At 47.8% G+C, this 70,181-nt stretch overlaps 2 protein-coding genes, 1 long non-coding RNA gene and 3 other non-coding genes across 6 annotated transcripts; 2 read left to right on the top strand and 4 right to left on the bottom strand.

Annotated features, from left to right (window-relative positions):
* Positions 1 to 1,677: 1,677 nt before the first annotated feature.
* LOC111761360 (U6 spliceosomal RNA) lies at positions 1,678 to 1,785 on the bottom strand. Its single transcript, XR_002794751.1, has one exon. It is a non-coding gene; the product is annotated as a U6 spliceosomal RNA (small nuclear RNA).
* A 2,552-nt stretch (positions 1,786 to 4,337) lies between these two features.
* KNSTRN (kinetochore localized astrin (SPAG5) binding protein) lies at positions 4,338 to 18,699 on the bottom strand. The gene is made up of 9 exons (XM_012520786.3): positions 18,401 to 18,699; positions 18,142 to 18,305; positions 15,394 to 15,523; positions 14,757 to 14,804; positions 13,849 to 13,954; positions 13,592 to 13,685; positions 12,540 to 12,601; positions 11,755 to 11,829; positions 4,338 to 5,034 (listed from the first exon to the last, which is right to left on the bottom strand). The coding sequence occupies exons 1-9, from the start codon at positions 18,607 to 18,609 to the stop codon at positions 4,903 to 4,905; spliced, it is 1,020 nt and encodes a 339-aa protein (XP_012376240.1). The 5' UTR covers positions 18,610 to 18,699; the 3' UTR covers positions 4,338 to 4,902.
* Positions 6,283 to 6,439, top strand: LOC139438743 (U1 spliceosomal RNA). The gene has a single exon (XR_011648535.1). It is a non-coding gene; the product is annotated as a U1 spliceosomal RNA (small nuclear RNA).
* Positions 18,700 to 43,206: 24,507 nt separating the features above from the next.
* On the bottom strand, positions 43,207 to 43,313 carry LOC111761361 (U6 spliceosomal RNA). Its single transcript, XR_002794752.1, has one exon. It is a non-coding gene; the product is annotated as a U6 spliceosomal RNA (small nuclear RNA).
* Positions 43,314 to 48,381: 5,068 nt separating this feature from the next.
* Positions 48,382 to 51,385, top strand: LOC131277980 (uncharacterized). The gene is made up of 2 exons (XR_009185072.1): positions 48,382 to 48,509; positions 51,341 to 51,385. It is a non-coding gene; the product is annotated as an uncharacterized lncRNA (long non-coding RNA).
* On the bottom strand, positions 50,061 to 64,728 carry DISP2 (dispatched RND transporter family member 2). The gene is made up of 8 exons (XM_004481385.3): positions 64,575 to 64,728; positions 59,412 to 59,741; positions 59,149 to 59,178; positions 58,860 to 58,983; positions 58,455 to 58,570; positions 58,156 to 58,283; positions 57,745 to 57,842; positions 50,061 to 56,432 (listed from the first exon to the last, which is right to left on the bottom strand). The coding sequence occupies exons 1-8, from the start codon at positions 64,688 to 64,690 to the stop codon at positions 53,160 to 53,162; spliced, it is 4,215 nt and encodes a 1,404-aa protein (XP_004481442.1). The 5' UTR covers positions 64,691 to 64,728; the 3' UTR covers positions 50,061 to 53,159.
* Positions 64,729 to 70,181: the final 5,453 nt, after the last annotated feature.

The following is a 70,181-nucleotide window of genomic DNA, read 5'->3' as shown; positions in this document are numbered from 1 at the left end:
AGACCTGAAAATTTCCATCTTTGATCTGTTTTTGTTTTTCTAACATATTCTTTCTACAGGGACCTAAACTTTTTCTTTTCTAATGTCCAGTCTCTTTTCACATTTCTCTCTTTAAATTTTTAAACCATAACCATCAAATCTATCATTAAACATAATACAGCTATCTGCAAAAACAAAGTTCTGGACACAAAGAGACTGTCATGAATAGGCTCTAACTTATACAATTCTGTGGTCAAATGAAATAATTCTGATACATGAAAAATTAAGCAATTTTGAGAATTATTTCAGACAAAGTATGACTTCATCTACACTTTTTTTTTGAGGTACTGGGGCTAAGGATTGAACTTGTGTGTGGGAAGCTGGTGCTCAACCACTTAGTCACACCAGCTCTCCTGAGGTTTTTTTTTTGTTGTTGTTGTTGTTTTCATTTGTTTTGCTTGTTTTTTTGTTTTTTCTTTTAGGAGGCACCAGGGACTGAACTTGGGACCACCCATGTGGGAAGGAGACACTCAACAGCTTGAGCCACATCTTCTCCCCATCTACACATACTGAAATGTACTTCAGGCAGAATATGCAAAGACTTATTCTTCAACATATATCAAACCTTATGCAGGGAAGTGGATGTGACTCGACCAGTTGTGCACCTGCCTACCACATGGGAGGTCCCACTTTCGGGTCCCAGTGCCTCCTAAAGAAAACAAGCAGACGCCTGCAGCTCGCTTCAATGAGAGCTAGATGCCTGCACCCTGCAAAAATGAGCAGAAGCCTAAAGACGCAGATGCCACAGCCCGTGGGGAGCAGATGTGGCTCAGGCCAGTGGGCCTGGGAGGCCCTGGGTTTGGTTCCTGGTGCCTCCAGAGAAAGCAAATTAAACACTGAGCAGACAGACAAGAAAACCATCTGGGGGAGAGGGAGGGGGTAAATTGAAATAAATACAAAAACCTTACAAATAAACCACTTCATGCAAGGAACTTAAGATTTAAGAATACATGTCTTACTTTCCTTCAAATTCAGCTAATTCCTTCAATTCAAATTAGCAATCAAGCTAAATGTTAATAACTAGTGATATCAGCTCTAAAATACATTTAAAAATGCATCAACCTTTTCCAGTTTTTTTAAAGATTTTCCCCCTTCCCCTCCTCCCACCCTGCTGTTTTTGCTGTGTTGTCTCCTCTCTTCATTTTCTCTCTCTTCTAGGATTCACCGGGATTTGATCCTGGGGACCTCTGATGGGGAGAGAGGTTCACTGCCAATTGCACCACCGCAGTTCATGGTTTCTGCTGCACTTTACCTTGACTCTCCCTTGTTTCTTTTGATGCATCATCTCCTTGCTGCATGACTCACTCGTGCGGGCACTGGCTTGCCATGCAGGCATGCTTTCTCTTCTTTTTCACCAGGAGGCCTCAGGGATCGAACCCAGTCCTCCCATATGATAGGCGGACACTCTATTAGTCCAGCCACATCCACTCCCCTGATGAGGCCTTCTATGTTCAATTTCTATGCCTGAACTTTTAACTTGCACTTTATCTCATACTGTAATCTTGTAAGTTGTAATTCACTTCGTCTTGCTGGAAATGCCAAAATTCATCAACTGCTTCCCACATAATAGTAACAGCCAAGACAAATCCCAGAGGAGCCCAGTAGGTGTAGAGAGTCTATTTTCTTTTCTTTTTTTTTTTAAATGTAGAACACTTCATGAAATTTGCATGTCATCCTTGTGCAGGGGCCATGCTAATCTTCCCTGTATTGTTCCAATTTTAGTATACAGGCTGCTGAAGCAAGCACGAGATAGACTATTTTCAATGCTGGTACAATGAGCAGGATGCTACTAAAAAAGAGAGATTCAAGAAAAACTTGAATCATTCATATAAAACCCCATTATAAAAGAAAATACAGGGAAGTGAATGTGCCTCAACTGACAGAGCATCCATCTACCATATGGAGGATCCAGGGTTCAATCCCTGGGGCCTCCTGACCCGTGTGATGAGCTGGCCCATGTGCAGTGCTGTTGCCACATGCAAGGAGTGCCATGCCATGCAGGGGCATCGCTGCGTAGGGGTCCCCCATGTGCAAGGAGTGTGCCCCTCAAGGAGAGCCACCCCGTGTGAAAAAAGCGCGCAGCCTGCCCAGGAGTGGCGCCGCACACACGGAGAGCTGACACAGCAAGATGACGCAACAAAAAAGAGACACGGTTTGCTAGTGCCGCAGGATAATGCAAGCAGACACAGAAGAACACACAATGGACACAGCAGACAATGGGGGGTGGGGGGAGGAATAAATAAAATAAATCTTTAAAAAAATAAAACAAAAAATAAAAGAAAATGTTTTTTTTCCTTTCCAAATGGAATTTCTGGGATGTTTTTCTTCATACTTTTCAGGACATCCAAACCATACTGTGCCAGCTTTGTCTTTGACAAATAATTGTCAGTCACAGCAACTGGTCCAGAAGAATTTCCATCCACCCACCACAAACCAATCTATTCCTTTTTATACAAGTTATCCTAGCTCATGGTAACATATGGTAATCACTTCAATCATTTTCACCACCTTTTTCAGACACCATCAGTGGCATCTCATCCAAACAGGTAGACTCGTGCAAGTTGATACCTGCTATGCCTGTTGGCCCCTGGCCTGGAGCCCACGGCGCTGCAGGTCATACACCTGTGGTTGGCAGTGTCTGCAGTGGCGGCACTATGCACCTCTGTAGTATTTTTATTTTTTCTTTTAAATTTGTTAAGGTATATATTTTTTGGCCAAGAATGTGCACAGAAAATATATTCAGCCCTTCTCACTGGTGAGAATCATTTTAACTGGGTTTACACTTCAAATACTTGACACATAACCAACTACAGGAATGTTTGCCTAAGGGCAAGGACTTTTAGCTCTTTGAGTTAGGGTGCAGGTGTTTATTGCTTGGGTGGCTCTGGGCAGCCTTAGAAAATAACGATGTTGAAGGAGGAGAGGGGAGGGGAAAAAATGGGGAGGAGCAGAAAAGCTAGGAAATGGCCGAAGCCAGTTTGCCTAAGAATTGAAACAGAGTTGTGCCTTTGGTAAACCAATAAGGAGGTCTGCCATGGACTTCATGTGAGTAAAAGATCCAGTGTGTGTGCGTCTGTTTGTGTGTGTGTAGGGGGGCAGGATTAATTGTGCAGAAAGCAAACAACAGGGACATAACCATGCTTAAGAATGCAGGGAGGGAAGCGGACTTGGCCCAGTGGTTAGGGCATTGGTCTACCACATGGGAGGTCTGCGGTTCAAACCCCCGGCCTCCTTGACCTGTGTGGAGCTGGCCCATGCGCAGTGCTGATGCGCGCAAGGAGTGCCCTGCCACGCAGGGGTGTCCCCCACATAGGGGAGCCCCACATTCAAGGAGTGCACCCCATAAGGAGTGCCGCCCTGCGCGAAAGAAAGTGCAGCCTGCCCAGGATTGGCGCCGCACACAGGGAGAGCTGACACAACAAGACGACGCAACAAAAAGAAACACAGATTCCTGTGCCACTGACAACAACAGAAGTGGACAAAGAACATGCAGCAAATAGACACAGAGAACAGACAACTGGGGAGGGGAGGGGAGAGAAAGAGAAATAAATAAAATCTAAAAAAAAAAAAAGTCTATACCTTAAAAAAAAAAGTGCAGGGAGGGAAGTGAGCGTGGCTCAAGGACAGAGCATCTGTCTACCATATGGAGGAGCCAGGGTTTGATCCCCAGGGCCTCCTGACCCGTGCGGTAAGCTAGTCCACGTGAGTGCTGCCGCACACAAGGAGTGCCGTGCCACGTAGGGGTGTCTCCCGCGTAGAGGAGCCCCATGAACAAGGAGTGTGACCTGCGTGAAAAAAGCGCAGTGCTGCACACATGGAGAACTGATGCAGCAAGATGACGCAACAAAAAAAGAGATAGTTTCCCCAGTGCCGTCTGACAATGCAAGCAGATGCAGAAGAACACACAGTGAATGGACACAGAGAGCAGACAATTGGGGGGGGGAAGAGGAGAGAAATAAATAAAATAAATCTTTAAAAAAAAAAAAAGGGGACAGGGAGAACATGGGCAGCCAATAACCACTAACCTGGTGAATGGAGTCTGGCACCTACCTCTAATAGGGAACACCCTCAGAAGACAAGCTATGACTCCTGGAAGCCAGGGGTCTAGTCACAGAGTCATTAGAAGAAACAAATTCTGGGTTAAACCAGAGCCTTGAACTTCTTAACTAGTTCAACTGGGTTCAGTAGGCATATTTAGGTTAAAAGGCCACTTTCATTCCTCGGTATTAGAATATTTACAGAAGTATTTATTTTAAAGTAGCATTTTTTAAAAACCAGAAGTGATTTAGATTAAAAGCTCCAAAGTATATTGTTTCAGGTAAGGTGTTATTACCAGCCATACCTTCAACCCATTTATTAAGCCAAACCATTTCAAGCAAATTCAAGTTCATAATTTTACAATGAGGTATAGAAGCCCAACCATGATGAGACAGAATATGTCCCAGGTTAGATGGGGACAGCATGGCTCCTCAATGCTATCTTCTGTGGAGCACCTGTGCTCTACTGTACAATTAAGGTTTTTCTTTCTGCAAGTTTGCGTGTGGGCTTTCAGATCCTCTGGCTCTTGATTATTCTAATGGTGTGCTGCTTTGTTGCCCAGGAGGCCGATCCAAGCCTCCAGGTCTGTCTTTGGTAGGCTTCCATCATTGGTGAGGCTCGGGAGAGCTGACCATCTGAAGGTTGGGAACACTTGCTGAAAGGAGAAGCTGCCATTTCACCACACAGCTGTCCTTAACCCTACTGCAGAAGCTGTTTACATCAGGGGATGGCGAGTCCTAGATCATAACCAGGAAAAAGGTATCCTAAGGGGCTTCCTCTGAGAGTTTATCCCCAAGAGGGAGCCATCTGGCCACTTCCTTTTTATCACATTTCTAATAAATGCTCCATTTCTTCAAGGGCTGTTGTAAAATCATTTACTTGACTGTTATATATGGTTTGCTGTTCTAGGAACTGGATCCTTTCTTCACCTTTCATCTTTAACTTTACTTTTAAGGCCTGCATGGAGAGACATTCAAAAAGAAAAAAAAATGACAACTCGACTCACTAACCACAGGAGAACATTACACCTCTATTCCATTGAGTAAGACTACTAGAATATCGACAGACAATTTATTTTCTTAAATTTGTTCTTTGTTCATCTATGCTCTTTTTGGGAGCTGTCCCTCTATACTATAGACTCCTTTATCCAGCCTGGAGCAATGAAATCCAGCAGGGTTCAATACAATATTAAAATGAATCATCCAAACAATTCAGAGCAGCTCAGACTCAAGGAGGACTACAGGACCATTTTCCTTGAGAAATACACTATCAAGTTTCCCCAGCACAGACTTCCTATAGGTCCCAGCTCTCAACTTTGAGCAACGCAGTGTGTTGTACAATGGCTCAGGCCCCAGAGATGTGAACAACTCTAAGAAGGAGTCCTCTGAACAGAAAAATGGAAATTAGTGGAAAAACTGGTGAAATCCAAATAAAGTCTGTATTTAGTTAATAGTAAACTAGCACCAGGGTTGCTTTCTTCCTTTTGGCAAATTTACCTTGCGAATTTTTTTTTTTTTTTTACGAGTTCAGAGTTTTTATTAGTAACTTTTAAAATACATAACATAAAGTTCTTTAATTATGGAAGGGGACTGATTTCCCTCATCATACCCCTCTGTGAATGTACATATTCATAAATATATGCCTATGTAGCCATTAGGCTATAATCATACTTTTCAGAGGACTGTTAAGTATTCACCTGAGGGGAAGTAAACAAAGTTAGAAAAGGACCTTTATGTTAAGGGGTTGTAAGCCACAACTGTAAAGACTGTAAAGACTTTTGGATCCTATGATCAATTTTAGCCCAGAGATTTTCCATGGATTCTCAAGATTTTAGTGCAGTGTTCACTGTCAGATGTACATGTCACTGGGTACTCCCAGTTGCCTTGAAGACTAAAGCTGCCACACGGCAATGGAATCTTAGGGAATTCCTAGGACACTTTTCATTTTGAGGTGAGTCATCTTCAGAACAGAGAACCTCAGTGAAATCTGGGGCCATAACTCAGGATGTGATACATCACCTATATGGCAGATCCATCCCAAACAAGGACACAAGACCTAATTTCAACTGCATTCTTTTTTGCTACCAGGTGTTCGTCAGCACCAGACGAGGTTCCTGGGTCATGAGCCGTATATCTGATGATGGCTATCCTTGGGACATGGTGTTCCACACCCGGTTTAGCTCCATGCTCCAAAATGTCCTCCCATGAACGGTTTTGGAAGGGGAGATAATATGATCATGAAGGTGGCTTTCCCAGAGCAAGGCTTAGCCATTGCACCCTGGATGTGCTGACCCCTGAGATTTCCCCAAATGTGGGAAACTCGACTGCCAAGTGGTGGGGGACTACATTCGCAATGTCCCAAAATTTGAGTCCAGAGGTAAGATGGGTTTCAGAGCAGACCCAATCCAGTGGTTCAGCGCAATTTCTCCACAATTCCCGTGGATCTGCCCTTCTCTGGACCTTCATCCTCAGCACGGTAAATGTTTGTCTGCTACAATTCCAGACTACAACCTTCTTGGTCACATGGCTACCTAGATAAATTATACCTTGTGAATTTAAGATGTTAACATAGGGGACCTGAATTCTCTGCATTATCTCTGCAACATTTTTGTAAATCTAAAATTATTCCAAATTTAAAAGTTCATTAAAAATAAACAGGGGAGTACCAGCAAGATGGCAGTGAAGTAAGGAGCTCTTGGAGTCAGCTCCTGCAACAGGGCAGTTAATAAACACCCACAGCTATCTGGACCTAGCTTTAGCACTTGTTTTGAGGGCTCCAGGAGACCAGAAGAGCATCCTGCAACATCCTTGAAGGAATGGAAGGAGGAGACTGCCCATCTGCAGAGAAGAGCCATAAGTAGAGCGCTCCACTCCTGGAGACTGGTACCCATCCTTCACTGGAGGCACAAGCCTCCTCAGGAGCTATTTTGCTGCTGGAATTGGAAGCTCCACTTCCCAAAAATGGGAGAGGAAGAGACGGTTGAGCACCAACTTCAGTTACTGATGAGTAAATTCAGTGAGCTAAAGTATAATCCTAAGAACAGCTAAAGTTTGAATCTGTCCAAGTCAGAAAGAGTCTGGTAGCCGCCATCTTAACTCCGCACCTGGCACGAGGGGAAGTGGATCTGACTGAAAATCACAGTGCTGGTGGAGACCAGCTTCTTTCCATCCAGATCAGATTGCAGCTCTAGCCTAGGTCCCAGCCCCACCTCTGGCAGGGAGGAAGCTGGGGGGACCTGGGTCAGCCTCTCCAGGAAATTACTGGCCAAAATGTGTAGGCTGGTGATTATCCTTCTTTGGCGGCGCAAATTGCCCCAGGAGCTATTCTATGGCTAGAATTTGGAGCTCCATTTCCCAAAAAACAGGGGAGGAAGAGACAGTTGAATGCTGATACCATCTACTGATTAGTAAATTAGGCTGGCTAAAGTATAACCCTAAGAAAAGCTAAAGTTTGAACCTGTCCAAGTTGGAAAGAGGCTGGTGGCCACCACTTAGACTCTGCCCCCAGCATGAGGGGAAGCTGGGCTGAATGAAAATCACAGTGACCACAGGAACTGGTTTCTGTCACCCAGATCAGCCTGCAGCCCTAGGATAGGCTTCATCCCTACCTCTGGCAGGGAGGAAGCTGGCTAGCTCAGCACCAGTCTATCCAGGTAACTGCAGGTACATTTGACTGGCACAAACTGAATAAACAGAAGTCTACCAGGGCAACTGTGGTCACCTTGGACCCGCACTGCATAGACTGCAGCCCACACCTGAAGCTCCATCCCCGCCCCAGCAGCGAAGAGAGGGGAGTGAAGCTTCATCAGTCTCTCTGGGCAACTACAGTCTAGGCCTGCACAACTTGGGATTATTCCACCTAGCTGTGACTCTGGTCTCTACCCCTGGCAAAGGAGAAAGCTGGGAGACGCTTCATCAGTCCCTGGGGCAATGAGGGCAGCTTGAGCCTCCACAGCTTATAGCACCAACTACATCCTTGGCTCCTTTACACACCCAGCAAGGGAGAAAGTACAGGAAGCCCTAAACTTAAAAGAGAAAAACTGCACCCAGAATAAATACTCTACTAAGCCAGATGCCAAGATACCAACAAAAAATTACACCCACACCAAGAAACAGGAAGATATGGCCCAGTTAAGGAAAAAGACAAGCCTTCAGATGACATAAAGGAGTTGAGACAACTAATCATAGATGTTCAAACAAATCTCCTTAATAAATTCAATGAGATTAAGGATATTCAAAGAGATTAAGGATATTAAGAAGATACTGCATGAGCACAAAGAAGAATTTGAAAGCATACATAGAAAAATAGAAGATCTTTGGGAATGAAAGGCATAATAAATGATATTAAAAAAACATTGGAATCATGTAATAGCAGATTTGAGGAGGCAGAAGAAAGGATTGGTGAGATTGAAGACATAGCCTCTGAAAGTGAACACACAAAAGAACAGATGAAGAATGGAAAGAACTGAACAAGGTCTCAGGGAAATAAATGACAGCAAAAGACATGCAAACATACGTGTCCTAAAAGGAGAAGAGAAGGGAAAAGGGACAGAAGAAATATTTGAAGAAATAATGGTAGAACGTTTCCCTACCCTATTGAAGGACATAAATATCCATGTCCGAGAAGCACAACACACTCCCATCTGAAAAAATCTCATCAGAATGTGAAATGTCAAAGACAGAGAATTCTGAGAACAGCAAGAGAAAAGCAACGCATAACATATAAGGGATATCCAATAGGAATAAGTGCTGATTTCTTATTAGAAACCATGGAAGCAAGAAGACAGTGGTATGATATATTTAAGATACTACAAGAGAAAAAAAACTCCCAGCCAAGAATCTTATACCCAACAAGATTGTCTTTCAAAAGTGAGGGCAAGATTAGAATATTCACAAATAAACAGAAACAGACAATTTCTAACCAGAGACCAGATTTTCAGGAAATACTAAGTGGTGTGCTAGAGTGTGAAAACAAAAGACAGGAGACAGAGGCCTGGAAGAGAGTCTAGAAATGAAGATTGTATCAAAAAAACTAAAAGTTTCAAAAGAGTGGTGAAAATAATATATGACAGATAAAACTCAGATAGTCAGGAATAAACTTAACCAAGGATGTAAAGCACTTGTATTCAGAAAACTGCAACTCAATGTTAAAAGAAATCAAAAAGGCCTCAATAACTGGAAGAATATTCAGTGCTCATGGACTGGAAGACTAAATATCACTAAGGTGCCATTTCTACTCAAACTGATATATAGATTCTATGCAATTCTGATAAAAAATTCCACCAGCATTTTAAAAATAAGTTGAAAACGTGATTATCAAATTTACTTGGAAGGATAAGGTGTCCTGGAAGAGCCAGAAATATCTTAAAAAAGAAAAGCGAACTCTCATCTCCAGACTTTAAATTATATTACCTAGCATGGTACTGGCCTAAAGACAGACACATAGACCAGTGGAACAGACCCTCATGTGTATGGTCAAATGATTTTTGACCAGCCTGTCAAACCCACACAGTTTGGGCAGAAGAGTCCATTCAACAAATGGTGCTGAAAGAACTGGATATCCATAGCCAAAAGGAAAGATGACCCCCACCTCACAACTTATCCAAAAATTAACTCAAAATGGATAAAAAAACCTAAAAATAAAAGAACCATAAAGCTTCTAGAAGAAACTGTATGAAAATATCTTCAAGACCTGGTGGTAGGTGGTGGATTCTTAAAGGAGATGAGGAGGACTAAGAGGGACTGATGTTAATGTATGTCAAAGTTTTAATTAATTAGTTTTACTGTAAAAGTGTGGAAATGTATAGAATGAATGGTAACACATAGTGAGTAACCTCTAGGGATGTGCTGCAAATGGTGTCTAGGGATGTAAATGCCAATTGAAAATGCTAGAGAATAATCTAGGAACTGAATAGTACAGTAAACCAAGAGGTGAATGAGAATTGTGTTTGATGGAACAGATGCAAGAGTGTCCTTTGTGAGCTAGAGCAAATGTACGTGATTATTGTAGGGTGATGGGAATGTGGAGAAGCATGGCCACTGGAGTGGCCTATGGAGTGTGGCTAGCAATAATAATGTGCTGTTCTTGCATCTATGCCAAAGACGTACTTTGGTGATAATGCGGTAGTATGGAAAATGTGAGCCAAATGTACACTATGGATGTGGTAACAATCAGATGATATTATCTTATTTGTAACAAATGTTCCACCACAGTGTGGTGTGTTGATAGAGGGGTGTTGTTTGGGAATTCTGCACATGTCCATGATTGTTATATAAGTTTATAACTTCTGTCATAAAAATAAAACTTTAAAAATAATAATAGGATGGGTTGGGGGAAAAATATACCAAATATAAGATAAGGACTATAAATAGTAAGATTCTGATAATATTCTTTCATAATTTGCAACAAATGTCACACGACAATGCAAGGTGTTGGTGGAGGGTTGAAGTGGGAACCCTGTATGACATTATGCATGTTTGCTTTGCAAGTTCACAATTTTTACTATACACTTATTGTCTATGTATTTTCATATATACATGATATAAAGATAATAATAGGGTGGGTTGGGGGAAAATACTTTGGTTAGTAGTAATATTTTGATAATGCTTTTTAATCATTAGTTAAAAATGTTTAACAACAATTCAAAGCATTGGTGGTAGGGTGAGGTATGAGAGTCCTGTATGATGTTATATATGTTTGTTTTGTAAGTTCATAACTATTACTATGCACTTATTGTTTATGTATGTTTGAGTGATATACTTCAATAAATTTTAAAAAATTAAAAAATATATTATTGTATTAGTCAGACAAAGGGATACTGATGTAAAATACCAGAAATTGGTTAGTTTTTATAAAGGGTATTAATTTTGGGTAGGAGCTTATAGATACCAAGCCATAAAGCATAGATTACTTCCCTCACCAAAGTCTATTTCTATGTGTTGGAGCAAGATGGCTGCAGAAGTCTGCCAGGGTTCAAGCTTCTTGGGTTCCTCTCTTTCCAGGGCTTGCTTCTAACTACAGGCTCAGGGTTCTTCTCTTTCCAGGGCATGCTTTTCTTTCCTCTGTGTGCTTACTTCCCGGGGTTTCAGCTTAAGACTTCAGCATCAAACTCCAACATCAAAAAGCCTCCAACTCTGTCCTTTGCCATGTCTTTTATCTCTGAGTCCCCATCCACCAAGGTGTGAGGACCCAATATCCTACTGACGTGGACCAATCAAAGCCCTAATCATAATTTAATCACGCCCAGGTACAGGCCAGTTTGCAAACATAATTCAATATCTATTTTTGGAATTCATAACTATATCAAACTGCTACAATTATTAAAATTAAAAAAATAAAGAGGTGAGCAGATGTGGCTCAAGCTAATGAGTGCCTGCTTCCCACATGGGAGTTCCCGGGTTCAGTCCCCCGTACCTCCTGAAAAACAAACAAACCAAAAAAAACAATAAGCAAACAAACGAAGAAACCAACTAAGGGGAGCCAATGTGGCTCAGTGGTTGAGCACCAGCTTCCAACTTATGAGGTCCCAGGTTCAGTACCTGGCCCAGTACCTCAAAAATAGTTAGATAGATAGATGGACAGATAGATGGATGGATAGATAGATAATATTCTTCATAGTTTTATATATTGTAGTAGGCAACAGTCATTATATCTCTGAGGGTGATATCTGCCTCTTACCTGTAACTCCTCCATCTGCTTTTTGGCTGTTTCATTAAAAAGCTTCAGCTCATCTTGCAAAGTTTCCAGCAGCAACTAAGAAGAAAGTACAAGGTGTAACAAATCTTTATTGGAATATGAAAACGTTTACCTAATCTCTTCATATAAAATGGGAGTTGAATTAGATGATCACTAAAGTCCCTTCCATTCATTCGACAGTGCCAGGCACTACATCCGGGGCCCTTGAGGAACTCAGGCCACAGGAAGAGCGAGGCTAGTGCACTAGGTGTGTTTTGTGCTATACAGGCAATATGATCAAAATACAGTTGCCACAGATGCCTGGGAGAGCTGGGGAAGGTTTCCATACCTAGCGTTCTCTGATTCTAATAATATAACTGATGTTCCCAGGTGGAGAGATCATACAAGCTTGAAAAAGTTTAAGTCCAAACAATTACCTTCCTACTGCAGGGAAGGAGTCAAAAAGCCAAGAACCCAAATTTAATTCCGGCTGGATCTTTGCATCATGTAGTTCTCAGCAAGGAAATAAAGGGAGAAATGTGGTAATGTGTAGCATGGAGACACTAGAAAGCTCTCTATACAAGTCCATCTCATTATTTGTTTTAGGCTCAAAGTCACCTTCCAAAAAAAACATGGTATTTTGAGAATTCACATCTCACTGCTTTCTTTTGCCATCATGGATAAACAAAAAGCCACTTCTTGGGGTTTACTGAGCGCATAGCGGAGACCAACTCAGATTTTACAGAGCTCACGATCATCTGACTACCCATTCATACCCATGTCCTCACCATAGAGTCCGTGTGCTCCACAGTGGGTTCTTGCTGTGATGCCAGGGTTTCACTGCCTAAAACTGATGGATACAATACAATCAGCCTCATTTAGCGAAATGTACCTTAAAAGTAAAGAAAACCCCACCATGGATAAGTACAGCAGCATCCATGAAGGAATTTCTCCAAGCACCTGGTCCCTGACTCTCTCTCTGAGTTTTTACCTTAGCAGGGTCACTCAAACCTCCCCGCTAGAGCTACATTCCATCTCTTTCCTATCTAGGTTTGAATACAGACACAAGTTCATTCTGCTTTCTCCTGGCCTTACTGAAATAGGCTGGAATTTTTCCAAAGGGAAGGTACACATTGGGTCTTTACATTTCTTGGTAAAAGTAGTGCACGTATGTGGTAACTTAAAACCATACAAAAGCATATCTGGTGATTTCACCATACAATGAGATCTGTAAATTGATTAGCACCATCCAAAGTCAACATTTCTTAATTCAAAAGAGGACTGTGCCTTTTCCCTGGGCCTTTCCAGGCTCAACTCAGTCTGAACTCCCACTCTCCCACCTCCCTTAAACTCTTGGCAAGTCCTTCTTCTGCTTTCTTCTTTGCTAGGGATCCTACTCTCCAGGGACAGGGTCAGAACAGGAGCTACATTTTAACCAATGATTCTGATAAATAACTAGGTTTAGGAAGTCTTGAAATGGCATTAATTTTTCTCTTTCCACCTGAGAACAATATCGTTTCTCCCTTAAAAGAACAAAATGGTTTCTGGTATATTTACAAAGTCACACTTAGCACCAAATGAATGGCATAAAGTGTTCACATAAGGAAGAGACAAAGTTCTTTCTCCACAACCACTGGAGCTCTGTTATCAGGCAAAATCAATATCACATGAGGGAGAAAGTAGTTGGACGAAAAGAACTTCTAAAATCTGAAGGGCTTAGTTAAGCCACACTTGCACTGGCCAGTTAATTGCCACAGTGGACTGCGGATGGACCAGAGTCAACTCAGGAAGAGGCAAGGTGCACTGATGACTGGGAAGGCAGCTGTGTGTGGTCTCTCACCTGGGCTGATGCCCTTGCCTTCCAAAATTGCCAAACAGTTGTCCTGAAACTTCTCCAGCAGTTCCACCTTCTGGGTCAGATCCTTCAGCTCTCCCTGTTGGGGTGCCATGAAGACAAATCAGGTTTCCCTCACTCCCAGACAGCCACAGCACAAGCTGGGCATCTTCTATTTCTGTCCTTGGGGACCTGGCCATTTCAAGTTTGTTCCCAGCTCGTCCTTGTGGCAATTGATGGCAGAGGTCTTGTGGGTCTCTTACCTGAGTTTCAGTCAACTTTAGGTGCAGCTGCTTGTTGGTGGCCTCTAAGAGCTGGTTCTTATCCTTGAGTTCTTCCTCTGATTTCTGCTTACTCAATGGTCTGTAGCTGTAATAAGTGTACTTATATGAAGAGATGGATGTGTTACAAGTATGGGCCCTGGAGTCACACAAACAGGGGTTCGAATCCTGGCTTCATCACATAGTAGTAAATGTCCTTCAGTGGGTTGCACAACCTCTCTGAGGCTGTTTCCTCATTTTTTAAATTAGGATAATACCCATACTTCATAGTATTATTAGTATGAATATTACATGTACAATTCTTAACACAGCTAAGAATGGTATTTTATAAATAATAACCATTATCATCATCAATATTGAAACTTTTCAAAGTTTTCTGAGTCCTCCTTGTTAGCATTTGCCTTCAGAACTTTTAAGACATGCCAAAGTAAAGGATTTGGAATTAGAACCTATTTCTACAGACTTTTCAGATTATAGTATTTCTGTCTTCAGGACTGTCCAAACTTCCAAGCTAGCCTCAAACAGAGAGAAGGACTCTTCTCCAGGATTTCACACACCCTCCACCCCACGCAGAACATTCACCTCAAGATCAGCCCTTCCTATTAGAAGCTTCACACTCCTGTTGATGGGCCATAGCTGGGTCTAAGTTCCCACCAGCAGTGGTCTAGTAATCTCCTGTCTGATTCTCGAGACGGCAGTCAGCATTGCCGAGTCTTGCCCTGACAATGGTTCTCAAACGTGCTGAGCCTCATCTCTAAAAACTCCATTTGGTACCCAAATGGTACCCAAACCATAACACAAACAGATGCCATGAATGATTCTCATGTGCAACCAGACTGAGAACTGCTACCCTAAAACAGTGGCCCAGTTTCACTTACCCTGATGCTTACCTTTTTCTAATGTTCTTCCTGATGGCAGTGTCTGCAGCTTTTGTCTGCCTAGAGAACCAAAAACAAAGAAAGTGATCCCAGCACTTGTGCTGTAAACAAGGCAGAATAAAGAGTCTGAGTTTCTAAGAAAGAATCAGAGCTAACATTCCAAGCAATAGCACAAGTTTGTGAAGCTCTGAGGGCCCATGCACTTTTGTTTTAGCAGATTTCTGAAAAAGGCTTATTAAGAAAGAACAAGACCAACAACCTGACAGACCTGTTCCTGCTCAAGATGGTGTGGCCATTTCATATTGATCTTACTTACATAGGGAACTGAAAACATCCACACGACACTGGGGCTGGACTGAGCTAACAAAAAAACAAGTCCCCACCCCCAGGACGACCACTTAGCGCTGGTGTTTGACCCCCACCATTTGCACACTCAGGGCAAGCTGTAGGAGAGGCAAAAACACCTTTTGTCATAGCTTTCTTGCTGTGTACCTTCAGAAGTGACGTTCTGATGCTGTACTGCTCTGGGCCACCAACCATAGGCCAATAGATCAGGTACCTCGTGAGTCCAAAATCTATTTTCTAATTCATGGTATCGAGTAGTTTTTAACAAGATGTTCTAATTATGAACCAATGATCTGACTCTCACCCATTCTCGCGTCTCGTTTTCATGATTTTCGTAACATCATTCTCTGAACTTCCAGAATGAAATTTGGAAATGTCTAATTCTTTGGACTTAACAGGTAACAGACTCTTAGAAATGGCTCGCATTTGCGTGTCTGCAAAGGAAAATAAGAAGGTGGAATTTTAAGCAGCTTGACTCAAAAGCTGTAACAACAAAACAAATGTATCTCCATTCCAAGTTGTTATAAACCTTTATCCCCATTCTGGCCAATCTCAATTTCTAAAGCTTAATTCAGAAGAATAAGACTTCTAATAAGACTAATAGGAGATAGAAACCAGAATTCGTGTCCAAAATGTGACCATGCAGTGTGTTTGAGGATAGCCAAAAGCTGGATGACACACCATACTGAATGGCTGGACTGTATAGATGTGACTTGAGGTTGATACAAGCAAAGAACAAAATGAGAGGCAGTTTTATATAATACTTATGTAATCTAAATTATCTTTAAAAAAGAAAAAGTATGTTAAAAAAAAAAAAGGCAGCATGGAAGTAAGCAGGCAAAACTCAGCACAAGCTTTCATGAGGCACCACTGGAACTGTACCTGCTTCCAAAACTCTCAAGACTCCCAAAGAACTCTGCACACTCTCCTAACTCCTCAGCCCCCAGGTTGCTTTGGAGTTTTCCTATGAATTGCTGCCATAGTTGTTTTTGCCAGACTGTCTTTATGACTACTGTTAAGAGAATGTTCAGTAAATGCTGAATAAATGAAGCAGTTCACAGCTCTACAGGTTGTTACACAGTCCTTGGTCTCTAACTCCAAGTGTTTCCTCTGGCCTTGCATGCTGACTGGCTCTACCACCAGCCTCTTTATCTGCTTATCCCCCATTAAGGTGAGAGCTGCCCAGCTGGCATTCTATTCTGATCTTGCTAGACTGTGGCAAGATAACCCGGGTACTGGCCCTACCATGCATGCCACTCTCCTACCCCAAAAGAGAACATTTTTCCCCTAGTCCTTCTGCCAGTCCTCCATAAACAGTCTGTCTCCCATTTATTTTCCACAACAAATTCAAGTTAAGTTATTCTGGAGTTAAGCACTCCCCTCCTCCCCACTGTCTACCCACCCCCCCAAACACACAAAGAGCACAGAAGTGTTTCTAGCTTAAACTTTCACTTTGTTCACTATACGAGGACTGCCTTAAGCTTGACTTATTAGGAGCCATAACAAATCAAGCAAGTTGAAAAATAAGATGCAAAGCACTGGAACAAAGTCTTTGGGATGAATATGATTTTTCAGGTTAACAGATTATTTCATTGATAGGTACACTTTCTGGGTACCTTCACTCTCTATTTTAGATATTATTACCCACAAAGCAAATATTAAAAGGGTTATTTTTGAGGTCTCTGTGGTAAAAGGTAATCTCCACTCTCAAATATTAATAAGTTATAGACAATAACAAATCTATCCCGTGTAAAAAAGAAGAGTAAACCGATTAAAATTAACACCAGTCACTGAATCAGTTCCAGTAGCCCATATTTGATAGAACCTACAGGTGGCATTGTAGGAAAAAATGAGCAGCACTAAAGACTGTCCTTAAAATGGGAAACACTAGGAGGGGAATTGGATAGCTGGTGTCAGGGAAGGGAAAGAGGCTTGATTTTCACTGTATAACACTAATTTTTTTTTAACATGTGCATATATGAAAAACTTAAAAAAAAGAACAACTGACCTATGCTCAAAAATGAAACAAAAAAACTGGGAGACGGCTTAAAATGTTAAACTACTGCGGTTATGTATGATCCGTAAAGCCCACACAGGGATAGCACAGAGACAAAAACTTCCACCTTGGTTTTAGATAGTTACCACCACTGAACCAGGTAACTGCTGCAGACCCTCAGGCCCTGTTGATGCCCGGATTGCCATGGAGGGGCTCTGAGGCAGGATGAGAAATCACCCTTTGTGCCCTTGGAGCAAAACCTATTTGCCTCACAGATCAATCACACCACTGCTCATTAACCAGTTGCACTGAGCCATCTGGAAAAGGATCATAAATAGCTGCTGCACACTCCACCACAAAAGTTGTCTGGTGTCTGAAGCTTATTCTGTGCTATAAGTTTTAGCTCAGGCACCTCTCGACAACTGCAGGTACTGTGCAATGACTTTTAACCACAAGCAAGGTAACAGAAAGCAAAATGGCCATGCAGTTAAAAATGCTCTTTCTAATGTCTCTTTCTTCTCCCAAGGCTCTCACACTACTCTGTTTAGGTGTGACTTCTCTCCTAGTTCACTCAATAAACATTATGGAGAGTGTACTATAAGAGAGCAGCTGTGCAAATATAAATGCAAACAAACATGGTGCAAACAACCTAGTGTCCTTCCCCCTAAGTATTCCACTTCTTAAATAACTTCTCTGCCTCTCCCGCGACAACAAACCCAGATCCTCAAGATGGCCCCGAGTCTGGAAATAAAACTGATAACTGATTATCTTCGAGTTTAGAAGAGTAACTGTAGAACAACCAGCAGCTTGAATCTGATTGGTGGGATGCGGCACGGTTAGGCGTGAGGAGACTGCAGGGCAGGTCTAAAGACCCAGCACTTGGTCTTTCCTCTAATTCCCACCATAAATCTGCACAGCCTGGTTCAAGAGCAGTCAGCAGAATGCCCACGGAAGGCCCTCTTCTGCCCTGCATCCCCGCTCGCGGCCCCACTCCACGGCCGGACCCCCCCCCCCCACCCCGCAACAGTCCCCGCCCACGAGGCCCGGTCCACGCACCTGCTGGCAGGCCGCCGCTCAGCGCAGAGGGGGGCTGCAGAGTGTACACTGTCTTCACCACGCTGGTCATTGTAACGAAGCGGCACGGCTGGACCCTGGAGGGTCCAAGGTTAATGTGGCGCAGCGCTAGGCCAACAGGCGGAGAACCCGCGGAGGACGCGACCCTACGGAAGGTCGGGAAAGAGAAAATCTCCCATTTCCAGCCCACCCCGTCCGCCCTCCTCATCCAGCCCAGTCCCGAGACCCGGGAGAGTCGAACCGAACCGCCGTCTGCTCCCGCCCGCAGTTCTCGATGCTCTCCTTTAAAAGATGCTCTGCAGCAACTGCCGCGCCGCGGGCCGCGTCTGCCGCCTCCTTTTCAAATGGAAACTTCCGGTGGCTGGGCGGGCGGGGCCCCATTTCGCGTGCCGCAGGCAGCCATGTTGTACGGAAGACTCTGCCTTGGACGATGGCTTCAGGAGCTGCCATGCTGTACGGCTGGGAGCGGGAGCCCGAGGCTCCTAGCGGTGGGTGTTGGAGCCTGCAGGTGTGGGCCGGCTGCCCTTGGCAAACCTGAATGGAGCTATTAAGCCACTGGCCTTATGTTCCGGGTTTGGGAAGGAAACGTGGCCACGTTCAGAATCCATGTCACAATCCTCATTATTTGGTCTGTGATTGTTAATGGGGGTTGCATGATGCCCGATTGCCGGGACACAGGTTTTGCGAATGGGCAGAAAACAACAGATTAAGGGATGGATTGTGGAGGGTGGGGCCTGGAGAAGAGGACCTGTGGGCTGAAATACCTGAGGCATGTACTAGCAGTCCTAACTTTAATATTGTTTATACATATTTTAAGCAGAGATTCAAAGCTACTCCTAATGAACAGGATAGTTATCAAGCACTTGATGTACTTATACATGTCATTCGACAAATATTCTTTCAACGCTATATGCCGGATATTACACAACGTGCTGGAGGGAGGAAAACAAAGATCAAGGCTGATCTTGGCTCTGCCTCTGTGAGTTTACAATCTAGTGCAGGAAACAGCAAACAACCACACAACTGTGGTACAACTTTGAAAGCTAATTTACAGTATGCTGTAAGAGAATAGCAGGAGACTCTAGATTAAATTGGGGGCAACAGGGGAAACCTCCTTTGATTCCAGAAGGATGGGTAGGAGTTAACCAGCTGACAAAGGGAATAGGAGGGGAAAAGAAATGCAAGGCCAAAGGCAGGAATGGACTTCTTTTGTGGCAGGAACAGAAAGAAGACAACTGAGTGTTAAAGATAAAGCTGGAGAGATAAGAAGAGTCAATTTGAAGGCCTTGCAGTCCTTGGTAAAGAGATTAGATTTTATCCTAAGAGTAATGGGAAGCCATCGAAGCCTTATAGCAGGAGCCCATCATCCAATTTATATTTTAAAAAGCTCACTCTTCAGAGTGGACTGAAGGCAGCCAGAGTGAACCCTGGGAGGCATTTGGGAGGCTATTGTAAGCATTCATGCAAGAGATGATGGTGGCTGGGTCTTGATGGGGGTGGTGAGTATTAGAGAGGAGAGAAGCAGACACATTTAAGATAGCTTTTGGAGGTAGAAATTCAGGACTTCCAGGTAGATTGGATCTGGGAGAGTGTAGAGGGTTAAGGAGAAGGAGATGTCTCCCAGGCTTGAGTAATTGTATGGATTTTTTTTTTAATATTTATTTATTATTATTATTTTTAATTACATTAAAAAAAATATATGAGGTCCCATTCAACCCCACCGCCCCCGCCCCCCACTCCCCCCACAGCAACACTCTCTCCCATCATCGTGATACATCCATTGCACCTGGTAAGTTCATCTCTGAGCATCACTGCACCCCATAGTCAATGGTCCACATCATAGCCCAGACTCTCTCACGTTCCATCCAGTGGGCCCTGGGGGGATCTACAGTGTCCCGTAATTGTCCGTGAAGCACTATCCAGGACAACTCCACGTCCCGAAAACACCTCCACATCTCATCTCTTCCTCCCGTTCCCCACACCCAGCAGCCCCCATGGCCCCACACCCATTCCACATTTTCTCTGTGGACATTGGATTGGTTGTGTCCATTGCACACCTATGTCAAGTGAGGGCTTAGATTCCACATGGGTACTGGATGCACTCTTCCCGCTTCTAGTTGTAGACACTCTAGGCTCCATGTTGTGGTGGTTGACCTTCTTCAACTCCATGTTAGCTGAGTAGAGTAAGTCCAATAAGTCAAAGTGTAGGAGCTGAAGTCTGTTGAGGCTCTGGGCCTGGGTGTCATATTATCAGTCCAGAGATTCAAATCCCCTTCATATATCTTAAACCCAGCACCAACTACAATTCCAATAAAGTAGCATGCAAGTCTTGTGAAAAGAGATCCCCTCTGAGTCCATTTCCATCACACAGAAACACCAGCTCCAAAGAAGGGCCATCTGTCATGGCAGTGAACCCCTTCTGCCATGACCATAGAACCCGTGGGTCTCTTTATCCCTCAAAAGAACCAATACCTGGGGTTGTATCTACCTTATCTGCCTCTTAGACTCTGTTCAGTTGTACATAGGGGTATTCCTTCTGACAACCTCCAGACTCTTTTTTAGAGACTCACAGCCTTATAATCTCATTTCTCCTTTCCATTTCCCCCTTACATTAGGTCAAACAGCTTCCCGAAGTCATGTTATTATATGTAGACAGGTATATTCTGCTGTTCCGCATTGAATCTTTAATTCAAGGTCATTTTCTAGTTGCTTCTTCAGCTGGTATGTGGTAGTGATCCCTCGGTGCCAGGGAGGCTCATCCCCGGGTGTCGTGTCCCAGGCTGGGGGGAATGCATCACATCTACACGCTGAGTTTGGCTGTGAGAGTGGCCACATTTGAGTAACATGAAGGCTGTCAGGAGGAAACCCCCAGGCACAATGCTACTCTAGGCCTTGTTCTTATTGCAGGTGCTTAGGCTCAAAAGTGTAGCCATTAGTATCAAGAGCCCACTGTTGGGCCCTCCTTCCTTCCTGGTTCTTGCCGTTGCACCTGGAGGATTGCCGCTGCTCTCCCAGGGCCCACAACAGTGACCCCCCGGCCAGTAGCCCAGTACCCCCCCAGCTGTTGTTTTTAATTGTTTCCACTATGAGTATATATAGACATTACCATATACCCTGGGCATATGCCCTGTATAACTCCCTGTCAACCATATATATCCTGTCAATAACATCCCATATCAGTATTCCTCCGCTGCCATTGTTGAACCACTCTGTGATCCAAAACTTCCCATAAAGTGAATCCCAACATAATGTCAGCTTCAGAAGAGTCTTAGATCACCAAAATTCATATATACAATATACAGTATTTCCCCAGATCCACCATAAAACCTTTTCCCTTCCACAGCAATAATCTTTTAACTTATTCATATCATATTTCCTGAAACTGATGTACAGATTCCGAAACTATAGTTTTCAAACAAGGTAACATTTGTGCTTACTATGTGGTCCATACTTTAGGTTGTACAGTTTTCTAAATTTTTTAGTTATCCTATGTTTTGTCTTATGGTTTTCATTATTAGTCTGTCGTCCCCTATATATTTTTGGTGTAATATTAGCTGTTTTATATTCATCCTCGTGTACTCTCACATAACTCCTCTTTTGCCCCCTTGTTTACCTTTGTTCCATCCATTGCACGTCCATTTTCCCCTCCCCTTAGGGCCCACAACGCCTGCCAATCTAATGCCCTGGGAGCCGCCCTTTCTCACGAGAGATACAGTTCTCTCTATTCGACGGCATTAGTCTTCCCCAGGATATGGGTCCACCCCACCCAATGGTAGAACCCACCTTGGCAAATGAGCCTTCAGCTATTCCCTCCGGAGTCTGTGCCACATCAGACCATACCCCCTGAGCGTCCTAACCAGATAACCCTCCTACTTATACTTTGATACGTTTTACTCAACATTTAGTTCTCAACGAACTTCTGGCACTCTCCCATGTTTGTATGTTGCCCCTCCCTCCCACCTATTTCTTGGACCATATTACTCCTCTTCCCATCCCCAGCCCCCCTCAAACCCAGAAAACCCCACCCGAAGGTAACCCCTTGCCCCCATTTTGTCCCTTCTTTGTGCTCATACTTACCCCCAGCTCATCACAGATTCCACCCCTACAGACATTAACTCACATCCTCTTTGTCTTGAGCATTGGATAATTTGACAAGTATATGTCTTGGGGTGGGCCTGTTGGGGTTTATGACCAGTGGAGTGCGCTGTGCTTCTTGGATATGTACATCTGTCTCTTTCAGTAGATTTGGGAAGTTTTCATTCATTATTTCCTGCAACACTCCTTCTGACCCCTTTCCCTTCTCTTCTCCTTCTGGAATGCCTATAATACATATGTTTGAGCGTTTTGCGTTATCATTCAGGTCCCTAAGTCCTATCTGGATTTTTTCTACCTTTTTATTGACCACTTCTACTATCTGTTTGATTTCCAATGCACTGTCTTCCACATCACTAATTCTCTGCTCTGCCTCTTCTAGTCTGCTGATATTTGCTGCAAGTGTATTTTTGATTTCTTGAATTGTGGTGTTCATTTCCATCATATCTGTTATTTTTTTGCGCATGTCTGCAATTTCCCCTCCAAGTGTTGTCTTCACGCTGTTAACCTCTTTCATTACTTCATCAAATTTGTCGGTGATAAATGTTCTGAGATCTTTCATTGCTTGTGCGAAGTCCTGCCCCCCTTCCTGATTTTCAGTTTGTTGATTGGATTCAGCCCTGTTTTCCTGATTACTGGTTTGGTTTGTAGATTTTTGTTGCTGTCTTGTCAACATTTTTTCTTGATGGGTTTAATCAGTTCCTTAGCTTCTTTGTCTAGTCTTGGAGATTAATTAGCTGTTGTTTTTGCATAAGTGTTATATCTTCTCTTTGTCACTTTGTTCTTCTTATTCCAATTTCTTATTGCTAGTTAAGCTCACTTTAAAGGAAAGTATTAGTGCTGGGGAAAGTCAATTGTGTAAGGAAGGAAAAAGTGTGAAGTAGTATTGGTGATATATGTTTACAAAGCAACAATATGAGTTCTGGGAGGATGGAGGTTAGATCATGTAAATTGTGTAGAGTTATAGTAGTAGGAAAGTACCTATAATGAGGCAGATGACTGAATATGGGAGGAATGTGGTACGTACTAAGAGGCTATTGTTTTCGTGAGAGAGAGAAAGAGAAAAGAAAGGTAATAGTTTCAGGGACGAATACCAGATGGAAAACTAAACAAAGGTATTAGAAATTAAGAGTTAGACACTTTGTGGATCAAAGAAGGGGAGATGGAATATAGGAGAGATAGCAGATGGTGGAGGATATCAAGTTGTAGGGGAAAGGGGATAGTGTAGATAGGCTAAATCTATTCACAGAGAAATGAGGCAGTGGAGGGTGAGGAAACCCAGCAAATGTGAGGTATTTCCTGTAGGACCTATTGTATTGTTAAGGTAAAATAGTATAAGAAGAATATTGGGGACAAGAAAGAGGATTGAAAAAAAAAAAAAAGAACAACAAGAACAACAACAACAACAAAAAATAAAAAAAATAAAAAATAAAAAAAACACCAAAGAGCAGAAACCCCGCCGCCAGGCTCAGCTGGGCTCAGCTGGGCTCCGGTCCCCCACCCGCCGCCCGCCGCGGCTCGGCTGGGCTCGGCTGGGCTCGGCTGGGCTCGGGTCCCCCGCCTGCCGCCCGCCGCGGCTCGGCTGGGCTTGGCTTCCCCTCCCGCCGCGGCTCGGCTGGGCTCGGCTGGGCTCGGCTTTCCCGCCCGCCGCCCGGAGCGGCGCAGCGTGGCTCGGCTCTCCCGCTCGCCGTCCGGCGCGGCGCGGCTGGGCTCGGCCGAGCTCAGCTGGGCTCGGCCCCCCCGCCCACCGCGGCTCAGCCGGGCCCGGCCGGATTCGGCTTCCCCGCCCACCGCCCGCCGCCGTGGCGCAGCGCGGCTCGGCTCTCCCGCCCGCCGCCCGCCGTGGCGCGGCTAGGCTCGGCTGGGCTCGGCTCCCTCGCCCGCTGCCCGGGCGGCTCAGCGCAGCTCGGCTCTCCCACCCGCCGCCCGCCGTGGCGCGGCTGGGCTCGGCCGGGCTCGGCTGGGCTCGGCTTCCCGGCCCGCCGCGGCTCGGCTGGGTTCGACTGGGCTCGGCTGGGCTCAGTTCCCCCGCCCGCCGCCCGCCGCGGCGCAACGCTGCTCGGCTCGGCTCTCCCGCCCGCTGCCCGCCGCGGCATGGCTCGTATCCCCCGCCCGCTGCCCACCTCGGCCCAGCTAGGCTACCCTGGCCGACGCCCGCCGGGGCTCTGCGCAGTGCTAGCTGCCTCGGCTCCGCCTACCCAAGGAGGGAGTCCTCCACACGTAGCTGGGATCTCCGTGTATATTTCACAGATGGATCCTCTCTGTTACCTTCCCTCCAAATCGATGTCCAGACACCTCCGGACCAGGAAAAATCCCGAAACAGCCGGTCCCAAAGAGTCTCTGACGCCTCCCAGCCGATTCCCCCCAGGAGCTAGTAACCGGGAAGTTCACTCAGCTGCCATCTTGCCTCCCCCTCCTGAAAAGTCCCAAATTATATCTTATAGACCAGTCCTTTCCGTTACCTTCCCACCAAATTGATGTCCAGACACTTCCTGCCCTGAAAAAATCCTGAAAAAGCCTGGTCCCGGAGAACCTCCAGCGGTGCCCAGCTGCCTCTTCCCAGGAGAGACGGCAAGGCAAGCTCACTCAGCCACCATCTTGCCGGAAGTCTCTGTATGGATTGAGATACCGTTTCCTGAGATGGAATCACAGGAGCAGGAGTCAACAGGTTGTGTTGGGGAGAGATGGATAGTTCAGTTTTGAATGTAGTAAACTTGAACGACCTTTGAGACATTCAATTGGAACTATCAAGTAGGTTATTATAAATACAGGCCTTGAGCCCGAGGAGAGTCTGAGTTGGACATACACTCTTGGATGTCCTGGGCATAGAGATGTATTTAAAGCCATGATATTGACTGAGATCATTTAGGGCCAAGGACAAGGACAAGGACGACCAGCATTTACAAGTTGCAATGATAAGGTGGTGCCTGGCAGGAAAACTGAGAAAGCTGCCAGAGAGGTGGGAAGAAAACAAAGAAAGGGTGGTGTTGGGGAGTGGATTATGTCCCCACAAAAGGCATATTCAGGTCCCAGTTCTGGTCCTTTGGGTGTGACATTTGTAAATAGGATCTTTCAAGATGTTGATGTGGGCTATGGGTGGCAGGCTCTTTGTCTCTTCAGAGATAACCTAAACTATCTGTGACTTGTGGGTATGGGATGATAAAAGGTTGCAGTCCTGCCCTTGGTGAGCAAGAAACAGTTTAACAATGCAAGGTCTATAAACTTTAAGTGTTCAGGGGAAATGCTAAGAAAATATGCTAAAAGCTTATGAATGCCTGAGGTCCATGCTAAAAGCTTACCTAAGGTGTGGAAATATATGCTAATTCAAGCCTATTGAGAACTGAAACAAAAGGACCATTTGGCCTTTCCTCTCTGCATAAAAGGGACTAAAAAATCTTGTTCAAGGCTCGGGATTCAAACAGCAAGCTCCCAAGTCCAGCCGGCCATCAATAAACCATTTTTCCTTCTCAAAATCATTCCTGAGTCCTGGCCTCTCTATACGCAAATAATTGAACGTCTCTCAAATTCTACAACAATGTTATTCGTTAAGGTGTACTCCAACTGAATGAGGGTGGGCCGTCATCAATTTTGGTGAAGTCCTTATAAGCAAAGGAACTGGACACAGAGAGAGAAGCCACGGGAGAAGCAAGAAGCTCAAAGCTAACAGAACCCAGAAGAGAAAGAAGATCCACCATGTTTATTGCCATGGGACAGAAAAGGCAAGGAACCCAAAAGACTGCCAACCAGCCAGAAGATATTGACCGGGGAAGGAAGCCTTCTAGCCTCTGAAACCGTGAGCCAATAAATTCCTGTTGTTAAGCCTACCTATTTCATGGTATTTGTTGTAGCCACAGGGAAACTGAAATAGGAGGTGTCCCAGAAGTCAAGAAAGAGGTAACCCTAACCACTGGGCCAAACTGGCCCATGCGCAGTGCTAATGTGCGCAAGGAGTGCCGTGCCACACAGGGGTGTTCCCGTGTAGGGGAACCCCACATGCAAGGAGTGTGCCCCATAAGGAGAGCGGCCCAGCACGAAAGAAAGTGCAGCCTGCCCAGGAATGGTGCTGCACACAGGGAGAGCTGACACAACAAGATGACGCAACAAAAAGAAACACAGATTCCTACGCCGCTGACAACAACAGAAGCGGACAAAGAAGAAGACTCAGCAAATAGACACAGAGAACAGACAACCGTGGTGGGGGTGGAGGGTGGAGGGGAGAGAAATGAATAAATCTTAAAAAAAAAAAAAAGAGTAATCGTAAACCCATTGAAAGCATTTGAAAGGCATCCATTTAATTTAACAACATAGAAGTCATTGGCAGGTATAGCAAGAGGAATTCCGGTGAAGGGGTTAGTGTATTAGCCAATGGGGCCCTGATGCAAAATATCAGAAGTTTGTTGGCTTTCATTAAGGGCATTTACTTGGGGTAGGAGCCTACAGATACCAGGCCATAAAGAATAGGTTACTTCCCTCACCAAAGTCTATTTCCACATGTTGGAGCAAGATGGCTGCTGACATCTGCTAGGGTTCAGGCTTCCTGGCCTCCTCTCTTCCTAGGTCTTGCTTCCCTCTGGGCTCAGGCTTCCTCTGTTCCCAGGGCTTGCTTCTCTTTCCTCTGTGTGCTTACTTCCTGGGGCTCTAGCTTAAGACTTCAGCATCAAACTCCAACATCAAAGCTCCAACATTAAAGAAGCTCCAACTCTGTCCTTTGCCATGCCTTTTATCTTTGAGTCCTCACCCACCAAGGGGCGGGGACTCAATGGCCTTCTGATATGGCCCAATCAAAGCCCTAATCATAATTCAATCATGCCCAGGTACAGACCAAACATAATCCAATATCTATTTTTGGAATTCATAACTATATCAAACTGCTACAGTTGGAATGAAAGTCACATTAGCGTGATTTGAAAAGTATGTGAGAGTTGAGGAAGTAGAGATGGTATGCACAATCTAGAGAGTGTCTGTGAACAGGGCAGAGCAATTGGGCAGTAACTGGAGGTGGATTGTGGAGCTCGAAGATAGAGATAATGTTGGATGATTGACCCGGACCCGCCCGCGGGCCAGGCCAATACGACAGGACGTCTCCTGTCTGACCAAGCTCGGGGATCTAGAAACAAAGCAAATGACACAGAGACAGGGACAAGAGACACTAAGAATGGAGGCAAGACAGGATTCTGATCAAGCCTTGTTTATTGGGGGTAGAACATGGGAATATATACTGAGGGAAGGGAACATGTCCACAGGTGATAGGCTAGTCTCGCAGGTGACAGGCGTCCAAGGAGGGGATTGGCTGAAAGTTTGCACCGGGTCTGCAGAGTTTTGCGCCTTGCACATGCGTGCTGCTGTGTTTACCAGAGTTGTGGTGGGAAGGGGAGAACAAAGGAGAAGAAGAAAATGGCGGGGCAGGGTTGTGAAATCTGCCATGTTGTTGGAGGCTGTAAACAGACCTCACAGCGGTTGGCTCCCCACAGATCCCCCTTCTCTGTTTAATGTGTTATGAACTGAAGAAAAGAACAGCTGGCGATGGCTCACGTTAGGGCAGGGCTTATACTCAGTGGTGATGTGCGGCTGCAAGGTGCTCCCGTACTGAGGGGGGCTGTGCCTATCTTAGGTCGGGGCTGCACCTGTTGAGTGATCAGTCTTACCCGTCATTGGGAAGCGTGACAGCAAAAGGCCACGTCCCTGTCTTAGGTTGACTGGTGGGTCAGCCCAGTTGCCCCTCATTGGCTAACCAGACCAGCACCTCAGCGACAAACGACTTGCAACAGGGAGCTCTATACCGTGCATGAACTGAGATTAGTGGGCAAGGTCACACCTGCCCTGGTATGTTTAAGCCAGGGTGCCCGCTGCCCTTATGAGCTGCTAAATCCCTTACTGAAGCCATTCAGCGATGTCAATTAGAAAGAGAAGGTTAAGCCGTGATAGGGGCCATGGTGTTCATGGGCGGGGAAACAGGCAAGGAAAGTAAACACTATTAGAATACAGGTTGGAGATAAGGCAGCATAAGAAATTTGCATTTTCCAAGATTGGTTGTTTATTCTTCGGTCCGGATAGGCTGGTATTGATGAACAGCAGCAAGATACATAACGTGGGCAGAGATTTGCTTCATCCTTTCTTGGAGAAATTTAAGGAGGCAAGGTGCAAATGCACAGATTAAAAGGAAAGTGATTAGGGGGCTGAGGAGGGGACCTAGCCAGGTCACGAGAGGGGAAGTGAGCCAGGCGGATAAGGAGGTTGATTGGGAGGGCAGTATTTCTTCCCGCAATTCTCGCAACTTCTTAACATTTTGTTCAACAATACCAGATTCATTTATATAGTAGCAGCATTCCTCCTGGAGGAAAAGGCAGGTTCTCCCTTTTTTCAGCTGTAAGTTAAGGGCCCTGTGGTTTTGAAGGACTACTTGGGCAAGGGATGTTAGTTGCCGCTACAGAGAGTCAAGAGACTTTGCACTGGATTCTAGGCTAATTTGTCGTTGTTGTTTAAAGTATTGCAAGCTGATGAGGCCATGACCAAGAGCACCACCTGCTGTGGCAGCTGCAGCGGCTGAACCTGTGAGGCTAATTTTTTACCAATATAGGGAGGAAGGCGGCTCTCTTTGACACAGATGGGGAGAGTAAAATTTTTAGTTTGCCTTCTCCATAGTATGTTAGTTGTGGGGTAATGGCTACTAGGATGCAAGGCCTCATTTTTATAGAATAGAGCATTTTTGGGTATAGTTAATTTTCCGACAATCATAAGTAGGATTCTTGGTTATGATTAAATTGTAAGAGGGAAACAAAGTCACAATAAACTGAGTATTACTATTTTTAAAGATAGTTATGGCCCAATTTTTAACATACATACAGGAAGGATGGTTACCGATGCATAAGCGTTGATAATCAAATGGTAATATGAGATTATCGATTCTTTGTCCTTCTTCATAGAGTTTGATTGGCAATCAATCATCAATTGGTCCAGGGAATATATGGGTTCTATTCAGATATATATGAAAGAATGAATCTTTCCAGGTTAACACTTTAAGTAATGGGGGGTTAGGTATATAGGCCCAATAAGTGTAATTACTGGCAGCTTCTTCATTACTTACGATCACCATCATCAGAAGTTGGAGGAGACCCCATCTCTTCATTCTGGGGTTTAATCCTCTTCGCAGGCAACCAAATTTGTTCTCCATTTTCTGAAATGATAAGAGCATAGCCTCGCCCCCTTACTTTAATCCTGCCTTTTTTTCATTCATTGTTTAAAATATCTTTCCAGAATATTGGTTGATCTTCGTTTCCTGCGTCCACTATAGATATTTGACATTTTTCAAAGTGACATCCCGCAGGTGTCAATGAATTATAAACATTAAGAAAATTTAAAGTAAATAAAGCTTTTGCTAATTGATCTTTTGGTGTTATAATACCATTATTTCCCCCTTTTTGTTTTAAAAGCATAGTTTTTAGGGCATGATGGCTGCGTTCAACAATGGCTTGACCTGTAGGATTATAAAGAATACTAGCAACATGTTGAATACCATATTTTAAACAGAAAGATTCAAAGGATTTACTAATGTAGGAAGGTCTATTATTAGTTTTAATTTTCACAGGGCATCCCATTACAGCAAAAGCAGACCAGAGGTGTGAGTGAACATGATGAAACCGTTCCCCACTTTGAGCAGTAGCCCACATAAAATGAGAATAAATGTCAATATAAACATGAACATATTGTAGTTTACCAAAGGATGGTATGTGAGTAACATCCATCTACCTTAATTGATTAGGAGTCAGGCCTCTGGGATTAGTTCCAGCCTGAAAAGGCACCACTGTTAGTGCTCCCACAAGTAGGACAAGTGTGAATAATTTCTCGTGCCTGTAGTCTTGTTAACTTTTGATATTTATTTCGCAGGCCTTTAGCATTAATATGAGTTAAAGCATGGCAATCACGAGCACTTTGTAAACACCCTACCAATAAAACAGCTCGAGCATTATTTGATGTCATAGGACTAGGCAAAGAGGCATGAGAGATATATGAATAAAGTAAATAGGTCTTAACCTAATGACATGTTGCAAGTCAGCGAAAAGTTGAGATAACTCATTAGTAGCAAAGATATGAGCTGTTTCAATATGCTTAACAGTAAGGCCTACATATTCAGATTTACAGACAACATTCAAAGGTTCCTTAAATATTGTTAACACCTTAATGATGGCAGCAAGTTCAGTACTCTGAGCAGATGTGAATGAAGTCTGCCAAGCCTGTTCTTTTCAAGAAGTAACGTATGCTGCTTTTTTATTACTATTACTATCAGTAAATACTGTACAAGATGATTGGGCTATGCACATAGGCCTGAAAAGCACTGCAAAAGTTCATTGTTGGGTTTTTTACAGATAGAGGAATGCAGCTGGCTTGATTTGTCTAAGAAGACACTAAAGAAAGTCTTAGCAAGTTTTAAAACAAAGTGATAGCAATACAGCTGGACTTTAACGTTTTGCAACAAACTAGCAGTGTTTGGGATTGCTGCATACTAGTGTTGTTACTTTAATCTATGATAAGAGGTTGTTTTTGTGACACATATTCTTTTATTATAATTAAAACCATAAATAACTACATTGTACTTTTCTTTAATATTATGCTGAAATATTGGTAACTTTATACACTCTTAAGCATTTATAGAAAACTTTTACTCATACAACTTTAATTAACAGAGGGTTAAAGGAAAGAAAAAACTTGTTAATTTTATAACACTGTAAAACACCTTTTATTTAACTTATAACATATTAAATGAACTCAATCATTACTTTAATTTTTCTTTCAAGGTAAAAGAACAAATCTCTTATAATTAGTTTGGAATGAAAGGCTACTGTTCAGGATTAGGTTTTGAGAAAGCAGTTCTGAACATTACGTTCCTTCAAAAGAGACAAAACCTTCCCCTGTTGGAACACCGAGGAAATGATAAGCACAAGAAGCACGAGAAGCTATCTTGACAAGACAGAATTTCTTTGTATACTGATTATTGAGGATAAGAACTTTTACCAAAACAGATTAATGATAAGAGGCCTTGAGAAAGAATAAAAATTTTTGACTTTGCATCAGCATACTACTTGATACTAAAGCCTTTAAAATTTTATAGATAGACCCATCAAATCTTATTCAACTTTAACTATAAAATTTCTTTTTCCACAAACCTTCTGCACTTTTAGTATTCACTCAGGTTTTGTTCCATATTTTACTCTTTCTTAATAACCAATCATTTTATCTTGGGACAAAATCATTTCCTATTTCCTTAATAATAAAAACACATTTCATATAGCCCACATACGAAATTATCAAGCAAACTTGTTATAACATAATACCGTGAACACCAAACAACCTTATTAAAATAATGAACTTTAAATACTTAATAGCATGGAATATCAGAAACAGTTTTCTAGAAGCAAGTTGGCAGGGGAGGCTGGTTGCTGCTAATCTTTCCTGTAATAAAATTACCTTTTATTATTATTAATTCAGGTTTGTTTAATAATGACCTTTTGGAATTAGCCACTTAAATACTTTAATGTAAACGATGCTTCATAAGACCTTTTATAATTATTTATAACCATATAGACTATAATTATATCATTTTAAGACAAATTTTACCTTTACAGAACACATTCCCTTAAATTTATTACAATACCTTCTATAACTTGCCACATGCATTTAAGTTTCAAGAGTTTATGAAAATTAGCCATCCTACTTTAGGACAAAATACACCTTTTTGCAAAAACTTATTAAATTTCAGTTAGCATTGTCACAAACTTTTAACTTTTTTTTTTTAATATTCATTTAAATTTTGCATCCTTCATATTATCCTGTGAAGAAAAATAAGTTATTCATTTCAATCTAGGCAAGAACCATTTTTTATGAAAAGGCATAGTAATTTTGTTAATCAAGACATACAATTTTTATTATTGTAGATATCTTATTAACATTTAAACTTATGTATTAATATAATAAACTTAAGTATTAATATAAGCGCTTATTTGATTTTTGGCCATTTGAATAGAGCTCTTTTAAAAATTTCTACTAATTTATATTTACCATCCAGAGGTATCACAATATATACTGACATTGAATGAACAGACAAACACAAAACAATTACAACACATTAAGAGAAACATACAATGTATTTACAATCGACTCATAATTCTTTACTTTCTTGGTATAGCTGCTTTTAAATCCTCTGTTATATATCACATCTTAGATTGTACCTTTTAAGATTTCTTCTGGAATTCATGTCACCTGTAATATGCAAGCTTGTGCTTGGAAACATTATTAGTTATCAGCAATTAGTTAAAATAACTTGAGCAGCATAAATGTAGTTAAGTTTTTATTTTGCAGTTTAGGCAGACCATTAACACACATTTTTGGATTATTACTGTAAGACTATACTGAGACTTTGAAATTCTGGAGAAAACTATTGATTTAAAACTGAAAATTCCTTTTTAAACCTTGATAAACATTTTATACTAATTTTAGTATCTTGGTTAAATAAGCCCAATCAGAATTAGCATGGAAACAAAACAAAACACAAATGTTGCCACGTTTTTCTCTCATTCCAGTGGCTTAACTATATTAGCCTTCACTAGCCCAGAGCTACATTGTTATGTAGACAGCAGGGAGTTTGAAGAGTTGCGAAAGGGATTGGCGTTTCCTGGAAGAAAGTTGATTGCCTCATAAGCTTGTTTTGGTTTCGGGGCCTGTGGCTGGCCCTGCCTCCCGTTTCCCTGATGGGGAGGGAGAGGTTGGCCCTGCATGTCGGCAATGAGGACAGACTCTAGGGGCACTACTAGGCTTTTTGTTAAATACCAGGGGTGGGACAGTCTTGGGAGAAATGGCTGGGATCACCGCACTTAAAACAAGCTCTTTTTTGCTGCGGCTGTAAAACCTCTTTTAAAGTGGCGGCCATAGCAAGGCCTTGTTGGTAGGCGGGGCTAATTTCAGGACAAAGCCTGATGTAACCAGAGAAGTCCTCCTTCTTTCTATAAGGTCTGCTTGCGGCCTGACAAGCCGCATTTGCATTTTCAAAGGCAATTTGCTTTACATAGTCTGTTTCTGTGTTGGTATCACCAAACAGCCTCTCTGCAGCCGTGCACAATCTACCTACAAAATCTGAAAAAGGCTCCTCTGGCCCCTGTTTAATATTGGTGAGGGAGGAGGCAGGGCGTTCTTTTGTGGGCAACCTTTTCCAAGCCTTAAGGGCAGCAGTTTGAATTTGAGCAAATAGGCCAGGGTCATACCTACATTGATTTGTATTATCTCTATAATCATTTGACCCTGTAAGCATATTAATACTGCACCCGTTGCCAGCCTGAGCATTACTCCTGGCTGTATCGGCACAGAACTCAGCGAACTCGGATTTCCATAATAGGTAATCTCCCGCACTGAGAGCAGAGCGAGCAAGAGTACGCCAATCCTGAGGTGTGAGCCAGGCATCGGCAATGTGCTCCAAGATGGTAATAGTACACGGAGCAGTGGGCCCATAGGTGGAGGCCACGGTTTTAAGCTCTTTTAAAGATTTAAAGGGGAAAGTGGAATGCGCACGAAGTACCTTCACCTCACCATCTGCCTCATTGTTTTGCCCCTCGGTTTGCCTCTCGGTGACCGGTTATGCAAAAAAAAAAAGAAGGGGTTTTTTAATCACCGCAGGGGATGCACGCCTGGGTGGCCTTTGTAAGCAGGCGCAGGTGGGCGGGAAGTTGATAAAAGGGGTGTGGTTAACTGCCTTTCTGCATTTATGAAGTTCTAATTCTTTTAGCTGCTGTAACTCCTTTATGAGTTGTAAATGCTCCCTCTGTAAGCGAATTTGCTCTCTTGTTTTCTCTATCTTTGCTATGACTCCTTGGTTATCCTGACTTTCAAAATTGCCAGCACCGGTAGGGCGATTGGGCGGTGGTGTGGAGGGGGAGGGAGCATATGGTGGCGGGTAGTCAATGGCAGTGAGTTTCACTGACTCGGACTCGGGGTTAGAATTAGAGGTTTCGGAGCTTGAGCTTGTGCCAGTTTTCTTTTTGCACCTATTTTTATTTCTCCTACCTATTTTGGGTATCTCCTCCTCACTTTCTATCTTAATAGAAACTGAATCTGAATCGACAGGAGGCGGGATTCTACACGGTGTCGCCTTAACTCCGAGATCCTGACCGTGTGATTGCTAAGGGCGGTAGAAGGACTGGATCCGGGGGGAATCCGGCCCTGTGACAGAATCTCTTCACCCGTTGTAATTACATTTGCCATGACTGCATCTCTATGGCAGACACAAACTGTATCATTGCATCTATGCTCCCTTCCTGTGGAAATCAAAGAATTCTAGGAGCTGTTTAACTTTAACCCTTACTCCTCGTGCCTTTAAAGCCTCATGTAGACCTTCTACACACACTTTATGCTCACTCATTGCTTGTCCCATACTTTCGCTGATCACTTACCGAGATCCTAACCATGCAGCAGGCTCCTGGCGGTGTCTCTTTGTTCTCCGAGATCCTGACCGCAGGCTCCTGGCGGTGTCTCTTTGTTCTCTGAGATCCTGACCGCAGGCTCCTGGCGGTGTCTCTTTGTACTCTGAGATCCTGACCGCAGGCTCCTGGTGGTGTCTCTTCAAATATTTTCTTTTGGGCCCATCAATCGGCGTCTTCTATATCATTGCTTGGTTCTGGCCCCACGTTGGGTGCCAAATGACCCGGACCCGCCCATGGGCCAGGCCAATACGACAGGACGTCTCCAAGCTCAGGGATCTAGAAACAAAGCAAACGACACAGAGACAGGGACAAGAGACACGAAGAATGGAGGCAAGACAGGATTCTGATCAAGCCTCGTTTATTGGGGGTAGAACATGGGAATATATACTGAGGGAAGGGAACGTGTCCACAGGTGATAGGCTAGTCTCGCAGGTGACAGGCGTCCAAGGAGGGGATTGGCTGAAAGTTTGCGCCGGGTCTGCAGAGTTTCGCACCTTGCGTATGCGTGCTGCTGTGTTTACCAGAGTTGTGGTGGGAAGGGGAGAACAAAGGAGAAGAAGAAGAAGAAGAAAATGGTGGGGCAGGGTTGTGAAATCTGCCATGTTGTTGGAGGCTGTAAACAGACCTCACAGCGGGTGGCTCCCCAAAGATGATACTTGTTCTGTTGTTCTGTTGGGAATGAGCTAGCTGAGAGGAAAAAAACTGTGCTTTAGGAGGGAGAGGGGATGAACAAAGGAGTAAAGTCCTGGAGAAATGGGGAAGGAAGATGAAGTCTAAAGCAGCGTCTTCAAACTCTTTTGTACATATGCCCCCACAAAATAATTTGAAAAACTATATATGCTCTCAACCTCTTTTTTAAATTAGAGAAGTTATACATTTACAGAAAAATCATAAAATACATAAAATGCAGAGTTCCTATATATTACCCTGTTATTAACACCTTGCGTTAGTGAGGTACATTTATTACAATTCATGAAAAATATTTTTATAATTGTCCTTTTAACTAGAATCCATCATTTACAATTTTATGTTTGTTTTGTACGGTCCTACATAGGTGTTTTTAAAATATTTTACCTAGTAGCATATATGCAACCTGAAATTTCCCCTTTAAACCACATTCACATATATAATTCAATAGTATTAATTACTTCACAATGTTGTGCTACCATCACCAGCATCCATTACCAAAACTTTACATCAGCTCAAATAGAAACTTTGTACAATTTAAGCATTAACTCCCCATTCCCTACACCCAACATAGCCCCTCACAACCTATTTTCTAGATTCTGACTCTATGCGTTTGCTTATTCTAATTATTTTCTTTCAGTGAGTTCATATAATATTTGTCCTTTTATGTCTGGCTTATTTCACTCAACATGATATCAAGGTTCATCCATGTCATCACATGTAGCAGGATTTCATTCCTTTTTATTGCTGAATAATATTCCATTTTATGTATATACCACATTTGTTTATCCGTTCAATTATTAGTAGACACTTAGGTTGCTTCCATCTTTTGACAAGTGTGAATAATGTCACTATGAACATCGGTATGCAATATCGGTTTGAGTCCCTGCTTTCAATTATTTTGGGTATATATGTAGATGTGGGATTGCCAGGTATAGACCCCAGAAGATCATGTCCTTAGAGCGAATCCATTCCTGTGTGTATATAAATCATTGTAGATGGGGCCATTTGATTGATTCAGTTAAGAGGCCTTCCTTTTTATTAGAGCACTTTAACAGAGCATGACTCAGGGTGGATCTTAATCCTCTTATTGGAATCCTTTATAAATGAAGGAATAAAATCCTCAGACGCAGAAAAAAGCTACAGAGACAGAGAAACCCTGAGAGGCTGAGAGAGAGATCCCAGACACCTGAGGATGGACTCAGCAGAGTACAGAGGCACAAAAAGAAGTCCCCAGGAGGCTGAAGGAGATGAGCCCATTTAGGTGCTGCTGCCACATGCATGATCACCCACAGCTGCAACTTGGTGACACAGCATCTCTTGATGATGCCTTGATTTGGACACTTCCACAGCCTCAGAACTATTAGTGTTTTTTTTTTTGTTTGTTTCATTTTATCACTATTTGGTTTAGGGCTTAATTAGTGTCTAGGGCTAATTAATCCCCACAACTTAGTCAAGACCCTTCTGAACTTTAACCAATGACCTGTAAATGATGAGGTTTTCGAGTCTGGCTAATGGGAACAGGTTCTGTTTCCAGCTGTGTGTGAGCACCATCTCCTGTTTACTCTTTTTGTGTGGTTCTTTCCTTGGCCGCAAGTAGTTTCCTCACACTCAGGTGTTGAGCAGTGCTCTGGTGGCTAATGGAGGGCTCCTCTGCATCTCTGGAATTCTGCGTGTCCCTTTCTCCTCTCCAGTGCTTTGCCCTGAGCACTCAAGCCGCCTTGGTTGACCCAGACACACAGATGACCCTTCAGCTCATGGTGTCTGCAGGGCTCTCCCTGGGTAGAAAGCTGGGGCAAACATGGGGGGTGGGGGATTTGTTTCTTGTCTCTCCACAATTACTAGACTTTGTCGCCTAATGTCCAGTGTCTTGAAAACCATTATTTCATATAACTGTTGTTGTTTTTTACGCACTGGGACCGGTGATTATATCCTGGACCACATGTGTGGGAAGTTGGCACTCAGTCACTGAACCACATTGGCTCTCCTGAGTTGGTGTTTTCATTTGTTTGCTTCTTGTTTGTTTTTCTGTTTTTAGGAGGTACCGGGGACTGAACCTTGGACGTCCCAGGTGGGAAGCAGGCGCCCAACCACTTGAGCCACATTTGCTCCCTCATATAATTCTTTCGGGGTTGGCTGTTTCAGGCAAGAAGATAAATCTAACCCTTCCTACTTCAATCTTGGCTGGAAGGGGAAGTTTATATGTATTTTAAATATATTTTTGTTCAAACCATGGAGATGCAGATTCAGAGCGTTCAATTTTTGGAAAACATCCATCCTACATCCTATTTCAAAAGTCAGTCCTGTTTGTCAAACCCATCAGTCAAATCAGACTGACATTCTATCACAAAAAATCTGATTTCAGTTTTCAAGCCAAATATACGGGGTTAGTATGAACCCTGTTTGACCATCTTGTGGGAAGCTGCCTCTGGCACTAGCATTGTATCGGCCATCTTAGATACTAACCCAGTTAGGTTTCTATTCCGCCATCCTCACTGAAGTAAGTGAAGTTTCTATTTCTCTTTACGCCACTCCCCCGGGCTCTGATTGGGCACTCCCTAAAGCACGCGAAAGTTTTTCCGCGGACGTTGCCAAACAACCATCTGCGCATGCCTGTGGCGCGAAAACCGAAAATCTAGTTACTTAATCATTTACCAACACATGCGCTGTGGTCAGTACGTACTACCTTCTCCCTTCCTAGTTATAAATACCCCTGACCGACCCTCAATAAACGAGACTTGATCAGAATCCTGTCTTGTCTCCATTCTTCGTGTCTCTTGTCCCCGTCTCTGTGTCGTCTGCTTTGTTTCTAGATTCCCCGAACTTAGTTGAACAGGAGACGTCCTGTTGTGTTGCCCTGGCCCGCGGGCGGGCCGGGTCACCATCTCACTTTTGAGTTTGAATCCATAGATGAAGAAGGCACAGAACTGAGCCACAGGGCTGCCCCATCGAAAAGTCTCAGAAGCTCTCTAGTTTTGCTCTCTCTCAAGCAGAGCATTCTCAAGTAGTCTTTTTGTTTTGCATACATCAGAATGAATAAAGGGATTCAGAGTAGGATTCTGAATAAGGGGGAGGGGACAACTGGGAAAGTGGTGGCCAGGAAGAACTGGCAGACAAAAGGCCCCTTCTAGGAAGATTAATAGGAAAAGTGGGAGCATATGAAGCATGAGGCTCTGGAAATGGATTCTCTTAAAATTATCTGTGAAATAATTAGAATATGCAAATTCGTAGAGTCAGAACTTAGAACACAGGTTACTAGGGGCAGGGTGGGAGTGCGGAATGGGGAGTGAAGGCTTCATTGGTACAGAGTTTCTGTTTGGGGTGACAGAAAAGTTTTGGTAATGGGTGATGTTGATGGTAGCGTAACATTGTGAATGCAATTAACACCACTTGAAAGTGGTTAAAATGGGAAATTTTATGTTGTATATATGTTACCCGTAGTGTATACAACACAAATGGTGAACCTTAATGTAAACTATGGACTTTGGTTAATAATATAATAATATTGGTTCATCAATTGAAACAAAGGTACCACACTAGTGAGGCAGGTCAATATAGGGAAAGGGCAGACTCGGGTCACAGCTGAAGACCCAACAGAAAACATGCCCAGCAGACCATGTGGCTGTGAAACCCTGCCTGGAAACCTCCTGAGGGGCAGGCTGCCTGAAAGATCCTGCGAGACCCTGGCCACAAGCTCCCTTCTGGAACTCTTTCCAGGGTTAGGGGAAGCCCTAGACACTGTCAAACAAAAAGCATCAACACTGGCCCCTGAGAACCAACAGGTGGGGCAACCAATCAGAACAGCAAAACAGCTGGGTCCTCTCCTCAATATTTTAAAGGGCGGGGGAGGAAAGATTTTACAGAGGCCTGACTTGGGGCCCCATTCGCGCATCTCCCTCTGCAGCACACCCATAGTCCATGTCTAGGATTGTGTACTCTTCTTGTTTCTTAATGAACTCTTTACTCCTTTGACTACCCTATGGCATGTCCTTAAATTCTTTTATGCAACATAGCCCAGAACCTAGAAACCCAGAACCCAGAGCCTTCCGCCAGCACTAATGCAAAATGTTAATAATACGGAAAACTGTGTGTGTGGAGATAGTGGAGGTAGATGGGAATGCTGTCGTTCTGCATGCTTTTTCTATAAACCAACGACTTCTCTAAAAAATGAAAAAACGATGACTACCAATCTTCTAGAAAGTCTTCATGTCACTGCAGAGGAATGCAGGCCCTCGTTTGAAGGCCTCTGATGTGAAGCTGTAACTGAGGGTTAAGAACTAACAAATAGGGAAGTGAATGTGGCTCAAGTGATACGGCTTCCACCTACCACATGGGAAGACTTGGGTTTGATCCCTGGAGCCTCCTGGTGAAAAAGAAGAGAAAGTGTGCCTGCGTGGTGAGCCAGGGCCTGCGTGGTGAGCCAAGTGCCCTCTCAGTGAGCCAGCGCCCACACAAGTGAGTCACACTGAAAAATGATGATGTAACAAAAGAGACATGAGGGAAGCGGACTTGGCCCAGTGGTTAGGGCGTCCGTCTACCACATGGGAGGTCCGCGGTTCAAACCCCGGGCCTCCTTGACCCGTGTGGAGCTGGCCCGTGCGCAGTGCTGATGCGAGCAAGGAGTGCCCTGCCACGCGGGGCTGTCCCCGCGTAGGGGAGCCCCACACGCAAGGAGTGCGCCCAGCGTGAAAGAAAGTGCAGCCTGCCCAGGAATGGCGCTGCACACACAGAAAGCTGACACAATGAGATGACACAATAAAAAGAAACACAGATCCCTGTGCCACTGACAACAACAGAAGCGGACAAAGAAGAACACGCAGCAGATAGACACAGAGAAAAGACAACTGGGGCAGGAAAGGGGAGAGAAATAAAATAAATAAATAAATCTTTTAAAACAAAACAAAACAAAAACAAAAAACCAAAGAAAAATGAAGGGGAGAGTCAAGGTAAAGTACAGTAGAAACCAGGAACTGAGGTGGCGCAGCTGACAGGGAACCTCTCTCCACATCAGAGGTCCTCAGGATTAAATCCCGGTGAATCTTAGAGGAGAAAAAGTGAAAAAGAGAAGACAGAAAGAAATAGATACATAAGATCACACAGCAAATGGACACAGACAGCAAAAACAGCAGGGCGGGGGAGGGGGAGGGAGAGGGGAAAAGAAATAAATCTGTGAAAAAAAGAATGAACAAATAATTATGATTGCTAAACCATTATATAGATGCATTTATACTATAAAATAACAAGAGGTTAATACTTGAAATTACTGACGCTGGCTAGAATGGTCCCACCCATCTAGCCAGCTCACTCTAGACTTAAAACCACCCGTGTGTATGCTTACTAAGTGATGGCTTGCTATAGTGACTGAGTTCACCCTTGTGTGTGCTTACTATTGGGATGGTGACCACTCCACCCTCCTCTGTTTAATATCTGCATGGAAAACTCTGTGACCTCTATTCTGTCCTTTCCTATCTCAGAAACTTGATCTCTGAAAATTATTGTAACTTTGTAACTCGCCCCAGGTTTGGGGTCCACCTGCAGCTTATTCAACCTCTTAGTGTTTATTAATGAAGGAGCCTGTGTCCAGCCCCATCCCAATTATTCATTAGCATCCCAGTGTTATAAAATATTAGAATTTCTGCAGATCAGGGAGGCGGTTTTGGATTAGAAGACCATTGTGCTCCATTGTGTGTACCAGCAATGAAATGCTTTTTCTCTTGGAAACCCTGATGTCTCAGGAATTGGCTTTACAGATGTATCAGATGAAAAGAACCCCCTTTTGCTAGGTATCAATTTCATAACTCTGGGGGGACTAAAGACAAAGGGGTCCCTGAAAGATTCAAGGTTCTAGGGCCCCCACGAGAGAGGTAAGCATGGTAATAAGACTCTATGGCTGCGAGACCCTCTTGGTCTAAAAGCTCGACAATTGGTTTATCCTACCTCGCTGACAGTCCAGGCTTTAAAGTTGCTTTAAAGCTTCAAAGAGAGAAAGAGTTCAAGCCCAGACATTTAAGTGAATGCATGGATCACCAAGGTAGAAGTGAACTGGAAAGTTAGTTTGGTGGCTCGAGTCCCTTAAACTCATTCCAGAATGATTCCTCTTGCTCTGACCTCTCCACCTTTTCCTGTTTTCTTTCTTTTTTTATATATTTACCATACTTTCAGGGATTCAAGTCCCCACCTTAAGTCTGTTGGTTAAGTATGCTCCTGAACCTTGAGTCTGTCTTGTTAGATATACTCTTGAAGATTAAGTCTGCCTGTTAAGTATTCTCCTGAAAAGTACCCCAGAATATAGGAAGTACTAAGTATCTGTTAAATGGTGTGTGTTGGTTAAGTACAATAATGTTCACTGTCTGTCTAAACTGCTGAATTAGGGTTTAACTGCATTTATACTGCTCGAGTCTTCCTAATTGGTTACTGGTCACTGAAATTCTTTAAAATGGGAAATTCTAATTTTATTAGCATTCCTAAATATAGTCATTTAGGCTGTATTTTGAAAGACAGGACAATGTTAGCCATGAGCCTATGAAAAAGCAGGAAATAGTTTTTCCTTTTGCAAAGGTATATATAATTCAATATAACTTAGAATCAGGAGGAAAATGGCTCTTTTGAAAAGAATGCTGTATCTCAATACGGTCAGGATGGCTCTCTAAAATCAGTAGCTGAGCGGGCAAAAACTCTACTATTATTGCAAATGCCTCCAGGATAATTGTTCCAAGGTGTAATTGAATTTTTGGTGAAGCAGTACAGAAACTGAGGAAAAGTACTTTAGCTTTGCTTAAAAGCCAAGTTGAGAAAAGCTGGGTGGTATTGGAAAACTCCAGTGAACAAAGTCAATTGGAGCAGGAGTAGAACAAAAAGTAAAACTCCTTCATCCATGCCTCAAGGGATGGGAGACTTTTTAATTTTTTTCCAAATTTATTTATTTATTTTTTAAAATTTATTTATTCCCCCCTTGCTGCTTGCTTGCTGTCTGCTCTGTGTCCATTTGCTGTGTGTTCTTTGTGTCTGCTTCTGTCCCTTTGTTCCACCAGCTCTCCGCAGTTCAACAGCTCTCCACCGGCGCAAGCCATCAGCTCTCTGCAGACACAGGCCAGCTTGCCTTCACAAGGAGGCCCTGGGAAGCGAACCCAGGGCCTCCCATATGGTAGACAGGAGCCCAATCGGTTGAGCCACTTCTGCTTCCTGGGAGACATTCTTAAGAAATTTCAAATATTTAAAGCATAGCTTCCTAAGGAGAGGAGGAATGGCCTTAAAGGGCCTAACCTGGGCGGCGGACTTGGCCCAGTGGTTAGGGCAACCGTCTACCACATGGGAGGTCCGCGGTTCAAACCCCCGGCCTCCTTGACCCGTGTGGAGCTGGCCCACGCACAGTGCTGATGCGCGCAAGGAGTGCCCTGCCATGCAGGGGTGTCCCCCGCATAGGGGAGCCCCACACGCAAGGAGTGCGCCCCGTAAGGAGAGCCGCCCAGCGCGAAAAAAGTGCAGCCTGCCCAGGAATGGCGCCGCCCACATGGAGAGCTGACACAGCAAGATGATGCAACAAAAAGAAACACAGATTCCCATACCATTCACAACAACAGAAGCGGACGAAGAAGACTCAGCAAATAGACACAGAGAACAGACAACCAGGGTGGAGGCAGGGAAGGGGAGAGAAATAAATAAATAAAATCTTAAAAAAAAAAAAAAGGGCCTAACCTGGGACCCCATGTGCACATCTTACCCTGTAGCACACTTGCAACCCATGACGCAGGCTGTGTACTTACCTCATTTCCAGTTTTCTTGTTTCTTAACAAAGTTTTTTATTTTTTTATTTTAATGCTTCACGAATTTGCATGCCATCATGGCTCAGGGGCCTTGGTAATCTTCTCTGTATTGTTCCAATTTTAGTATATGTGCTGCTGAAGCAAGCACCTTAGTAAATTCTTTGCTTCCTTACCTACAATAAATAAATAAATAAATAAATAAATAAATAAATAAATAAATAAATAAATAAATAAATAAAGCATACCTTCCTAAATACACCTTCCTTGCTAAAAAACCTGTTAACCAAATAATACCCAGATAATTTTTTCTCCAACTTATTTATTTTTTTGTTCATATATATATATATATATAAGTGTTTCCAAGAACAAACTTGCATATTACAGGCAACACTGATCCAAGGACATCTTAAAAACTGTTAAAAAAAAAAAAAAGCAACAAACAAATGAAAAACAAAGGTGCGTAATGATGGAAAATCCGAAGGCAACCATACCAGAAGAATGAGATTTATGAGCCAAATTAGTGACATATGTTTCTGTTTTTGTAACAGTCTATTTGAGTACTCCTGGAGCCAGAAATTAGAGAAGCCAAACAGGATGAAAAAGGTCATTGGGACTGGATGTGGCTCCAGCAATCGAGCACCTGCCTCCCACATGGAAGGTCCAGTGCCTCCTGAAAAAAAACCAAGCACAAAAAGAGAAAATATCAACTCAGGGAAGCTGAGTAGCTCGGTGGGTGAGTACTGGCTCCCCACATACGAGGTTATGAGGGCCCAGGTTCGATCCCCAGCCCCTGGTACCTCAAAAAAAAAAAGGTCAAATGGAAATCTGAATATAGAAACTATTGAAAAAAAGGATTTCCCCCCCTTTTTTAGGCTTCTTGACCTATGCTGCCCTAAGGGCTTTCTCCTTGAGAGAACTATTGGGGGGAGGGCTAAGTGTGATAAAATGAGGAGATGTGAGTTTAGCTTAGAACTCTGTCTACTATGCCTGGAAATTAAGAATGATGGCGGGGGGGAGTGGATGTGGCTCAGGCAGTTGAGCACCTGCCTCCTACATGGTAGGTCCTGGGTTTGGTTCCCAGCACCTCCTGAAGAAGACAGGTGAACAATGAGCAGACATTGAGCAAAAACAACAAGCATACAATGAGAAAAATCACCAAGCAGACAATGAGCAAAAAAAACCCAAACCCAACAACAATAAGCAAGATAGCAAACAAACAACAAGCAGAGTGAGAGCAAAAACAAAAAATGAACTGGGGGAAGCAGATTTGGCTCAATGGATAAAGCGTCTACCTACCACATACCCGTGTGGAGCTGGCCCATGCGCAGTGCTGATGCGTGCAAGGAGTGCCCTGCCACGCAGGGGTGTCTCCCACATAGGGGAGCCCCACGCGCAAGGAGTGCCCCCATAAGAAGATTCGCCCAGCGCAAAGAAAGCACAGCCTGCCCAGGAGTGGTGCCGCATGCATTGAGAGCTGATGCAGCAAAATGACTAAAAGAGACACAGATTCTGGGTGCTGCTGACAAAAATACAAGTGGATGCATCAGAAACACAGTGAATGGATGCAGAAAGCAGATAACTGGGTGGGGGGGGGGAAAGGGGAGAGAAATAAATAAAAACAATCTTTAAAAGGAAAAAAATGAACTGGGAATGTATGTGGCTCAGGCAGTTGGGCACCTGCCTCCCACATGGGACATCCCAGGTTTGGTTCACAGTGCCCCCTAAGAAGAAAGAAACAAACAATAAGCAGACGACAAGCAAACAGATGAGGGAACCGTCTGGTACGGGGAGGGAATGAAAAAAAAAGAATGATAGGGACAGAGGAAATGTTACAGGATAAACCTTGGTTCGCATAGTTTGTCCTGTAATTCCCCAATAAGTTTTTTAATAGTTTTGGGATGAGAATAATTAATCCAATTGCCAAATTTCAGTAAGTAAAGAATAAGATCTGTGGAAGTTATGAAAAATTTTTTTCTAAATTGTAATGAAAACAAAACAGGGAAATAGGTGTGGCTCAACCAATTGGGCCCCTGTCTACCATATAGGAGGTCCAGGGTTGGATGCCCAGGGCCTCCTGGTGAGGGCAAGCTGGCCCACATGGCGAGCTGGCCTACACAGAGTGCTGGCCCATGCAGGAAAGCCACCCCGCGCAGGAGAGTGGCCGATGCATAGAACTGGCGCAGCAAGATGATGCAACAAGAGACATAGAGGAGAGAAAAGAAGAAGGCAGAGCAGAACAGGGAGTTGAGGTGACGTAAGAGGGTAATCTCCTCTCTTTCAGTCAGGAAGGTCCCAGGATCGGTTCCTGGAGCTGCCTAATGAGAATATAAGCAGACACAGAAGAACACACAGCGAATGGACACAGAGAGCAGAAAATGAGGGAAGCGGACTTGGCCTAATGGTTGGGTGTCCGCCTACCACACGGGAGGACCGCAGTTTAAACCCCAGGCATCCTTGACCCGTGTGGAGCTGGCCCATGCGCAGTGCTGATGCGCGCAAGGAGTGCCGTGCCATGCAGGGGTGTCCCCCGCGTAGGGGAGCCCCACGTGCAAGGAGTGTGCCCCATAAGGAGAGCCACCCAGCGTGAAAAAAGTGCAGCCTGCCCAGGAATGGTGCTGCACACACGGAGAGCTGACACAGCAAGATGACACAACAAAAAGAAACACAGATTCCTGTGCCACTGATAAGGTTAGAAGCAGTCACAGATCACACAACGAATGGACACAGCAGACAACTGGGGTTGGGCGGGGCAGGAAGGGGAGAGAAATAAATAAATAAATCTAAAAAAAAAAAAAGAAAGCAGACAATGGAGCAGGGGGAGGGGAATAAATAAAATCTTTTTAAAAAAACACACAAAAAAAGTAAAACAATTATAGTATATCCTCCAGAGCCTAATAGTATGCTTTTAAGATTATTTACAAATTTAAGGTACTATAAAAACAAAGTGGTTTTTGTCTCCTGTGATAGAAAAGAAAAAAGAAAACATTTTACATAAAATATCATTATTTTAATGTTATTGTACTTGTGTGTAATCTCCCAGGGTTTATACAGATAGTAATCAATTAACATTATGTTTGTTGAATCTTTAAGAGGATAAAGTTGTAAGTTTTTAACTAATGAAATTATTATAAACCTCTTTTAAAAATAACTTTTCCTTAAAGTGAAATGACTAGTTTTTCACAGAACACAATGAGGGATATAAGAAAGACTTAATGTATAGAAAAGAAGTATGTTTGTGAAGACTTGTTTTGTTTTTAAAGATTTATTTTATTTATTCCCCCTCCATTGTTTGCATTCGGTGTCTGCTGGGAGCTCCCATGTGGGAGAGAGGGGCTCAGTCGCTTGAACCACCACAGCTCCCTGCCTTGTTTTGTCTCTCATTGTCTTTCCTCCTTGTGTCCCCTTGTTTGCATCATCTTGTTGCATCACCTCACTGTGCCAGCTTACTGTCTTGCTTGTCTTTTCTAGGAGGCATGGGGAATTGAAACTGGACCACCCATGTGGTAGGCAGGAGCTCAGTCACTTGAGCCACATCTGCTTCCCAAAGGGAGTGTGTTTTGTCTTAAGATAAAATGGTTGGTTTTCATAAAATCAGGGTGGACATATGTAGGACAAGACCTTGAATGGATATGGAAAGTTGTAGAAGGATACAATGAAAAAGTTAATATTGTCAGTATTTTAAAAGTTTAAATACAATGGGACCAGAAAGAAGAAATTTATTTTGTCAAGAAAATCTTTAAATTTCTGTGGAGCACTATCTAATTTAACCTGACTAGTCAGTTTACTTAAAGGGCAAATCTAATGTGGAACCTAAGATAGTAAACAAGATTGTAATATTCTGTCTGTTGTAATGCCCTGATGCATTTCAAAGTGTTTTGAGCATAAGATAGAAAGGTATTTGCAAAGTCCTCTAAGGGACTGGGAAAAATGTAGAAATAATAAACTTCTCCATCTGGGAAATTCCTACTATTCTCTCAAACAATGGCAGCTTCCAGCTTACGGAAGTGGTAGAACTATGCAAGGTAAACCTTTGAAAAAGAAACGTGCTAGTAAGCTGAGCCCTCAATCTCGAGGCTTGCACTCATGAAACTTATTTCTGTAAAGATGAAGCTAAACTTAAGTATAATTAATGCCTAAGAGTATTATCTAGAGAACCTCTTTGTTACTCAAATGTGGCTTGCTTCTCTAAGCCAAACTCTCACTACCTTCCCCTCTATGTGGGAAAGGACTTCTGGGGATACATTTTTCCCTGATAAAGTGAGACTTACCTTCCAGAGATTTTTCCCGGCAATGCAGGACTTGACAATTCCCAGGGATGGACATCCCTGACAGCATGGAATTAGACCAAAAGGGGGGAAAGAAATAGGACAGAATAAAGTTTTAATGGCCAAGAGGTTTGAGATAGAAATGAGAGGTCATTCTGGAGGTTACTTTTACGAGGCTTCCACCAGATAGTGGGGAAAAAAGCCACAGTAGGCAAAGCCAGAAAGAATTCTCTAAATTATATCTAAGGAAAACTGTAAAATCATTTCCCCAAAGTAATATGGTTATTAAAATCTATAATTCTCAATTTATGTGTTAAATTTATTTTCCAGAAAGTCTCTGAATTATTCTTATGCCAGTCATACCATGGAACCCAGAGGTCAAAATGATAACCGGCTTCCTCTCTACTTTGTAACGTCAACACTCCTTTTCAGCATGAACGGGTCAGAAAGATCTGATGCCCCAATTATCCCCAAGATTGGGAATTTTATAAACAGGAGGGAGGAGTTGTAACCGAGGGTTAAGACCTAACAAATAATTGATTGCTAAATCATTATATAGATGAATTTATACTATAAAATAACAAAAGGATAATACTGACGCTGGCTAGAATGGCCCCGCCCCTCTAGCCAGCTCACTGCAGAGTTAAAACCACCTGTGTATGCTTCCTAAGTGACGGTGGTTCTGCACTGCGCTCACGCTGTGTGTGCTTACTACTGGGATGATAACCACTCCACCCTCCTCTGTTTAATATCCACATGGAAAACCTTGTGACTGACCTCTACTCTGTACTCGGAAACTCCCCCTGGTTTAATGTTTAATAGTGAAGGCCTGATGTCATAGAATTTCTGCAGGTCAGGGAGGCAATTTGGGGCCAAAAGGCCACTGTGCACCATTGCTTGTGCAACCAATAAAACTCTTTCTCTCTTTGAAACACTAGTGTCTCAGGAATTGGCTTCAAAAAGGCATCGGGAGAAAAGAACCCGCTTTTTCTCCATATCATAGCCATTGAGTGAGTGATTACTGCTTCCTTCACTGTGACAGAAGGAATGGAGAGATAAGAAGGTGGGAGCAGGTGTAGGTGAGTTTGGGATTTGATGCCTCGAAGGTGAGGAAATCTCTGAAAGCTTTGCATTTCTTTATGAAGAATGAGTCTTTGGCCCACTGAAAAGAGGGAGTAAAGGGTGAAGGGCATCAGATATTTGAGGAAGGGGGAAATGGTCATTCCAAAGAATGGAAACTAGTAACTAGAATAGAAACTAGCTGAGCAGGGCTGAGGGCACAGCTGAAGTGGGTGGTCATGAATTCAATCTACACCAGTCAGCCCAGCTGTGATTTTCTTTAGCAGTGATGAAGTTCTTGTTGGTTTGATGTTCGTGAATTTGGTAGAATGCTGATCTTTTCTCTATGTTGAGACATAATGTGAAATAATCAATCACACAGACCTGAGATAAAAGAGAAGTTTATCAAGGTCCTTCCAGGGCTCTTCTGGCTTTGGATGGCCAGATATTTATATAATGGCTTCCTTTTGTTTCTCATCTTTCCAGCCAATTGAGTTACAGTTTCTTCTCTTAAGCATAAATACCTCCAGACCCTGAGTTAGTCTCCCTTTTGTAGGATGAGGGTAGGAAGGGTGAGGCATGTATGTTTTTCTATACCCAGGTAAATGGGATTTTTTTAAAAAAGATTTCTTTCTTTCTTTCTCTCCCCTTCCCCCCACCACCCCCCAATGCCCCAGTGTCTGTTCTCTGTGTCCATTTTGCTGCATCTTCTTTGTCCACTTCTGTTGTTGTCAGTGGCACGGGAATCTGTTTCTTTTTGTTGCATCATCTTGTTGTGTCAGCTCTCTGTGTGCGGCGCCATTCCTGGGCAGGCTGCACTTTCTTTCGCGCTGGGCGGTTCTCCTTATGGGGCGTACTCCTTGAGCGTGGGGCTCTCTTACACAGGGGACACCCTTGCATGGTAGGGCACTCCTTGCACACATCAGCACTGAGCATGGGCCAGCTCCACACGGGTCAAGGAGGCCCGGGGTTTGAACCGCGGACCTTCTATGTGGTAGACGGATGCCCTAACCACTGGGCCAAGTCCGCTTCCCAAGGTAAATGGGATTTTGATGGATAGCATGGGGTACTAGAGAGCTTGCCACAGCCCATGCATACTGTCAAAGAATGAGATAAGGCCACCAGGGAAGAAAAGATCAGAAATATTCTGGGGAAGGGGTGAAGGTTGTAAACCAAATTTATTCTCTTTCCTGATACCCCTCACCTACCTCCTCTGCTGCCATGCATTGGGAAAAGAATGGGATGAGTAGGAGAGGGCTGGGGAAGTTTGGCTTATAAATTTCTTGTGAAATGTCTCTTCCAGAATCAGACTCAAGCTGGGATCTCACCTGAGTTCCTTGGTATGGGATGTGCCACATGCTGATAGCATTTAAGTTTCTGCCAGTCAAATCAATCTCTAACTCTGTCACCTTAAAGTTCCCCAAGGGCCACGGCCATGGAGAGGACAGGTTTTTCCACAGTAATAAACTATACAATTAACATTTTAAAAAACATCCAGCACACATATTCGTACTCTGAGTGTGAGTTCAGAGATCTGTGGACATAAAGGAGAAATGACCTCGAGCCCCAAATGAATGTTAATGTAGTTTTATTTTAAAGCGTCATGGAGGAGAGTATCCATTTCTTGAATTTTCCAAGGCAAACAGGGATGCTTTGACGGGTTTCCCCCTACCTCGCAACACCTCGCAACATGCTTTTAAGCCCACATGTGCCCAGGGCCAGTCACAGTAATCGCCCATCCTAACAATACACTGAGTCATCTGCTGCAACCCACAGGGAATGGGAAGTGTGTTCAGTCCCACATTCCAATGTCAGTGCCAGAGTGGCACCCCAGGTTACCCACTGCTGGGGTCGCCTGCTGTTGGTCTCGGCTGTCCTAGGGGTGGAGCAACAGTTTAGATTACTGTTGGGTTTCAGTCCCTTGGCCCCAGGAACAAAAAGCAAATCCGGTTGGTACATCAGCTGCACTGGCCCATCTGCCTTGTGGAAAGATTGTGTGGCCATGGCCTGGTGGGCCACAAATGGGACCCAGAAATCCCCATGTAGGACTCTGGGGTACACCCAAACTCTGGTGCCCATCCCACCCACCCCTCCATGCTGTCTTTACCATTTCAAAGTCACAGGTTTTGGAGCCCCAGTCCCAGACACCACTGTTGCCCTTTGCAAGACACAAAAGAGGGTGTGGAGAAGCAGGTTCTTTTTGGTCCAACATCGTGGGGCGCTTCTGGGCCTGGCTGTGTGATAGCAGAGGGACGCAGGCCACGTGCAAAGAAGCCAGGACCCGGTGAGCAGCCTTAGGCCGAGAGGCTGAATTCTACCTGGGCACCAAGAGAGAAGAGGTCCCAGTCCAGGGGACACACCCAAGTTAAGTCCTTGCCACTGTCTCTCCTTCCCGATGCCAGGAGGCAGGATGGGTTTGATTCCCCCGTCTTGGCAAGGTGCTGAGTGTCCTGTCCCCGCTGCTGCGGTCTTCTGTCTCCTCCACAACTCCATGTCTCACTTGGATTTCTGTTCTACTTCTCCTGGGCTATTTAGGGTGGGAGACAGGAGACGGGTCCCAACAATAGAGGAAAAACAAAACAAAAGAAAAAACGGATTTGCCTCTACCTCTGCCATAGAGAAGTCTGTTTAACCCTGGAAACATCCCTTCCTCTCTCTGATACTCATTTGTAAAACAGCCTGCACATGTAGTTTAGGTGCCATAGCCCAGGAGCTGCCAGGAGCCGAGGGGGTCCCCAAAGCCCCCTGAAAGGCAGCTGTAGAAAGGGAAGCTGAGCTGGCTCTGTACTCCCCCACCCCGCTGCCACCAGAGCAGATGCTTTTGATCTGCTTTACACATTGTGTTCCACAGAAGGGTTTTTTGAAGAAAAGGTCCTGAGGCTGCAAAGTTTGAAAACTGCTGGACTAAATGATCTCTAAGGGCCCTCCCTTCCAGTCTGAGATACTTGGTCTTCTGAAGCCCAGTTCAAGTCATTCCTCCTCCAGGAAGCCTTTCTGATCATCCTGTCCTGCCCATCCGAGCTCCAGCAATCAGCAACACCAACCGTGCCAGGCATGCGGGCCTCGGCACATGAAGCATTTTGATGACCCATCCCACACATTCGTGTGTATGGCAGCTGTTTCCCCAACTAGGAGGAGAACTCTTTGAAGGCAGGAGTTCAACTTTCCTTTCATGTCTCTGTCCCTTGCAGTACCAACTGCAAAGTAGGTGTTCAGTAAATTCACTGATGCTACCAAGTTGTTTTGAGTGCTCATGTGGGATCGCACCCCTCAGTGAGGCTTTTTGCTTTGGGGAAGGGGAGTCAGCCTGTGGTCTGCTGGGTGCCCCCCATAGAGACCTGTCATTAGGAAGCTGGGGACCCCACCTTGGGAAACAGCTTCAGACTCCTGCCCTCCCCACATGGGTTACTGCCTGACTTGAACTCTGACCAACCTCCACTGCCCCCCAGTGCCTCTCCTGGCAGGGGCTCTCCACACACCGCAGCCATGGCAGAGGCGTGCTGTGACCTCTGAGGCCGGGAACGCCACGATGCCCAACGGCCGGCAGGTGTTTCAGCCAGATTCTGGAGGGAAGTCTTTGCACAAGGTAAATGGGGAGGAATTCCAGGCTTTGTTCCGAGTATAGCTCCCCTATAGGCAGATGGAAGCCTACATGGGGGTAGTTTTTAGCCCCGAGCCAGTTTCCCCAAGGCAGGGGCACAGGAGGAGATGGGGAGGTCTCTGTGTGGAATGGGCACTGTACTGGGCGTCAGGAAAACCAGCTCTGCTACTTCCTAGCTATGTGACTTTGGACAAACCACTTGACCTTACTTAAGCTCAATGTCTTTACATGGAAATTGGGGGGCAAAAACACCTGCTAACTGCAGGCTCCCACAAAGTAGTGATTTTCCAAGGAGACAATGGGTGTGAAAGTGCTCCATAAACTAAAAAGTGCCAGGATGTAAAGGATTATTATTGTTTACTGACCGGGGAGAGCACCAGAGCCTGCTTCCAGAGGGGGACTGCCCTGCAGTGTCGGCGTGCTCTGAGATTGACTGTCCTTCCTTCTCCCACTTCAGTCCCAGCAGCCATTTCTGCCTGGTCTTGAAGAATTTCTGGCTAGACTGGCATGTGTGAGGGGAACAGGGGCAGTTTAGGCTAGAGGCCCCTGGTCCATCCTGGCCTAGAGAAGCTCCCCAAAGAGAGGATGTGTCCTGATAAAGAGCGCATGAAACGTGTGAGCTGCATGAGGCTGCTGACTTCCTGTGGCTCTTCTGGTTGTGAAGACACCCTGACAGCCTCCCAACGGCTGGGCACCTTAGTTCCACTGAGCCCCTTGCCAAATGGTCCTGTCTTCCCGATAACCGGAGCTCCTCCTCTGGCTCTCCCCTCCAGAGGGTGGGTCCTGGTTGGCTGAGTAGGGGCAGAAGGGCCCTCAGCAGGTCACAAGGGAAGCCCAGCGTTCCCTTCCAAAGACCCTCCCCACCGAATCCTCCAGATGTGGGCATGAGAGCAGCCCTGGCCAAGGCTGGAGCATAGGTCAGGGTTGAAAATCCACAGCTGGAGGGTAAGACCTCTCCATGCTGATTCGGGGAAACACCTTCAGACTCCAGCCTGGTGCTGCGCCCCCCACCTCCCTTTCCATCTCAGACAGGGGCTCCATGCCCCGACCCGATCTCTTCGGACCCCCCTCAGCTGCTGTAACCCGAGGTGTGGGTGCTGGGCCTGCGCAGCCAAACGTCTGGCAGATCCGGCTGGCTGTTGGGCAGCATGACGGGGCTGCTGTCCCCTGGTCCTGCTCCTGGCCCCCCGCGGCCCTTCCAGGATGAGCTGCTGTGGTGGGAGGTGGGCAGTGATGGGTCGTATACGGTCTCTCTCAGTGCCAGCCACAGGGTATCCCGCTTCCCATTCAGCTGGCCCCGCTCGGGTACTGGCTGCCCCGTTTCATCCAGGTCCTCTGGAGAGGCACCCACCGAGTCGGTTACACGGGCACTGGGCTCAGAGGTGCTTAGGCAGGTTTCATCGGAGACACTGAGGCCCTCCAAGGTGCTGGCTGAGGAGCAGAGGCAATCGGAAGGCTCTGCTGTCTTGGGCTTGGGGGAATGGGCTGAGGCTCCCGGCGAGGCCTGCGGGGGTTCAGCCTTCTGCCCTGGGGAGTCCTGCCTGGCCCGGGTTTTTGGGCTGCTGCCAGCCTGCTTATAGGGGGAGGAGGTCTGCAGGGCTGGGCACTGGCTGAAGACAGCTTGGTGGTCCAGGAACAGTTCCCTTGGGGAGGCAGGGGCAGGTGGGGGCCGAGAACAGCAGGGCCCATCGTGCAGCTGCAGATCCTCAGAGAGGACCGAGGGCCGGTGGGACAGCTTGCTGGTGGCTGTACTGGTGTCAAAGCTGGGGCTCCGGCGCCGCGCCAGGGGCTGTAGCTCATACTGCTCTGAGCAGGACCCCGGCGCCTCTCCCGCTGGCCCTGGCCGTGGGCGGCCTGCCTTCTCCCCACCGGGCTCCCCAGTTCCGGCATCCCATGGCAGGTGGGCACAGGGCCAGAGGATCTGCCCACAGTTCTTCTCTGGCCCAAAGAAACAGCACAGAGATTGGAAGAAGAAGCTGGCAAAGCCACAGCTGACGCACTTGACCATCATGAGGACGATGCCCAGCTTGCGATAGAGCAGCACCGTGGCGGGCAGCATGAGCACGCCGGCGGCAAACAGGGCTGCCGCCCCCACCGCCGTGGCACAGCTGGTCTGGCGCAGCGAGAATGCCACGCGGCTCAGGCGGTCAGGGTGTGGGCACAGGTGATAGGAGATGCAGTAGTTGACAGTGAAGTCGACAGACAGGCCCACAGAGGCCGAGAGGAAGAGTGCCTCGGCAGTATTGAGCTGCCACTCTAGTAGGACCAGGAGTCCCACGGTGAGCAGTACAGTGCCCGCCACAGTGGCCACAGAGAACAGGCTGAGTGGAACATTCCAGGTGCCCAGCAGCAGCGTGGCAAAGGCCAGTGCCAGAGCCAGGCCCAGCACCACCGCGGGCTCGGTGCTGAGGCTGTGCTGCAGGCTGTACAGCTCCAGGTGGCTGGTGAACCAGCCCCGGTGGAGGCCTGGCGGTGCGCTGCCCAGCTCCGCTGCCAGCCAGTGGCTGACCTCGGTGTAGAAGTGGTGGGCCTGGCTGTAGTCCGGACTATACTGGAAGTTCGTCTGGAACTGCAGGACCAGGGCGGCCAAGCTGCCGTGGGCATCGAAACGGGGCCCCAGGTCCCGGGGGCCATCAGAGCCTTGCTCCAGGGCCATCATCTTCAGGCAGTGCAGGAAGAACTGGGGGGCCCACGGGAAGCCGGCGTGGCCGCAGCAGAGACCTGAGCCCGGCTCGGCGCAGCGGGGGCTCTCCATCCAGCGCTGGAGGGCCTCCACGAAGCACAGCGTGGGCCAGCCCTCGGGCTGGGTGCCAAAGAAGCTCTGATTGCGGGCCCGGTGGCAGAGTGCCAGCAGCCAGCGCTGGGCCTCGGGGCTGCTGGCCGCGAAGGCGGGGTCACTCACCACGGAGCTGTTGCTGCGAGGGTCCAGGGGGTCGCCGGTGTCCACGGGCAGGACGCCCCACACCAACACCACCGGCATGTGGCCGCCCTCGCCCTGCGGCAGCCGCTCGAACAGGAACTGCTGGCGGTACTCGGCGTCGAAGCGCTCGAAGGGGTGGCTGGGCCGGAAGACCTGGCCGCGGGGAGGCGGCAGGGTGGGCAGCCGCAGGCGGGGGCTGACGCCGGCGATGTAGGCGCCCCCTGCCGCCAGCGCCGCGAACCAGCAGATCCAGATGTAGCGGAACTTGATGACGCCGCAGGGCAGCAGGCGCTGGAACAGCAGGCGCGACGTGCCGGCCGCCGCCCTCCGCAGGCCGCGGAGCCGCCGGTGCAGGGCCAGGGCCAGCCGCCGGGGGGCGCTGCCGCCCCACGGGCCCCGCGCCGCGAGCGCGCAGCCGCGGGCCAGGTAGCGCTCGTGCAGCACGGCGGAGGCGGGCAGCCAGGCGAGCGTGAGCGCCAGGTGCGCCAGCACGGCCGTGCCCATGTAGAGCGCGAAGCAGCGCACGGCCGGGAGGCGGCTCAGGTAGCTGGCGTAGAAGGCCGCGCCGGTGGTGAGGCCCGAGACCAGGAGCAGGTAGCCGAAGTGGTGCATGGTGCGACCCACGCGCTGGGCCAGCCCCCCGGAGGGCAGCTGGCTCTTGCTGAGGCGCCACAGGTCGAAGAAGATGAGCGTGTGGTTGGCGCAGACACTACTGAGCAGGACCAGGGCCGCCAGGTTGACGAAGGGGAAATAGGCCATGCGGAAGGCGACGCGGTAGAGAAAGAAGGCCACGAGCAGGGAGCCCAGCTCCCCCAGCAGCACCATGAGCGTGAGGAAGAGCGAGCGCAGGTAGAGGGCGATGCTGAGGAAGGTGGCCGCCAGTGCCAGCACGGGGTACACCGTGTCCTGGGCCAGGTAGTGCCTCAGCAGCTCTTGCTTGAGGCCCAGGTCCATGCCGGTGATGGACGTGTAGTTGTCCGAGAGCCCCCAGGGGTCCACGAGGCGGTCCAGGTAGATGCCCATCATGGAGGCACCCTTTTGGGTGGGCAGGAAGAGCAGACTGTACTTGAGGGAGGGCACCTGGTAGTCAGCTGTCTGGGGGCTCAGGAAGTCCCGGTCCAGCAGGAAGTGGAGGAGGTGGTACACAGCGCTGCTCTGGGAACACTTGGTGGGAACCAGGGCACAGCGTGGGGGCTTGTCCGGCCTCGTTCCCAGGCAGGAGGGCACCAGGGCGCCACGGTGGTAGTAGAGGGCGCAGGCCCGCAGCAGGGCCAGCGTGCGGGCTGCGTCAGCCTGGGTCGTGTCCAGGCAGGAGGAGCGATTGGAGAGCACGGCCACATAGTTGCCCAGGGACCAGCTGGGGCAGCACTCGTTGGCTGCTGTACGCTGGCATAGGGCCCCAAAGTGAGTATGGGAGCGGATCTGTAGGGTGCACACAGCAGGAGAGAGCTCAGGGACAGCCCACGAGCCCACATTCCCCCAGCCCTGCCTGAGGCCCTCTCACCTCCTTTCAGTCTGCAGGGCCCAGGCAGAGAGGTAGCTGGATGGCCCAGCAGAACTGGCTGGGCTCAGAGCTGCCTGTTGGCTCCTGGCCCAGATGCCAGCAGTCACATCCTGACTCCATCAAAGAAGAATCGCAGAGGTGCTTAGAGGCCCTGCCCTAAGAGCTCCTGCAGGCCACCCGACCCCTCCCCCCCAACTCTGCACGGCCTGAGCCAGGAGTGGGAGGGGAGATGGCAGCCACAGATGGGACAGGGCAGGGGATCCAGGGAGCTAGAGGCAAGCAATATCCACTAGGCCACTTAAACCCTCCTAGGGCCAGGGCTGATTCTTTCTCAGACCTCCTTGGGCCTCCTTTTCTCTCCCACTCTATTGCTGATTCCACGGTAGCTGATGCAGTGCAGAGACCACTGGCCTGGGAATCAGGGGACCTGTTCTGCTACCAGTTTGGCTGTGTGGCCTTGGGACTGAGGTAATGGTGCTAACAATAGTAGCACTCGTTGAGATTTACTATGCCAGTCACGATGCTTTAAAGTACCATTATCATCCCCATTTTATATATCTGAAGACTGAGGCACAGGCAGGTAAAGAAACCTGCCTGAAGTCACACAGCTCGGAAGTATTAGAGCTGATGGCAAGTGTCCGATTGACTCCAGATCACTTGTTTTTTGTTTTTGAAAGTAATCGGGATTGAACCTGGGACCTCTTACATGGGAAGCAGGCTCTAAACCTCTGAACGACACCCACTCCAGAGCACATGTTTTTATCGTGCGTCTCTGGACACTTCCGATACCCTTGTGTAAAGGAGGGGGTTGGCTTCTTTAGTGGTTTTCATACTGTCGGGCAGCAAGCCTTTTTTCACAGGTTGTGTGTGATTGGATGGGCCCTTCTTGGGTTGATGGGGGCTGGGGGCTTGAAGCCCACTGTCTTAGCTCCCTGGGCTGAGACCTCCTCAGCAGCCCTCAAGGGTCCTCTTCAGGACCTTTCAAAAATCCCCAGGCTGGCGGCTGCATGGTCTCCCTCCCAGCACTTGTATCTTGACTCTTCCCCAAACAGCTGAAGCTTCCTTTCCCATCCAACCCGGAGCCCCTCAGCAGGGCTGGCATCATTTGCTAAGCAGGGGATGCTGTTCACTGGTCCACCTGGCAGGCCTGGCTCAGCTCTACTTCCCCGGGATCAGGTCCCAGGTGTCCCTGGTTCCCCCCAGCCCCTGGCACCTCCCCCGCCGACTCACCTGGTCCTGCTCCATGCGGCACATGGAATGGATGGCGTGCAGGTTCCACAGGCTGCCCGCTGAGGTGGACATGAACACCAGCTGTGCGTAGCTTTTCTCTGCAAGACACCACCCGGAGCTTAGTCCTGCTTCCCCAGGACCGCGTAAGGTCTAGATTCTCAAGAGCCAGAAACCTGTGCCTGGTTGTCTGATCCCAGACCAGCATCCTGGCCCCTGTGCCCTACCCCGCACTGGGCTTAACCCTTCCCAGCTGGAGCACCTCAGGCCTGCCTTGCCCTCTGAGCCACCACCCAACTTCCTTGGCTTGAGCATGGTCAGCTGGCCACCGACCCTTTCTGTTCCCAACTACACTCTTCTAGGTTTAGTAGCTAGGGTGGGCATTGGGCAGAAACTGGCCACACAGCAGCTTACCAGGGGGGCCGCAGAAGAAGCGTTCCTGTCCTCTGTCTTCCAGAGGCTCGACCATCCTCCAAGGCCGGGCCATGCCTTCCTGGGCACTGCCCCAGGGTGCAGGACTCAGAGTTGTGGGAGAGTTCGAGCTGAGGCAGAAAGAATATCTATGCCAGGGGCCATTGAGGAGCGAAGGGCACGGAGAAAGCCGGAGCCCACTCCCCAGGGGGGCCCTACCAAGCCCCTCTGAGCCACCCCTCCCTGGGGGCTTCATTCGCCCTCCCTTTCCTGCCCACAGCTGAAAGACGGAGGCCTGCTACCTGTTCAGCGCCAGGTCTGAGGACAGGGAAAGCAGCTTCGTGGGGCCCGTGAGGGCCTGCAGGGCTCTCCAGACCACGAGCTTGTGCCCAATGTCCGTGTCCCGAGGTTCAAAGCCCTGCAGGGAGAGGGGCAGAGACTGGGCAGGCGGGCCGGGTGAGGAGTTCTCATCTGGGCCCTTCTCAGTTCTGCCCTTCGGGCCCCAGGTGCAGGGAGGACCTGCCCGCCTGTCTGGACTGTTGGGCACGAGTGCTCCACCTCCCGGACACTCTCTGGAAGGTTGCGCACCCGGCGCGGCCACCCCGGCGCGGCCACCCCGCCCCCTGCCGGGCCACTCCATCTCTCTGCCCCAGATTGAGCTGAGGTGATGAGTTCTGAGTTCCCCCCATCCACCCTTGTCCTCTCACCAGCAAGGGCTTGGAGAAGTCAGGCAGCTGCGCCCCCAGTAGTCCAGCCAGGGTGCACAGGAGGACGACAGCCAGGCACAGCAGCAGCACGGCCACTGGCCACTCGGCAATCAGCTGGGAGTAGCTGGGGAAGAGGAGGGAGCCCACGTGAGTTGGTGTCGGGTGTGGTGGCAGGGGCCTGGGTGAGCTTAGCGGCTACCCAAGACAGGAGGGCCGGTCAGCTGCACAGTGGGGCTACACTGGGCACCAGCCCGGCCACCCCGCGGGGCCCAGGGAAGGCCAGGCCTACCTTCTTGGCATCTGGAAGGCCTGTTCCTGCCTGTGGGAGGGAAGAAAAGACATTTGTTTGCCAGATTCCTCCCGTGGACAGGGTGGAGGTGGCTGTCCCACTCCCGCCCTCCAAACCTTCCTTCCTACTGCATCCGGGCCGCCTCCTCCACCGGAGGAGGCTGCCTCCTAATGAAGGAGTCCAGAGCCACGTGGGTCTGTCCCACTTTTGAACCCTGCCCCACCTTCCAGTGGCAGCTGGCAGGCTGCTGGACCCCTCCTTACCTGACGCTGACCACATGGTGCTGCACAGACCGTGGCTTCCAGGCCCCATCACGCTGTGAGGGGGCTGGGGAAGGGCTGAGGCTGGAGCCGTGGGAGCACAGAGCTGCCCGGTCCCCCAGCCCTGGCAGGGAACTGCCCCCCCGGTATTCCTGCGGTGCCTGGGGATAGGTGAAGTGGGCAGGGGCCAAGGGGCTGGACAGCCCCACGGGCTGGAGGGTGCCCGTTGCTGGTGGAGGTCCCGAAGAGCTGGAAGGGTCCTCGAGGGGGCAGCTTTGGAGGGAGCAGCTTCTCTCCGGGCTTGCTTCTGGGGCCACAGCTTTGGCCTGGGGCCTGCGGAGATGAGAAGTAGAGAGGATTGGGGCTGAGGACGGGGTGGCCCCTTCTGCCCCAGGAAGCCCCGACAGGGAAATGGGGGCTCAGGGTGGTTCCATTTCTAGTCCTCAGGGAGAGGCAAGGAGGATGGGGACTCGGGGACTACACCCCCAGCCTACTTCTCGGATCCCTTCTCATTCACTCAGCCATCCATGTACTCGGGAAACATTATTGGCAGCCTGCTACCTGCCAGCTACTGCGCTAGGTGCTGAAAGCGCTTCCACATGTGTGAGCCGTTCACTCCTTCACAAAAACCCTGTAAGGGAAGTGTTTCCCTCATTTTAGAGATTTGAAACTGAAGTTCTGAGAGGGAGACTTAACTGACATGAGGAAGAGCTGGGACTCGAACCCAGTTCTTCTGACTTGCAGTCCTCTGCTATTTCTGCTACCGTCATCTGTTCAGTCTCTTGTCAGGCATTTACCCAGTCCCTGCTGCACTCTTATTCCCACCTTAGGGCCTTTGGGCTTTCTCTTGCTTCTGCTGGGATGCTTCTTCCCCAGGTAAGTGCATGGCTCACACTCTTTCTTCATCTGGGCCCTTGTTGAACTATTACCTCCTTAGAGAAGTCATCCCTGAGCACCTTCTCTAAATCAGTCGCCCACCAACTCCCTAACCCCTTACTCTGCTTTTTATTTCCTCATAGCACGTGCCACGACTGGATACTGTGTTCCCTAGCTGTCGTGGTTACCGCCTATCTTCTTGTGGAGCTCTGGAGAGCAGGGACCTGGCCCATTTGTTCACGGCTGTATCCCCTGTGCCTTGAACAGTGCCTTGCCCACAGAAGGTGCCCAGGGGACTTTAGCTGAGTGGATACTGAATGCTGGACTTAGTGCTGACGGCGGTGCTAGGACGAATAAGACCCAGCCCTAGGCTCTCACAGTAGGTGGGAGATGTGGATGGTCTGACAAGTTGAGTACTGTGACAGAGGGAGTCACGGAGGGCTGGACGCCCTGAGAAAGCTCCGAGGGGTACCCAATTTTGATGGGGATGGGGATAGTGAAGGAAAGCTTTGCAGAGGCGATTGCCATCCTTCCATCAACCCTATCATGGGCTACGCCTGGGGCGGGCTTGCTCTGTGAGGGTATGCTCAGGAGGGGGAGGGGTTGGGACCCTGCGGAACTTGCTAGGGAGAAGTCAGCAGTATAGGCCTCTCCCAGAATTCCTCAGGAGGGCAGCACTCCGGGCATGGCCCCAGCCCCGACCCAGGACAGGAGAGGACAGCTACAAAGCAGAGTGCCTGAGGGTCGTGGGGTGTTGCCCAGAGGGGTTCAGGACTGGGCAGCCTTGGCTGAGGCCTGTCCCCCACCCTCCACCCCGCCTGGCTCACCCGGCCAGCCAGAGCTTGCCTGGCTCATGGGAGAGCTGGGTCTCTGTCGAGCCAGCCCTGGTTTCCAGTCTTGCCTGGTGCACTGCTGGAGGTGCCATGGGCCACTGTCCCAGCCATGGTGGCAGGTAGAAATTGCCACAGAGGACAGGCTCTGCCCAGAGAACATGTAGAAGAACTAGCATAGCAGTCTGGGAGGGAATGACCTTTATCTGAGTGTAAAATGTTAGAGCTGTGAGGTGGGCTTCTGGCTCCATCACTCTTAGCGCTGAGGCCTTGGCAAGACACATAATTCTTGGAGCACTGGCATCTTTGTCAATAGAGGGTATGTTGATAATGCCTGCCTCTCAGAGTTGATATGGAAATTAAATGATAGAACATATGTGAGGTGCCTGGCACGGAGCCTGGCATGTGGGAACCATTTGCCTTCTTGCCCCTTCCCACATTCAATGTTGCAGTGACTGTGTACTTGAAGGAATATATTTGTATTTACAATTTGACCTCCTTAGGCACCACAGATAATATATCTCCATTTTAGGGCTTCTGACACCTTGAGAATCTCACTACATATATAATTATAAATGCTTTCCTTTTTGTTACCAAAAGCTGCAGTGAAGTTTGATCTCATGATTTAAATCACTGATATCTTTTTTACTAATGCAACATTTAGAAAAATAGGAATTTGACCAAAGTTGTTCTAAAGCAAGACCTTAGAAGAGTCCATAATGTTAATGGCACAAGCAACTAGTGTCCTGGCAGATAAAATACCCTGTAGACCAATCCTCATGGGCCAAAGAGAAGCTGAATAAATGGCCTGGGATTACATGTATACATGTGGAAAGCGCCGCCCCCCCACCCCCATCTCTTTTGAGCACCTGTCATATGCTGGGCACTGTGCTTGGTCTGGGTTGGGCCCTGAAGGCATAGAGATCACCCATCAGCCTTGGTCTCTCTCTTTAGAGCAGGACCTGCCTTCCAGGCTTTGGGAGGGTGGGGAAGCCAGGGTGGAGGGAGAGGCCTGTTCCAGCTACCCGTGGGCTCTGAGCACTGCACCCTGGGCTTGTCGAAGGAGCCAGGACCCCACTTAGGGTGTCAGTTTCCTTCGTGTTAAGAGAAACCACATGCCAGGGAGTGCGGGAGGAGAAGGGGAGTACCCTCTTAACCAGTCTGCCAAGCCTCCTGAGCCCACCCCTTCCTTCACTGGCTCCTTCCGAAGAGGGATTCCAGCCTCCCCATTGGTGTGATTCTACTGGGGTGTCCCCAGCCACAGCTCCTTCCCTTCAACCCCTTCTGTCCATCTCCAGGAACCCAGGATCAGTTGCCCCCAGATGTCTGCCTTCCTCATGTGCTTGCCTCTGTCAATGTGGCAGAGTTGGAAACCCCCCACATTCACACTGCCAAAGAGCTGGACCTTTGTCTCAAGCTTCCCAAATGAAAAGAGCCAAACTTCACTATTCTCAGAAGAAAAGCTTTGTCCTGCCAGCCCCAGCAACCCTCTGCCCTCAGGAGACCCAGGAATAATCTAAGTTAAGCACCCAGGCCTCATCTTGCAAGGGGCTTTCATTCTCGCCCCTCAGTTCCATGGTGCTGACTGGGATGAGTAACTGCCTGGGCCGTCTGCCTGGTCCTCCTGGCCTGGAAGCCAAGTGACAAGGCAGGCGGGCGGGGGCGGAGGGGTGGTGGACAGTGGTGACGCAGGCCACCCTCAGGAGGCCAGTGTTACAGCAGCCTGGCCTGCCTGACGGGCCCAGACACAGAGCCCCCCGCTCAGCGCTGTAAGGGGCGAATGTGCATGTGTGTCAACCGTGCCTCGAAGCCCATAGAACACAGTCGTGTGGACATCCAGGAGAGGCCTCAGAGTGGCCAGGACAGGTGGTGAAACAGCTCACACCATGAGGGGGAAAAAAAGGTAATTAAAAAACACAACAAATTAGCTACTTCAAATGGCTCTGTAGTCATTGCACTTGTAAAGTGAAGGACTGTGTGTGTGTGTGCACGCGCGGGGGTGTGCTGTCTTATTCACTTTGTATCCGTTCCCAGAACATGCTACTTAGCTCAGCAGGAGCATATTTGTGTTTCTTGAATTAAATTGAATTGAATTGAGTCCCTAACTCTGATTAGTGTCCAAGGTCTCTGGGGAAGTACAGAAAGAGGCCAGAGGTCTCAAGGAGTTGCTGGAAGAGAACAAGTGGTTCCTGTGCCAGGAATGATGCCCATGTGCAGGGGATGTGAGCGGATCGGGCAGGGCTGACCCTCAGCAGGGTAGCCCAGGCAGCAAATGACTCTCCAGTCCCTTCTAGGGATGCGACTGGTCCCAGGCCCCTGCCCTGTCCCAGGTCCAGCCCTGGCCTCTTCGGTCAGGCCGTGGTCCCAGGTGGCCTCATGGACCAGTAGACCCATCCTGTGTCACCCCCTTGAAGAAGGCTCTGTGCTTGTCAGAGTGAAACGTGGCTCAATCTGTCCAGGCTGAAGTGGTATCAATAAAGGGAGGAAAACATTTCTTTCTACTCCAGGGGCCATTTTTGCCTCTAAGGTACAGAATGGACGTTTTAACTGGGGCAGTCTGTTGGTAACGTATCCACCACTTTTGCTCTCAAAGAATGCCTTTTACTTCAGTCCAGGAAGGGGAGAGAGGCAGTGCCATACCAGGGGAAGGATTCTGGGGGCGGCACAGCCAGGCAGGGCACAGAAATCGCGCCATATTGCTACCTGGTTGGCCGTTCCCTCACACATATGGTGGAGGGAGGAAGAGGAGGGGCCCCCGGCATCTGGGCTCTCAGCAGGAAAGAGACCCTCCTGCGCCGCCAGCCTGGGGGCTTCTCCAGGGGCGGTCCAGTCAGCCGGCCTGAACCTCAGAGCCTGCCTGTGCTAGCGGCTCAAGCGAGAGTGCTGGTGGCTGCCACACGCGGGGACTCAAGCCCACACGTGCACAGCCGGGCCAGGCAGGCGACTGGCGGAGATGGACAAAGACAGTTCCTGACGTGGCGGCCGAACGACTGCCCTCCCCCAGGACACCCGCCTTGTCGAGCCTGCTGTCCACGACCCACGCGCACCCTCGTGCACACCGACACGCTGGAACCCGGACTGAGGGTGCTGCGGGCGCGGGCCTTCCTGAGATCGCAGGGGCAGGGCCTGGAGGGAGGGGCTGGCCGAGGGGCTTAGGAGGTCCGCGGGGGGGGGGGGAGCACCCCAGCCCAAGGGCCAAGGCAGCAGCAGTGGGTGGGGCGGGTCTCCCGGCGGCGAGGGCGATAGGGGGTATCAGCTAGGGGCTGTCAGGAAGCGGGGGAAATTGCTTCGGCAGAGTGAGGGCGTGGCAGAGGGGCCCGGAGCGAGGAGGCCCCGGGGAGGAGCTCTGGGAGGGGCTGAGCAATGAATGGGGAGACAGATGGCGGCTACTGTGGCTACCTGGGGCGCGGATGCTGGGGAAGGGTTGCGAGCTGGGGCTGCGGAGCGGTATACGCCCTACCTTTCCGGGGAGCTGCCGTCTGGGGCCAAGGGCTCCCCCTCGGGCCGCTGCTCCCCTTCGCGACCCGGGCCGGGCTCCGGACAGCTGCCGGGGCTGCTGCCGCTGCCACCGTCCATGCCCGTGGGCGGCGCCGCTGTCCGGGCGCTGGTGCTGAAGCGGCTCGGCGGGCTGCTGCGCATGCGTCAGCTCTGGGCGGGCGCGGTGGGCGGGGCCGAGGAGGGGCCCAGCCGCTGGGCGCGGCGCCGGGGCGGGGACGCGGCGCCGAAGGCTCCCGGGCTGAGGCTGTGGCCCGAGAGCCGCTGTTACGGGTCCGGCCATCTGGCTAGCGCCCTCACACCGGCCTTCCCCGGGGGCCTCGGGCTTCCCGTAAGGAACCAGGGAGCGCGGCCCCGCGCACCACGCCGAGATCCGCACAGCCCGGAACTCAGACCCTTCCAGCCGCGAAGAGGAAGCCGCTCAGCGCGCCCGCCTCGCAGCGCAGGTCACCGAGCGGTCGAGAGGCCGGCGACTTTGGCCTCTCGGTTCTGCTCAGCGCCTCCCTCTCCTCCCCACTGGGGCTGGGCACCTGCTCAGACTAGGTCATCACATCCTTCTGGACCTGGACCTGGGTCTGGGCCCCTCAGACCTGGAGCCCCGACCCCATTCTTCAAGTGCGGGAGCATGGGAGGAGGGAAAGGAGGAGACGCTCAGAGGACCCCCAGCTCCTTTTCTTATAGTCACCCCTGTACCTCCACGCTGACGTGGAGGTAGCCAATAGCCACTCATCCCACTTGCCGCCTCCCCAGAATGGGGAGGTGGGGGTGTTTGGGGGGTGGTTTGTGCAGAGCACATTTGGGTGTGACGAGCTGTGGGCAGGCCTGGCTAGAGGGCTGTGGCCCAACTGAGGAATCCCAGCAGCGGAAGAGGGTTCCAGAGGTGGGATTTGGATGGGCAGAAATGTTTTTTTCACAGCAAGCAGACTGTTGAAGGCTGAAGGAATGGATTTGGGGAGAGTCAGAACCCAGGAACATTTGGAGTTTTGGTATCTCTTAAGATATGTGCAAAAGCCCGTCTATGCAAGGCACGATTGGGAATAGAAGTGAGAGAATCTAGAAGTGTAGAAGTGGCAGGTCAGCCTGAGGAGCTTACGGGCTGACTGGAAGGATAGGAGTCCAGCCCGTAAGCTGGTGCCTGCAGCGCAGAGTGTGGTCAGGCCCATGTGATGGTTGATATAAGCTGCAGAGAAGGTTGCAGTTTGTAAAGAGGGAGGACTTTTCTGAATGGACCTTAGGGAAGGCTGTATGGGATGATGGAGCTTCAGTTGGCTTGGAAGTTTAGGCTTTTTGACAATATGGAAGTAGTGGAAAGGGAATGCATTTCTGGTAGAGATGGGGAGGAATTATGCAAACCAAGTTAAGGAAGCTGGAAAATTCAATGCATTTTCAGGGAATGGTGAGAAATTCATCTGAATAATAAGAATTTACTGAAGGCTTCTGATCTGTAGAGTAAGGCATATGAGATGGAACCTTGGAAGGTCTCCCAGGCCAAGGTGTACAGGATGGGGAAGAGGCGATGAGGCCACACTTGAGGTCTGTGGCAGTTTGCAATTATTTTATGAATCCAAAAAAGAGAGAGATTATATTTTTAAACTAATCTATTCCTGTGGGTGTGATACCCTTTAATTGCTTTAAATTTGTTGGTGGGTCCTTTGATTAGATTACTTGATAAGATTGAGTTAGGGCTTTTGATTGGATCACATCAGTGAGGCATGACTCAGGTTGAGTCTCTGCCCCCTTGCTGGGGCTGATAAAACCTAGAGACACAGAGACAGACAGACACAGGAAAAAAGCTGCCGTATTTGTTCCTGCCACACGAGAGAGGTTTCATCCAGGGCTGAGCTGCAAAGAGAGAAGACCCTGAGAGGCTCAAAGAGCTGAGGCCCAGAACGAGAGAGAGAGGAGGCCTGGTAGGAGACAAGCACTATGCTAGGCTTAGCTGTAGTTGCAGAAAGGAGAGGCCTCGGCAGTGATTGGTGGCCATCCTGCTTTACTATGTGGTAGCTGACTTTGGTGAGAAAGCACCTCTTATGGTACCTCGATTTGGACTTTTCATGGCCTCGGAACTGTAAACTTTTACACCAAATAAATCCCCTTTATAAAAGTTAACCATTTCTGATACTTTGCTTTGGCAGCCCTTTGGCAAACTAAAACAAGGTCTTTTGATGAGAGGGGGCAGAAGGGAAAAGGAAAGAAAGATAGCCCCATACTCAGTGGGCACCACTGAGCCAAACTTCTGAAAGGCCACCTGAGGACCCATTTTCACAGGTAGGGTGTGTTCCCTGAGTGCCAGGCTGGATGTGAAGGAAGATGGGCTCTTCGCATCAGAGTATGGCTTCCAGAAGGCTGTTTATTAAGAGAAGATTCCAGTTCAGGCCCATGCTTGGTCAACAGGGCAACCCACTGAGACTCCCCATCTTGTGTCCTGTTTCTTTCTTCTGCTTCCTCAGTGACATGGGCCTGGGGAATGTTCTCCCCATCCCCAAACAGTGCCTGGGCCTTGGCCATGGGGCACCCTTCCCCATGACAGTGCCCTCTGCCATGGCAGTGCCCCTGTGGAAAGTCAAGTGAGCAATGACGTGGTCAGATGTCTATGCCATTTGACCCAGGATTAACCCCCACCCAGGACTGGGGAGAACTCAGGACCCCAGGGCAACAGCAGGGGGTTGTGGTGAAGGATTGACTGGCAAGGACAGCACAGGATGACTGTTCCTACCCCTGGGCCTGTGGCTTTGATGAAGCCAGAGCTCTGAGCAGGCAAAAGGGGAGGAACCTAGATTTATTGGTTCTCATTTCTTGAGCTGAGATATGACTCCTACCCCCTACACCTCAGTGTATTTTATCAAAGAGGCAGAATGATCTCATCTCCCTAACCTTACCCAGGAACCCTTGAAGAGTGATTAGAGATCTTGCTAGGCTAGGTACTGCAGACAGTCTGTACTTAGAAGCGAGGGTGAGGCTGTGGGTGGCCATAGAGGAGCTCACTGCGGGGTGGGAGGAGACCAAGGGTAGGAGGTAGCCAGGTGAGTATGTGTACCTTCTCATACAGGTAGTGTTCTCAGTGTAGACAGTGCGTGTGGTGTGTTCATGTACAGGGCTGGGTGCTGTATTTGCATACAAGTAGCCATCTGTACCCGTGCATGTGTGCATGGGGGGATGCAGGTACATGCCTGCTGTGTGCACCGATATATGCATACGGGGTGCATGTGCAAGGTTGGGTATCCATGAGAATGGCAGTGTTGATGAGCCTGTGCCTGTCCCTGAGCAGGAGCCAGATGCAAGAAACCAGGAAGAACAGAAAGTAACATCAAGTCTTTACTGCCTCAGGTTAAAGAGGCCGGGAATCCTGTGGTTTAACCTTCTGCCTGGTTGCAGCCACTCTTGCCGTGGCAAGGCCACATGAGTTTCTTTGCCTCTTGCCACAGGCACAGGTGGGAGGAGAGAGATACCACCTTGCTTCTGGGACCCTGGGTGAGCAGGGGTGGGGCTGGGTCCCCCCTCAAGGTGCTGGATAACTCCCCAGTCGGCTTATCTCCTAGGGCTAATCAGGGCTTGGGACTGGTGGGGAAGAGGCAGGCCTGACTGCCCCAGGGTTGGGGGCCTTCCTGGGACCCTGTTGGAGTAGCCCTTGCCTCAACAGGGCTCAGCAGTGCCTGGAACACGTATTCCTCTGGCAGAGGCAGGCTCCAGGGGCCCCACAGCGTGGTTAGGGTTTGGGAGTAAGCCAGCCATCCAGCCAGGCTGGAGTGGGGTGGGGGTAGCCAGGAAATCAGAGAAGCCTAGAACAGGCGGAGAAGCAGCAGGAGAGAGGATGCGTTGCTGGGGCAGGGAGGGGGAGTGGAGAAAGGAGAGAGACAGATGGGAAAACAGAGCAGAGAATGCCAAGGAGAGGGCTCAGCCGGCAGGGGGCGAGGCCCCGCCCTGCAGTACTGAAGGCTGAGCCTGTTCCCTTCTCTTCATTTGGGGAGTGGTGGCTGCTCCCTGAGGGGCTAAGAGGAGCCCAGAGGCCCCCCGAAGAACAACATGGAAGTGGGGAGGAAGAGGGGGGAGGGATGGGGAACTTTCCTGACCTGTGGAAAAGGAAGGGGGAAAAAGCAGCAGCTTTGTGCAGTTGGTTCAGCAGCGAGACACCTGTCTTCTCCCTGGCTCTGATTTTGTGCCTACACCCCCACCCCCAGCAGGCTCCGCAGACTTGGTCACTTGCCTGACACTCACTCCTTCACGCATTCACTCAACAGCTATATACTGGAAGCCAAAACAAAGTTCAGTTGCGCTTCCCTGTGTGCCCAGGAGCTGGCAGAGCCGTCCCGGGAAGATGGGGCTTTAGGACGAGTGGGCTCTTTTCCCCATGCTGTCACCTGTCTGCCCTCCCAACATCGGCCAAGTCCATGACCCTGAGGGAGGCTCTCGGCGGTGGCAAACCCCGGTTCCTCTGCTGCTCCTCCAGGCGGGCCCCATCTACCTCCCCATCGGCCCTCTTCAAGTCCCACTTAGCTCAGCCCAGGCTCTGCTCAGCCCTTCTGAGCTATGTCTTGGCTCCTGCTTGTGACCTGATCCCTGCTCTTGGCCTTTGCTCATGCCTTCCTGCCACTTGGAAATGCCTCTTGCTCAGCCCTGCGTGCCACCCTGCCGGAAACCTGCCTCGGTGGGCCTTCCTGCCTGCCCAGCTCTGGGCCCAGTGGGCTCATTCTGGGTAACCGACCTGACTGGCCATGGGTGTGCTGAGGTGCTTCCTTGGTGTGAATCACCTACTTGATGCGATTTCTGTTTCTTGAGGGCCAGGGTGGTCTTTTGGTCCTTTCGAAGGCTCTAGGCTCCGGAACCAGCCACGCTTCCACAGCCTCCCTGTGAGCTTGGTTCCCCGACTTCCCTGGGCCTTATGTGTGCACTGGGACAAGCACCTGCCTGTTTCACTCCTGAGGTTGAGGATCTAGTGAGGTGAAGACTGTGTAGGTGTGCTTCTTAAACTATAAAGGGTTCTGCAAAATATGAGGACTTGTTTTCATTTTGGAGCCTTGCCTCCATCACTCAAACACACCTGCACACTCACACGGGTTGGTATGCAGCAGACGCGGCTGCCTTTTTGCCCTTTCCTTTGCCACCTTCCTTCTTTCTCCAGACTTTCCACCCCACAACCTCCCAGTCCCGGTGCTTGCCTGACTCCATCTCTACCAGGCAAGAGCAGGGAGTGATACAAAGAGCACTGGACTTCACCAGGAAAAGTATAGTTTACTGTACTCTAAGCTCAGTCTCTTTCCTCCTTTCCTCCCAGGGATGCACATACACCACCTCTTCAAGGCATGAAAGGGATAAAACTGCTCCCTCTGGCAGGAACCTCTATAATCAGGAGGTCCCGGGCATGGCCGCTGGATGGACACAGAGGGCTCAGCCATCGTGGCGGGTAGACGGAAGCGTGTCCCCCAGCCCCGGAACATCACACCCCCACACTGGACACCTGGATCCACTCCTGCACTCAAAGTCATGTGTTAATTCATTTCCATTTGGGTCACTTTCAGTCCTGCAAATCACTCATGTTGTGTGCCTCTCATGTGCCAAGCCATGGTATCCCTGT

This window comes from Dasypus novemcinctus, chromosome 3, assembly GCF_030445035.2.
Source record: "Dasypus novemcinctus isolate mDasNov1 chromosome 3, mDasNov1.1.hap2, whole genome shotgun sequence".
NCBI lineage: Eukaryota > Metazoa > Chordata > Mammalia > Cingulata > Dasypodidae > Dasypus > Dasypus novemcinctus.
Note: the sequence above shows the minus strand (reverse complement) of the source record. Positions and strands in the feature narration are given on the sequence as shown.

Coding starts and splice junctions, on each gene's coding strand:
- KNSTRN (XM_012520786.3), bottom strand. CDS start 18,609: ATGGCAGCTCCTGAAGCCATCGTCCAAGGCAGAGTCTTCCGTACAACA. Junction 13,686..13,848: donor TAAAGTTGACTGAAACTCAG/GTAAGAGACCCA, acceptor GCACCCCAACAG/GGAGAGCTGAAGGATCTGAC. Junction 12,602..13,591: donor AGGCAAGGGCATCAGCCCAG/GTGAGAGACCAC, acceptor TGTATCCATCAG/TTTTAGGCAGTGAAACCCTG.
- DISP2 (XM_004481385.3), bottom strand. CDS start 64,690: ATGGACGGTGGCAGCGGCAGCAGCCCCGGCAGCTGTCCGGAGCCCGGC. Junction 57,843..58,155: donor CTTCTTCTGCGGCCCCCCTG/GTAAGCTGCTGT, acceptor GGTGTCTTGCAG/AGAAAAGCTACGCACAGCTG. Junction 56,433..57,744: donor GCCGCATGGAGCAGGACCAG/GTGAGTCGGCGG, acceptor TGCACCCTACAG/ATCCGCTCCCATACTCACTT.